This window comes from Castor canadensis, chromosome 6 (genome assembly GCF_047511655.1).
Source record: "Castor canadensis chromosome 6, mCasCan1.hap1v2, whole genome shotgun sequence".
NCBI classification, from domain to species: domain Eukaryota; kingdom Metazoa; phylum Chordata; class Mammalia; order Rodentia; family Castoridae; genus Castor; species Castor canadensis.
In genome coordinates this window covers 82,241,852-82,313,940 of record NC_133391.1, presented here as the reverse complement: position 1 = coordinate 82,313,940, position 72,089 = coordinate 82,241,852, and the positions used below count along the sequence as shown (strand labels likewise).

At 38.6% G+C, this 72,089-nt stretch overlaps 1 protein-coding gene and 1 pseudogene across 3 annotated transcripts; one reads left to right on the top strand and one right to left on the bottom strand.

Annotated features, from left to right (window-relative positions):
- Positions 1 to 6,014: 6,014 nt before the first annotated feature.
- On the top strand, positions 6,015 to 6,510 carry LOC109701683 (peptidyl-prolyl cis-trans isomerase A pseudogene; annotated as a pseudogene).
- Positions 6,511 to 25,729: 19,219 nt separating this feature from the next.
- Positions 25,730 to 53,024, bottom strand: Nrep (neuronal regeneration related protein). 3 transcript variants are annotated; one of them, XM_020187195.2, is made up of 5 exons: positions 52,906 to 53,024; positions 52,447 to 52,489; positions 51,112 to 51,173; positions 32,389 to 32,466; positions 25,730 to 27,473 (listed from the first exon to the last, which is right to left on the bottom strand). In XM_020187195.2, the coding sequence occupies exons 3-5, from the start codon at positions 51,112 to 51,114 to the stop codon at positions 27,348 to 27,350; spliced, it is 207 nt and encodes a 68-aa protein (XP_020042784.1). In that variant the 5' UTR covers positions 51,115 to 51,173; positions 52,447 to 52,489; positions 52,906 to 53,024; the 3' UTR covers positions 25,730 to 27,347. The 3 variants fall into 3 exon arrangements, with proteins under 3 accessions (XP_020042784.1, XP_073933068.1, XP_073933069.1); XM_074076967.1 differs by lacking the exon at positions 52,906 to 53,024 and adding an exon at positions 52,667 to 52,813; XM_074076968.1 differs by lacking the exon at positions 52,906 to 53,024 and having other exon boundaries at positions 52,447 to 52,655.
- Between the last annotated feature and the right edge of the window lie 19,065 nt (positions 53,025 to 72,089).

Sequence of the window (72,089 nt, the reverse complement as noted above, 5' to 3'; positions counted from 1 at the left end):
TATTACCCAACTGGAAACACTTCAATAACTGGAAATGTGTTTAGAGGCTCTGAGTCAAAGTTGCAAGTTCAGCCAATAAAGTCTCTGTGCTGAGAAATGACCCCATGATTTGTAAGCCAGGCCATAGGAGTCTTTGCTTTTTTTTTTTTTTTCAGTTGACTCTCTTGTGTTCCATCCAGTGCAGTCGGGCTGCACACGTGGCCATATGAACTCTGTGGGAAAGGCATAGCTCCATATGTCATGATGTACCCATAATGCAGCATCATACCATCTGCAATGGCTAAGCACAATGAACCTGCACACAGGACGCCCTCATATTCCTGGTTGCTGGTTGTATAAATTAGTGCTATCTCTCTGGGGGGATAGTTTGGCAAAAGGTTTGAAAACTTCAATTTTGCCCATCCTTTTTCTTACAATTTCATTTTTAGGAACATCTGATCCTCCCATCCCACTGCAATATCGACACATGGGCACAAAGAAAACCTACACAAGTACATTCATTTAAGAATTACCCATAATAATGAATATTACTAGTCAATTAAATTATGATATAGTTTAAAAAACCCATAATACTAAACAGACATTCAAAATAAGAAAGAGATGTATAAACTGGCATGAAAAATGTTCACAATATGTTGCTAAGAAAAAAAAACAAGCTGCATTCAGTACATCTGAAACAATTTGACTTTTGAAAATAAGATCATAATACATATGCAAGAAGAAAGATGAAGATAAAATGGTTATCCTTTCACTATGTTATTTGAGGACATTTTCACCTTCTTTGAACATTTGAACTTATTTTTTCAGTTATGTTTTGCTTTTACAGTTGTAAAAAGAAAGGAAAAAACTCTGCTTCTGAAAAATATAGCAACAGTTGCTATGTGAATTCTGGAAACCAGAGAGGTCATCCATGGGCATTTGGTAAAAGACCAAAACACAAGGCATTCTTCTTTCAGAAGAAATTAAAAGCCAAGAAGCACCCCTCAATAACTTTACTCAAATCAGTACTTTGTATTTCATTTTCACAAACTAAGAGCAGACACGTAAAAGTCAATTGCAATGACATTTATAATATCAAGACTCCACTACTGTCTACATCTGACACTTCAGGTGCCTCTGCAGATTGACAATAAACTTGAGGAAGTTTCCCAGAATCTTCAGGGAGAGGAGTGAGGACAAATGCCTTTCTGCTATAGAACTGAATACAGGATTACAAGAATATTGAACAAAAGGATATTTTGAAAGTGGATTTAATTAGACTGTTTGCAGTTCCGGCTTCATTTTAAAGGATTCCATTAATGAACTTAGGAAGATTTTAAAATGACTTCTCCATTTCTTTAAATCCATGTGTCCCAGTATGATCGTTTTCCTCCAATGCTCCCGTCTAATCAACGTGGGATTCTTTACATGTTTAATGCCAATTCTTTGGCTCGAGTTTGGTCTACAAAATAGGATGCGATCAAACTTATTTTTGCATATATGATTCCATATGTTTAAAAGTCAACATGCAAATATATGCAAAAAACTCTAGATTTTTTTTAAATGAGAAAAAAAAGTACCATATCCCTGAACCTGAAACCATAGGTGGTTCCAGGTGTTATGAAGTTAGGTGGCTTGCATGCATGTGTGGGTGGCAGACAACAATCTCACTCTTTTCCTTAGGTAGCAAAAAATCAAATACTTCAGGAGACCAAGGAGATGAATTGGGTAAGGTCTCACCAATGATCTTCTAATTGACAGTTTCTTGTAGATTAGTATTTAGTGAACATGGTTCAATTTACATTAGCCAACAACACTCCCACTGTTATCCCTGGAATGAGAACCACAAAATTATATCTTTATATCTATCTAGTAATATGATGCCTGTACTACAGAATAAGTGTGATTATCTGTTTATTCAAAACTTTAATTTAATTCAGCATTCAGAAATATTGCTGTTTTTTCCCCTTCAATTCTAATTTCTATCACGGGCAGACTTCTCTGCATATGATGTCTTCTGAGATAATGAAACTAGGAAACATTCTCTATTTAGTGATGGAATAAGAATTTACAAAAGCATTGTGCTATTGACTTCTATTTAAACTGGACTCCTTTCCTCCACAATTGTAGGGTTCTTGTTAGTGTACTAAACAAATGCTCCAAGTTTAAGGGAGAAAAGAAAGAAGGGATTTGGGTGGTTGGATTACCAGAGAATTCTCAGAGGTGGCATTTGTAACGTGCAAATATCTTCTTTGCTGTCAGCCTCCCAGAGTATCACCCATACTCCCACCTCCTTCTATAGCTTCCTGCTTCTCACCCATGCACCCTCCTTCCTTGGACACATACATGTGTCTTCACATCTGCTCTTGACTGATGCTCTAACACCTAGGGGCTCACCTATAAAGGTTAGCTGATTACATGTGATTCAGAATTAACTTGTTTTGGAGGCAAAAATCTCAACTCATTCTTTACTTCTTGGCACTTTCTAAGATATGAAGCAAATTTTCCCAAATGCAACACGAAACTTCCCTGTTCATCTTAGGTAGTGAATGGAGTCATTGTGTTTCTGACTAAGACTTCTTACACTGGGGAAACAGAGCCAGTATTTTTGATGAATATTTGGACCCATGTTAAAGTACAGTTGAGTCTTCTACTAATTGATCATTATAAAACTGAGCTTTAGAATACTATAGAAGTTGGAGTGAAGTTAGGAAATCTGAGAGGAAAAGGAAGGGAGGGGAAAATGAGACCCTGAATTAGGAGAATCCTCCACTAGGAGCTGCAATGTCACCAAGGGACGGAAGGAAGGACCTCTGTGAGGAGATGGCCATTTTTGGTATTCTTGTAAAATCTGTCAGTCTCTATAGCATTATATAAGTGTGCACAAATAAACCTTAATATTATACCAGAGGGGAGTTAATTAGCCTATGAAGTACCCTACTTAGAAACCCACATATGAGCAATTGCTTCTAATATCATTATTTAAATACACACCAGAGAGTTTTTAATTAGGGTAAGGCATGTTAGCAAATATCTTCTCCCTGTTGGAATTAGAGATTTTCAATTTAGGTGGCTGACCAGGACGATTCGGAGAGGTAATTTTGCCTTGCATGAAGGAGAGATAGTGAGCCTGGTAGCCTAACGTGTTTGGGGATGGTGCCCTGATGGAGAATGCCATTTGGTCCTGTATTTTTGTGCACTTAGAAAATTATTCTCTTGTTTGGTCTATATGAAAGTTAGTTGGTAAGAGTATGTGTTATTTATGCCTCAACAGAAATTTTTTCTACAAAGCATGTGCTAAGATGACAGAAAGTGAGAATTTTTCAAGTCTGAAGCATGTTCTCTTACTGTTTTCATGGCTCCTTGCTTATAAAGTTTGTAAGTGAGGTGGCACTAAGTCTGAGACTATCATTCATTACAATACATATAATTTTGTTCGTTATAATATGCCAATAGGTAGAGAGGGTTTTCATTTAAGGCATTTGGCTCCCACATACTCCAGTAGTCAGAGGCTACAAATATTCAGTGGAGAGTCCTACATAATTGGGAAAGGCCAGATTGACCTATGGGTTCTTAAAGAAGGAAACTGCTGAAGAGCCCCTGTGTAAAGTTGCAAATAAGTCTTTGTTTGTCAACTACAGGCTACACACAAAAGGGACCCTCATTTCACATGCATGGTACAATCATGAGGCAAGGTGGACCTGAACTTGGGGAGAGCAACAGGAACACTCCACTAGTCCCTGTTCCCAGACTGCCTAGATCTGAAGCTTGCCTGATCACCATCTTAGTCTGTTCTATCAAAAATATCTTAGACTAAGCAGCTAAGCACAAAGAGAATTTATAGATTCTACTCTAAAGGCTGGAAAGTCCAAGATCGAGGCCCAGGAAGATTCACTGTCTGGTGAGGGCCTGTTCCTCATAGACAGCTTCTTGTAGCATTCTTACATTGCATGGTGGCAAGTACCAGTTACATGGAAAGTATAGGTGGGAGGACTGTGGTCTGAGGCTGGCCCTGGGCAGGAAAAGAAAATTGCAAGACCCTTTCTGAAAAATAATTAAAGCAAAAAAAAGGCTTTGGGATTGGCTCAAGTAGTAGAGCTCCTGCCTAGCAAGCATGAAGCCTTGAGTTCAAACCCCTACTACAACCAAAAACGGGGGTGGAGGGGCTATAGACATTCCAAGAGTAGATGGGGTCTAGTCTATGGAGTATAGGTCTATAGATCGAGTAATATTGACTTATGCTAAGGCACTTGGCGATGCCTAGTTCTGTCCTTGCGGTCTAGAGAGAAATAGAGGCAGCAACTATGAAAGGTAGTCTTTGGACAAGTGTCAGCTGCTGAATACTCACCTGGGGAGCTTGTTAAGTAGCCCAAGATTCCTGTGGCAGCCCCACAGGCTACAGAGTGAAGTGCAAAAGTCAAATTTCCATAAGTACTACAAATGAGCCCCTGTGAAGACAGATTTTGTATTATAAACCAAATAAAAACTAAAGAGAGACTTCCCGAAGTGCCACACAGGGTTCTGCTCCAGGCAAGGCTTTTATCAATGCCTCAGATAAAGAGAAGTTTATCAAATTCAAGGATGACATGAAGCTGGAGAAGAGCAGAGAGTTAGTATTCAAAATGACCTCATCATAAATAATCTAGCCAGATGAAATCCAAGATAAGGTTTATGAAAAAGAACCTACGGTAAAGTTTTCATATCTACTATGACTTCAAGTCACATGGGAGACATCTATAATTCATTTTAATATTTATAAAATTAGAAAGTCAATATAAAGGAATTCAAAATTAGCCATGGTCAAAGGTCTTTAGGCCTGAGCAAGTAAGAAGTTTTCATATCTTAAGGACAAAGAATCAATCAGAAAATCCCTTTGGAAAGAACTGGGGAGTTGCAGGTTTCTGTGAGGAGACTCAGGAAGAAATGGGTAATGTGTATGGCCTAAATCCAAAGACGTAGGCTACACAGCACACTTGGATTTACGGAATCAAGTATGAATAAGATTTATTGCATCCTGTCGGGACCCATGCCAAAATCTCTGGTTGCTAGAATCTGGATGAACTATGACTGGACTCACCCCCTTTAAACCTCGTAAAGAATAGAATGGGGAAATACTGTTTAAAATTAAAACCCAATAATATTAATATTTTCTAATTTAAAGAAGCTTAATAGTAAATGTTTTGTTTACTTGTAGTGCTTACTACTTGCATTTCAGTGATAGTGCAACTTTAATTTAAAATATCTAATTAATTAATTAAAAATTGTGGTTTATAGTGAAATTATTATTACAATGCAGTCCTCATATAAATGCAATATTGTAACACTTAAAGAACTCATAGCTTACAATATTAATAAGCTTAATTTATTATATTTACATGAATGACTTGTTACTTAGTTAAGTTTGCCAATCAGGCAATCAAATTACTCTAAAGGGAAATAAAACATATTAAACTTAAAAATGCAGTGGAAGATAGGTGAAAGTATTTAGTTAACAAACTTTTAAATAGGGTCGATTATTGTTCAAAGGTCATTAGAGTGATTGCTAGAATTGCAAGACATAGAATAAGATTTGTAAATTGAACTAAAGCATAAGGAAGAATGAGTTTATCAAAAAGTGGTGACTTTCATAAAAAGAGTATCAGTTTTGGAAAACCAAATAAATGCCTGAATAGTCTGCTTTACATAGAAAAGCTATCTTTTTGTTCCTCCCCCCACCTCACCTTTTTTTATTGTTGTGCTGTGGGCAAAGCTATCTTTGGATGAAACAAAAATCTCTCTGCACCTTTCCAGTGTGAAGGTGGATATGCAGCAAATGTGAAAATGGTCAGGCTGGTGGTGGACCCCACAAGGAAGTCACTGAATGCTGAATCTTCCCAGAGCTGTGGTAGCTCTTAGGCTGTGTAGAGAGAACGTTGCTTGCCTCCATTCTACAGTGATCAGGTCACTTGGCTTATTGCTGCTGGAAACCTGTGGGTAAGACACACAGGCTGTGGTTGTGCTCATGCTTCTGGCCCCATAGCTACCAGCTGCCAACCATGGCCAACCCCACCACGTTCTTTGACATCACCATAGATGGCCAGTCCTTGGATCTTGTCTCCCTAGAGCTGTTTGCAGATAAAGTTCTGAAGACAGCAGAAAACTTTTGTGTTCTGAGCACTGGAGAGAAAGGATTTGGTTCTAAGTGTTTCTGCTTTCAGAGAATTATTACAGGATTCATGTGCTACGGTATAACTCCACATGCATAATGATCCTGGCAGCAAGTCCATTAAGGGGAGAGGTGTGATGGTGAGCTCTCCACCCTCAAGATACAGTTTCCAGCATCTTGTCCATGACAAATGCTTGACCAAACACAAATGATTCCCAGTTTTTCATCTGCAGTGACGACACTGAGTGGTTGGGTGGCAAGTATGTGGTCTTTGGGGTGAAAGAGGGCATGAACAAGGTGGAAGCCAAGAAGGACTTTGAGTCCAGCAATGACAAGACCAGCAAGAAGTCACCATGGCTGACTGTGGACAACCCTTATACATTTGATTTGAGATTATCTTAGCCACAAGACACTGCTTCTTCTGTGGCTCAGGAGAGCACCCCTCCACCCCATCACAATCTCATCTTTCTACGCTTGCTGCTGTTCTTTGGCTCACACATTTTTCTTTTTTTTTTTTATTCATATGTGCATACAATGTTTGAGTCACTTCTCCCCCCTCCCCCCACCCCCTCCCTTGCTCCCCACCATGCCCACTCCCTCTCTCCCCCACCCCCTCGATACCCAACAGAAACTATTTTGCTGTTATCTCTAATTTTGTTGTAGAGAGAGTATAAGCAATAATAGGAAGGAACAAGGGTTTTTGCTAGTTGAGATAAGGATAGCTATACAGGGCATTGACTCACATTGATTTCCTGTACATGTGTTACCTTCTAGGTTAATTCTTTTTGATCTAACCTTTTCTCTAGTTCCTGGTCCCCTTTTCCTATTGGCCTCAGTTGCTTTTAAGGTATCTGCTTTAGTTTCTCTGTGTTAAGGGCAACAAATGCTAGCTGATTTTTTAGGTGTCTTACCCATCCTCATATCTCTCTTGTGGGCTCTCGCTTTTATCTTGTGATCAAAGTTCAATCCCCTTGTTGTGTTTGCCCTTGATCTAATGTCCACATATGAGGGAGAACATACGATTTTTGGTCTTTTGGGCCAGGCTAACCTCACTCAGAATGATGTTCTCCAATTCCATCCATTTACCAGCGAATGATAACATTTCATTCTTCTTCAAGGCTGTATAAAATTCCATTATGTATAAATATCACATTTTCTTGATCCATTCATTAGTAGTGGGGCATCTTGGCTGTTTCCATAACTTGGCTATTGTGAATAGTGCTGCAATAAACATGGGTGTGCAGGTGCCTCTGGAGTAACCTGTGTCACAGTCTTTTGGGTATATCCCCAAGAGTGGTATTGCTGGATCATATGGTAGATCAATGTTTAGCTTTTTAAGTAGCCTCCAAATTTTTTTCCAGAGTGGTTGTACTAGTTTACATTCCCACCAACAGTGTAAGAGGGTTCCTTTTTCCCCACATCCTCGCCAACACCTGTTGTTAGTGGTGTTGCTAATGATGGCTATTCTAACAGGGGTAAGGTGGAATCTTAGTGTGGTTTTGATTTGCATTTCCTTTATTGCTAGAGATGGTGAGCATTTTTTCATGTGTTTTTGGCCACTTGAATTTCTTCTTTTGAGAAAGTTCTGTTTAGTTCACTTGCCCATGTCTTTATTGGTTCATTAATTTTGGGAGAATTTAGTTTTTTCAGTTCCCTATATATTCTGGTTATCAGTCCTTTGTCCAATGTGTAGCTGGCAAATATTTTCTTCCACTCTGTGAGTGTTCTCTTCAGTTTAGAGAACATTTCTTTTGTTGAGCAGAAGCTTTTCAGTTTTATAAAGTCCCATTTATCTATGCTATCTTTTAGTTGCTGTGCTGCTGGGGTTTTGTTGAGAAAGTTCTTACCTATACCTACTAACTCCAGAGTATTTCCTATTCTTTCTTGTATCAACTTTAGAGTTTGGGGTCTGATATTAAGATCCTTGATCCATTTTGAGTTAATATTGGTATAGGGTGATATATATGGATCTAGTTTCAGTTTTTTGCAGACTGCTAACCAGTTTTCCCAGCAGTTTTTGTTGAAGAGGCTGCTATTTCTCCATCGTATATTTTTAGTGCCTTTGTCAAAGACAAGTTGGTTATAGTTGTCACACATTTTTCTTAATTCCCTCCATTTCTGGCTAGATTTCAGAGTTAAGTTTATGATTATAAATAAAGCTAAATAACAACAAAAAAACCAGTAGTTGCTAACTGTCTGATCCTGTGTGATCATTCATTGACTCTGAAGTTCCTCTTTGCTTATTTTTGTAGATAATGTAGAGAGTTTAGGATAATAGTTTGTGGTGCGTGAAATTATTTAACTCCCCAAAAAGTCCCTACCCAATTGTAACACAGGTCTGCAATCAAACCCTGCCACAAGTCTACCAGACATTTATTAAACAAATGTCTATTAATAAGCAGGTCCAAAACAATAATAAATTCCAGCTCTCTGTTTTTTAATGTCATCTGACCATGCTTTTACAATGAAGTCACTAGAGGCAGGTGTGACTATATTTTAGTAGGATAAGTCTGTAACTCTTATGAAACAGCTTCCTTTCAAAACTAACAGAACATGCAAAAGGACACCAGCTTACACTTGTGAGGTGGTCAGAACCTAGCAAAATGCCTCCTAGGCTGAGGCACAGATAGGCTTGAATTCAAATTTTTGCTGTCCCCTTCTACGGACCTGGAAATGCTGCACAATTTCTTTGCCCTCCCATTTCTTTATCAAAAAGGGAAGAATAATAAAAACTACCTATTATGAAGATAATAATGAAGATGATTGTGAGAATTAAAAGAAGTAATATATTTAGGGTCACATAGTCAGCACTCATTAAATATAAACTATTCTTATTGCTTTGTCTGGCACCAGGGGACCAACTAAGACCCATGAGTGAGGCTCAGAAATAAGAACACTGTCCGTCTCCAAGAGCAGCATCCAAGAAGTTCTAGGTCATAGAACACTGCAAAGGAGATTCGTACTGAGTGTAGACATGTGTCCAGGGGTCCCTTCATTGATCTCCAGCATACAGACTCTAGAATATCAGTCTATTTTCTTTCCTTCTAAAAATATTTTAGATTCTGATTACCCATTTGTAGTCAGAGGAGAGGTCTCTAGTATCACAGTTTTGCAGATTGAGAACATTGGTTCATAGAAAACACTTTTTTTCTTCATTTCTAATTCCATGCCCTTTTCCTGAAAAACAGTCAAAAGGACTTCTGCTGTGTCTTTACCCCCGTTACAAGCAGTGCAAATAACTTTCTGCTTTGATTCACCAATGAAAATGGATAGAAGCTTACCAGTGTTGGCTTTTCCCAGTTTAGAGACCAGTTACACACATCTTCAAACAACCGCCACCCTATGTTTATTTTAAAGGATAGGTCTGCTTTGAAACAATAGCACCTTGTTCCTGGGATTTAAATTGTGTCCTCAGCTGCTTCTCAGGCTTTTTACCATTTGTATTTTCATGCCATTTGATTCTTGCACAATTTTTAACTATTTCCCTCTTTCTTGCTCCTTTGTCCCCAGGAAAGCTGCACCCAGCTCTTTACTTACAAGGTCCTTGCTATGGCATCATGATCCACACAAAATCGTTTCCTGACTTCCCCACAGTCCAACTCACACCAGGACTCCACCTCTGTCCTTGCCCTGGAATTCCGCTCATCCTTCCAAGTTCTTGGTTATATTTTACCTTAGAATTCCCCTAACACCCAAATCTGTCTGTTAGTTTTACTATAACTTTTAACAAATTACAATCAATTTTTAACCAGGTTGTTTCCTGCGTCCATTGGATAACACATGAGTCAGAGGAATCCCTTGGCTCTTGATGAATACATGAAGCATAAAGTGATATAAAAATTATTTGTAATCACTTGAAAATGTCCAGTTTCACTAATACATAAATCCAGGTATAGGCGATATGGTATACTTTTCATCTACAAAATTGATGGAGATTAAAAGCCAAGTCTTCATTTGACACATGGTGAAGGTGCCCTAGGACAGGCATGGATACCTGCGCTATTGATAGACATCATGTAAACCAGTGTGGCAAGATATAAAATGAAACTTGACAGAAATATATGAAGACTTTGTGGCACAGAGGTTCATTATAACATTACTTAGATTACAAAAAACAAGAAAAAACAGCCCCAAATGTTCAATGTAGATAGTGATTAAGAAAGTTTTCCATCATAGAATATTTTTCAGACCCTCCACATTTCTTTCTTCCTCTACTTTTATTTATTTATTTTTCTTTATTCATTTGTTCATATGTGCATACATTGTTTGGGCCATTTCTTCCCCCCTGTCCCTTGCCCCCTCCCTCTCCTCTCCACCCCCTTGCTTCCAGGCAGAACCTGTTCTACCCTTTTCTCCAATTTTGTTGAAGAGTAGGCATCAGCAATAACACGAAGGGCATAGTGTTTTGCTGGTTGAGATAAGGACAGCTATACAGAGAGATTCCTAGCATTGCTTCCATGCACAAGTGTGTTACAACCCAAATTGATTCTTCTCTACCAGACCTCTTCACTACTTCCCGGTCACCTTCCCATATTGACCTCTGTCATTTTAAGGTTACTGTATTAGCTCCTCTGCAGTGGGGACATCAGACACTTTCATGTTTTGGGTTTCCTACCTTTCCCTATTCCTCCTGTATGTGCTCTCCCCTTAGTGTGTGACCCATGTTCAATAATATTACTGCATTTGTTTTAGGTCTAAAGTCTGCCCTTCTGAGCCTGACTAACTTCACTTAAGATGATGTTCTCCAGTTCCATCCATTTACTTGCAAATGATAAGATTTCATTCTTCTTCATGGCTGAGTAAAATTCCATTGTGTATAAATACCACATTTGTTCTTTCCATTTGTCAGTAGTGGGACATCTTGGCTGTTTCCATAATTTGGCTATTGTGAATAGTGCTGCAATAAACATGGGTGTGCAGGTGCCTCTGGAGTAACCTGTGTCACATTCCTTTGGGTATATCCCCAGAAGTGGGATTGCTGGATCATAGGCAGATCTATGTTTAGATTTTTAAGAAGCCTCCATATTGTTTTCCAGAGGGGTTGCACTAGCTTGCATTCCCACCAGCAGTGTATGAGGGTTCTTTTTTCCCCACACCCTCGCCACCACCTATTGTTGGTGGTATTTTTGATGATGGCTATTCTAACAAGGGCGAGGTGGAATCTTAACGTGGTTTTGATTTGCATTTCCTTTATGGCCAGAGATGGTGAGCAGTTTTTCACCTGTTTTTTGGCCATTCGAATTCCTTCTTTTGAAAAAGTTCTGTTTAGTTCAGTTGCCCATTTCTTTATTGGTTCATTGACTTCCTCTACTTTTAATTAAACGTTCTGTTTTAAGACATTTGCTAACCGGAAGTGGTAGCACAAGTCTATAATCTTAGCACTTATGAGTCAGAGGCAAGTGGATTGTGAATTTGATGTCAGCCTGGGCTACAAAGCAAGACCTGTCTCAACAGAAAGAAATAACACAGAGATTCCATTTAGTCTTTCTCCAGTTTTCCCATCTGATTAAACCATAGTACAGTATCACAGTTAGGATCTGATATTAACACAAGCGAGTGCAGAATGTTTCCTTCACTGCAAGAATCCTTCATGTTGCACTTTTTTCCATTCCTGCATGCACCCTTCTCAGCAGGCCCCTGAAACCACTAATCTGTTCCTTATTTGTACAATTTTTTCATTTCAAAAATGTTATTAACTTGGAGGCACACAGTGTATATCCATTTGGGGATGGCTTTTTCACTCAGCCTAATTCTCTGGAGACTCATCCATTTTATTCTATGTATAAATCATTCACGCCTTTTCATTGCTAAATAGTATTCCACCCTGTGGATATAATTTGTTTAGCTAGTGCATCAAAGGGTATGTGAGTTGTTTCTAGTTTGGGGCTGTTATGAGTCATGCACCATGAACATTCCTGCATAGAACATTCCTGTCCTTTTCCATGAACAGAACTCAGATATCTGGGAAAAGAAACACAAGGAGTACAACTTCTGGATTATATGCTTGTTGCATTTTTTTTCTTTAAGGAAACGGCCTATCATTTTTCCAGAAGAGCAGAACCATTTTCCATTCCCACCAGTGATTTATGAGTGACCCCATTTTTCCTCATCCTCATCTCAGTTAGTGTGGTCATCATTTGTTATTTTAACTGTTCTCATAGGTGGCAGTGATACATCATTGTGGTTTATGTGCTTTTTCCTAATGACTCATGACGTTAAATAGTTCATGTGCTCGTTTTCCATCTTTGTAGTCTCTTTGGTGAATTTGGTAGTTTTATGTCCTGGCATTTTCCAGTTGGATTATTGTTTTCTTATTGTTGGGCTTTTAAAAATTGAGACATAATCCAAATACCACCAAATTTACCCCTTTAAAATATACAGTTCAGTAGTTTTTAGCATATCCAAAGTTTGAGTAATAATCGCTTATTTTTGGCTCCAGAACATGTTAATCAGCCTAAAAATACAATCCACATCAACTAGCCATCACTCCCCATTTCTTCATCCCTTAGCTCTTGGCAGCTTCTAAGCTATTTTCTTTCTATGGATTTTCCTATTCTGAATATTTAATATAAATGAAATTAGACAATATGTATCCTTTTGTGACTGGGCATGCTGTAGCATGTATCTGTTCATCCCTCCTTTTTATGGTTGAATAATATTCATTGTATGAATATACCACCATTGCTTATCTATTAATCAGTCATTGAAGGATTTCCCACTGGGGAGTTAGTATAAGTGATATTGCTATGAACATTTGTATACAAGTTTTTGTATGCACGTATTTTCAGTTCTATTGTGCATACACCTAGCCGTGGAATCGCTGTGCCATACGGTAACTATGTTAATTTTTGGACAGCTGTGGACGTTTTCCAAAGTCCTTCACCACTTTACATTCTTACCCATGATGCATAAGTATATAGTCAAGTTTTAAGAGTTTCTTACATATTTCAGATATTAGTTTTCAAATACATGATTTGCAAATATTTTTGCCAGTCTATAGCGTACCTTTTCATCCTTTAAGCAGGGTCTTTTACAGAACAGAAGTCTTCAGTCTGATGAAATCAAGATTTTGTTTTCCTTTATTGCCCACTTTTGGTGTCACAGCTAAGCTCTAGGTTCTGAATATTGTCCTTATGTGGTTTTCTCACATTTTTGAAGTTTTACATTTAAGTCTGTGATTCACTTTGAGTTAGTATTCATATAAACTATCAGATGGGTGGAGTTTCATTCTTTTTTTTTTTCAGCAGCTGTCCAATTGTTCCAATTTGCAGCCTTTATTGCAAATGAAAGGGCTGGGGGGGGTGTCTTACCTATGTTAGGGAAGCACTCTGCCATTTGAGCTATGCCCCCAGCCCTTTCATTTGTATTTTTTCTTGGGGATAGTGTCTCACTAGCCTTGCCTGGGTTGACCTTGGACTGGAAATCCTCCTGCCTCTTAGATCCTGAGTAGCTAAGATTATAGATGTGTGCTACCATACACAGCTTGATTCTTTTAAAATTTTCTTTTGACTTCACAGAATTAAGTATTTTTGTCCTCAAAGTATTCTTTAGATTTTTAAGCATTGATCGATATACTCATGCAAATTTTCTTCTGTCCAGAGCTAAATAATTTCTCCTTTTTCTTTTCTTCCTCCTTGATGTCCTCTGCATGATAACCTACACACTGCAACTTTTTGTTAGGGTACTTCATCTTTTTCTTCTCGTTCTTCTTCACAGAATACTAGCCTAGCTCACTCCCTGGTTTATCTGAGTTGATATCCACATTTTCCAACTTCTTTCTTCACTAAAAGCCTCCTCTATTTATGGATTTTCTAGTAATCTTCTTGTCATTGATATTCTGCCACTATCAGCGCTTATTTGAATTTTTCCCACACAACTCAAGAAATTCATTATCTTTCCTTCTTATCTATCTCCACGTACTTTGCACAGGGACAAAATTAGATGCTGCCCTATCATAGCCTCCTTTTCTCATCTCCCAAATAGCCTACTACAGTCTTTTCAGTGGTTCTCTTTCTTCTACCATCTCAGTTAGCTTCTCGGCCTCTCAGCTCCAATTTTCCTTTCATGTCAAGTTCTGGAAGACCAGCCTCATCTTACATAGCAGGAATAGGCTCCTTGTGATTGGAGTTATCTGAATTCCTTTTTGACTAAAGACATTGCTATCTCCTAAGGAGATAGTTTAACTGGGATAATCAGTTTTCTAAACTCATTATTCTACTCCTAAAGCTTTGGCTTGAACTTGTTGAGTGATCCCATTCACAGTTTTCTGCTCCTGTTTCTTCTGCCAATGATCAAAGTGAAGTTGACATACCTGCTTATGTAAGACCCTCCTCAGATTTTGTTTTAAGAATAAGGTGGAAGAACATAAGCCTCTAAGGCTCACCACTTTGATCTAAGCAATAACTAGGTTTTTCACATCACACCTTTGTAAGTCATCATCCTGACATGCACCTGCTCTAGAATAGGGAGCATCTTCCTATCAAATACTCTGCCACTCCATGCTAACACTGTGAAAGTTACCCCTCTTCTTGGCCTTCTGTCTGGTCCTCCATGTACTTTGCACAGGGACAAAATTAGATGCAGCCCTATCATAGCCTCCTTTTCTCATCTCCCAAATAGCCTACTACAGTGAGGATAATGTAAGCTGCTTGAGGACTTTATCTTCCATTGTAAGTTCTACCATGTGAACTTCCTGTACTCCACTCCCTAGGCTGTCTACCTGATGATTGCCCCAGGCTGTCCACCCTTTTCTATGCCTGTCCTCTTTTCTTTGGTCATCACACACACATACACACACACACAGACGTACCTTTCATTTTCACAGTGCGCCTTTCCAACAGACAAGCAGGTATTATTCTTCCCATACAATAAATGAGAAAACTAAGCCTTCATATGGAGGAGCCATATTTGGAGCCCTGGGTAAGATCAGGATCAAGGCCTGAAAACATGATGTCATTTGACTACCAACTGTGGGCCTGAAAAAGGGGCAATATATTCATATACTGTTAAGTATTTTTATGTTATCATGTAATCACATACTTTCTATTTGACTTTTAGTAGCTATTCCAATCATGAAGCTTTTCAACATAAATGATCGTGGATAAAAAAAGGATTTATAGATCTCAGAATCACTTGAATAAATTTAGGATGCAAATACTCAGACTCTGTCCTGAGAAGTAGTAGTGGAGGAGTTACTCTGTTCTTCAGAGGGCAAAATTGGCATTCTTTCAAAGTTTCTCAAAACAATGTTAATATGCAGTCAAAGCGGAAAACTACTGGCTCAAATCATTCTCAAGTTTTAACTTACCTCATATTTCTTAAGTTTATACAAAGAACAGAGCTCTTGACTCATTTTGAGCACCTGCTCTGCCATGCCTAGAGTTTCAGGGCAAAGGTTGTCTCCCTTTTGAAAAAAATGTAATATGGTACATGGAAGAACAAACATTTGTCACTTCAACTCCAGCCTCCACAAAGTAAAGGGTCACTTATTTTCAATCCACTGTTAGTTTTTCAACAGGTGAACCAAACCAGAGCAGTTTCTGTGTGTAGCTGATAGGTGTTCCTGACTAGAGAATGGCTTTGTTCTACCCCTAATTAACACATGGCTTTGGGAGTCACCTGTATGGAACAGTGAAGGAGAAAGGGGACAGCCACCACCCAGCCAGCCAGATCAGCTGAATTAGCCCTTGGGGATGAGAACAATGACAGATGTCCCAACAAGATGGTGAATACATCCAATTGATAAATGTGCCCCAGCAATGTGGAATCTTGTAGGGGGAGATGTATTTCTGCATAAGGGGTTCTGCTCAAGAACAAATGGAGGTGCCAGTCTGCTAAAAGTCAAGCTTTGAGACCTCTATTATGCAGCTGTGAAAATGCTGCTCCCTATCCCTCTCCTCCCATCTCCACTGTCTGAAATGTCACCTTTTATACTCCATTTGGGAATTTGAAGATTTCTGCAATATCAAAATGCAGATATTCTCTTGAAAATCAAGACAACTCTTTAGCCATTTAGTTCTTAGGTCAAAAGGACTATGGTGAAAATTACATATGAGGAAAATATGATGCTTATTTTTGGAGTCAACTTGATCAGGCTAGGGGCTGCCCAGACGTCTGATTAAATTTTATTTCTGTGTGTTTCTGGAAGAGACAAGAAATTGAATTGGTGGATTGAGTAAAGCACACAGACCTCCCCAATGTGGGTGGCATCATGCCATCCACTGAGCATCTGACCAGAACAAAAAAGCGGAAGAGATTTGATTCACCTTCCCTCTGTCCAGCTGATTGAACTGGAATGTTAATCTTCTGTCCTTGGTACTTGGTTCTCAGGACCTCACATCAGAGCTGGAATCTACACCATTGATTCCCAAGCTTTTGAGCAACAGCCTGGCTTTCCTGCTTGAAAATGGAAGACATCAAACTTGCCTGCCTCCACAATTCTGTGAGCTGATACAATAACTCTCAGCTGACACATAAATTTATTTCTATAGGTTTCTAAATATATAGGTTTCTAAAATCTATAGGTTTTTAAAATATTTAGAAATCTATAGGTTTCTAAATGTATTTCTGCAGAAACAGATACTTATGTCTGCTGACTGTCTCTGGAAACTAATTTCTTTAGTTTCTAATGTTCCTCATTGAGTAATGCAGGTATAAGGAAGAACATGAAGAAAAGGGAAGTTTGAAATAGGAGGGTTAGGCTTCCTGCAGTGGTACCATGGAAAAGGTAAAGACTGGCCCTGTAATCTTACTTTTTTTTGGAGGAGGGTGTTGGTGGTGCAACAGATTGAACACAGGCCTTTCACACACTAGGAAAGCACTCTACTACTGAGCTACCTCCCCAGCCTCTCTCAGCTGTCTTACAAAAGACACTCCACTCTGAGCAATTATCCTCCAACTGAGCTAATGATGCTGACTTCACAGTGTTAAGGAGGGGCCATATGTGGAATGATATATGTTCTCAAGTGTCCTACACATGCAATGAGCAAGTGGCTATTTTTCACACTCTTCCCGGGGGCTGCTACCACACTTTTTAAAAATGTCCCTCTGAGCTAATCCTCCTCCTCCACAAGAACTCACATCAAATACTCCCTCATTATCACATCTGACAAAGCAGATCCCTGCTGTTAATGACAAATTAGAGAGTTCCAAGATACCCCCTCACCTAGAAAGCAGTGCCCCTTAGCTCTGCAGAGAACATCTGCTTTTCAGAAACTACCCTTGGTATTTTAAGGAACAAGCCAGGGAGACAGCCTAGAGGAGGCTTTCTCCCCTCTTCCAGAAGTCTATCAGCTTTTTTGCAAAGTTCAGGGAAGGAGAAAACAGGGGATGATCTGTAGCCTTCAAGAAAAGAAGTGACTGTCTCCCCTCTTCTAGGGTGCCAAGGGAGTTGCTCTGCAGTGAGGAGTGCAGTGCACACTTGGTTCAGGATTGGAGCTGCCCCAAGCATGAGGTGAAGAATACACGGGGCTCTATGGCAGCCGCTTAGACTTTGGGATGCGTCCCCTTCTAGTTAGTTACGTCATAAAACACCTGTGTTATCTGAGCACCGTGTAGTGTGCTCCTTCAGTGGACACCTCTGCTCTTGACCCCTTTCAGAACTCAGTCTTTTTTTTTTTGCAGCATGATGAATTTTTATTAAGTTTGTTGAATTGTACTGTGTCTGCTTCCTAGGCTTAGGAGGGTTATTTTTAAAGTTTTATTTTGATATTTATTTATTTATTATTATTGTGCTGGGTGGGGGTGCATTGTAGCTTTTACAATGTAGCTCTTACAATGTATCAAATATATCTTACTTGAATTCACTCCCTCCACTGCTCTCCTCCATTCCCCCTCCCCTGATTCCCAGAACAGTTTCAACAGGTATCATTTTTAAATTTACTTTCATGTGTATACATAATTTGCACCATATTCATCCTCCTACTCCTTTTCCTTGCCACCTCCCCCCCTTTACTGGTGCCAACCCCATCCCCAGGCAGAACCTGTTCCGCCCTCCTGTTCTCCAATTTTGTAGAAGAAAAAACATAAAAGATGGTAAGAGAAACAGGGTGTTTTTGGTAGTTTGAGATAAAGATAGCTATATAAGGAGATTCCTTGTGTTATTTCCATGCATATATATGTATTAAAACCCCAACTGGTTTGTCTCTGCCAGTCCTCTTCAATCCTCCCTAGTCCCTTTCCTATCAGTCATTATTTTTTAAAAAGAAGTTGGGTCAGTCACAGACAAGGGTTCGTGTAAGAAGGCAAAAAGGATGTGAAAATTCCCAGAAAACAAATCTCAGGAAAACCTACTAAAAGAACTGACACTGTTCTGTCTGGAGGAGAAAAAGGCATGGGGAACAGGATGGAGACGATTGCTGCACGAAAAGAGGCAGCTTTCTCTGTGCAGCCTCTGAGAACTCAGCCAGGGCCAATGTGTTGGTGGAAATTAATAGAAGCCTTGGTCTCAGAAAGGCCCCAACTAATAATTAAAGCTGTTCAACTTGAAGGAATCAGCAAATTAATGCATTCTTAAAATTCTCTTTCCATGAAGCGTTCACATAGCCATGTGAGTCTTTTGGTGAAATAGCGAAGCTGTGTACTAATGGCACTGTGTATTATGTGAGGGAATAGATTAATTTCATATTCCTTCAATGTAGTTATGCTCCAAGGTGATCCTAATGAACAATGCAATAAAAGAAAATATGAACCCCTTTCCTGCCCAGATTCATGAAGCACTTTCTGCCCTCTGGGCTTTTCCCAAACAGTGCTGAGGTCTCAAGGCCAAAGGGTTAGAGCTTGACATAGAGTCTCACTTCTCTCACTGACCTTGGCCCCTTCGCCCATGAGGATGATCACTGTCTCAGCCCTGTGGGATGCTCTAGACGGAGATATAATGAAGAATCTGAAAGGAAAAGATATTTTCATAACAAGATTTGACCTGGTATGTGAATGAAGGAAAGGCTCAATGACAGACCCATTAGATTTGCAGCCTTAAATGATTGATTCCACTTAGAACTTTTCCCTATGTGTCAATGCCTCAGTCTCCCATCCAACTCACCCTGGTTGAGCACTGATAAGAAATCTGGACCTTTCCTTCCCTTCTCCATCAAAAAGCACTGCAGTACATTAGGTTAATGACCAGTGACATTCAAGATTTCAATTTAAAAAAAAATTGGGGAAATCCAGGCATTGGGCTAGCTGGGAAGTATTTGTGGGCAAGAGCAGGTTCTTAAAACAACTCCTAGGATATTGTCTAGCCCAGAGGTTTTCAAAGTCTTTTGAATTTTGACTTTTTATATCTGCTAAAAAATCTTAAGTATATACCACTGTCCAAGTTTTAAGTGTATAGTAAACTTTTTGTTGTTAATTTTAAATACTTTCAAAGGGGGTAATTTGGAACATATTATAAATATTTCCATTTATAAATAAATGTTGGGATTCTTGTATAAATATGTACAGTGGAATTTAAACATTGTGACAGTGGGTAACCTACCATTGTTCCAGTTTTAAAAACAAATACTTCTGTAACTTTCAAATTTTGGCATTTTTTCCTTTTTCTCCTTGAACTCACATTTTCTTTTCACTTTACCCAAAGAACTTTATCATATTGTAACATGAATTTCAACTAAGATATTTTATCACCCTATCAAACTTATCTAACAGTTAAAATGTACCTAAATTGAGCTCTTAATATTCTGTTACTGTAAATCTTAGCATTAAAAAAGTCTGTGTGGTTACATTATTACTACTATAGTATACATATATACTTTAATTATTACATACAAAAGTGAAATTATGTTACAAATGCACATCTTCAAGAGATGAACTTTTTCAGCTAGTTCATGCATCTGTAGATGAGTATTAGTTACTGCTCAGATAAAATGGGGGAGCATAAATTCTACTTCTATTTTTTGCTTATAGATGCAAGCCATATAAGTTGAAAGTGTCTATAAAGCAGTATAATTCAATTATTTGAATCATTTATGTGCCAAATTTTATATAATAATCTATTATAAAATATTTTAATAAGTTCCTTCATTTAAAAAAAAACATCAAATTGGAAACCAGGTGACTAGCAGAGAGATTTGTTCTCTGGTCATTTAAATAATTCACTTTCTCAGTTTCTGGGAAGTATACCAAGAGAGCTTTACTCTGATTTATCAAATTATTGTTAATCATGCCCTAACACTTTCATTTAGACCCACCTTTTAAGTCTCTATCACTTTAGAAATGGCAGAAATAAAACCATATAGTTTTAAGTTAATTACACTTTTTCCAAAATAATGGGTTTTGTTTTTTTTTTTTTGGTTAAATGCTTTGATCTTATTTCTTGTGTTAAATATACTACTTCTTGGGCAGGGCATAGTGGCTCATCTGTAATCCCAGCTACTCAGGAGGCATTGGTAAGAGGATCTTGGTCTGAGGCCAGCCTGAACAAAAATTCAAGACCCTATCTAAAAAGCAAACTGAAAGCAAAAAGGAATGGAGGGCTTGGTTCAAGTGATGAGTGTAAGCATGAGGTCTTTAGTTCAATCACCAGTACCATCAAAAAAACCTACATATGCATAGATAAAAAAATGCATGTGTGTGTGTGTGTGTGTGTGTGTGTAACCTACCATCATTAACTTTAACATAAATTTGATCTTTTTTTTACTTTGCTCCTTGAATTTAAACTTTCATTTAATGAATAAGATAAAGTACATATAATATATTGTATATATAAAACTTCTACTTTGGAGGTGCAGATTTAACTCATGTATGTGTCTCTCAAAAATACCTCTTTAGCAGGGTCATTCTTCACTATCAAACCAGCCACATCAAATACATTTTACCTCCTTAAAAAGGCTGGCTTCACTTTTCAAAGGAATATTATAAAAATCAGTGAGAACTAAAAGTATACCATGTGAGACTTATCTCTAAAAACAATAAAAACCAAGATGATGCAGCTCTAATATAATTGTGTGTGTTTCACTAAGTTGTAAAATCAGATGACCAATACACTGTCATGCAAAACAAGAAAAAAACCTCTAGAAGACATGATATGTCTCTAGTAAAATTGTATGCAGCTATTGAGCACTGGTTGGCTTTGAAAAATAATTAAATAAGAATTAGCAGGAAAATCAGAAATGCTGCTGGTAACCAAAGGTTCTAGGCTGCCAGTCAGTCTGACAACACATAGTTTTTGGTTGCCATTAGGAAAAAGATATCAAACATTTTATAGCATAAAATATGATGAGAATTGACTATAATTGAAGAAATATTTCATGCCATGGGTTGATACAAAGGTTTTGACAACTTCATTAACTAATGCACATCAAATACGAAAGAATCCATGTGAAAGTTTTTTAGCCTTGGGTTTATCCACTGTAGTTCTAAAAAAAATTTTTGTTATTTGAAAAAAGCATTCTAGCTACATTTAAAATAATCAGCAAGCCAGACATGGTGGCACACAACTTGTAGTCCCAGCTACTTGGGACACTGAGGCAGAAGAATTTCTTGAGCTTTGGAGTTCAAGGGCAGCTTGGGCAACAGCAAGGCACCATCTCAAAATCCATAAAATAAAATAATCCTCAGTACAAATCTATGCTGCTTTAGCTGTTACAAGTTACTTTTCTTCCTACTTTTCATCCTATGGGTGGATATTGAGAATAGTGGTGTTTCCTACTACTTTCTACTGCTTCTATTCTTCATGTAATTGCTTACAATTACATGGAAAAGCCATTTTTGATGTTTGGTGTCACCCACCCATTTTTTCATTGTGTCATTCTCTTAGGAACCTCTTTCAAGAACAAAGCATTCTTTAATAAGAATCAGGAAAAGGAACCAGAAAAGATGTCAAATAAAAACTATTATGATTCTCATAATTCCACTTTACCATATAACTGAATTCTGAAAACCCACACATGATTCCAAACACCCATTTCATTCCTATCTCAGTAATATCATAGTCACCTCTAACTTGTATATAATAAGGGAAAGCCCAGAGGTCTATGGATCTATGATTAGCCACTAGAAGAAATCTTCTGTTTGCTACATCTGGTGTTTTGGGCTCATATTAAGGGCAATGTGTCATATTAAGATTTCGGATAAATGAAACTTACACCTTAAAAAAAAACAATGTGGGAAAAGGACTATTATGAACTTAGATTCATTCTCAGCAGATCAATTTTAGGAAATAATACAATTTATACAGAGGACCTTAAATTAATTTCCTTAAAACTATCCATAAGCATACACTCCTTGGAAAGCTATCACAGTATGCCATGTGTACCTTTAGGTACACGTTCCCCAGTTTGAAAATCATGAACCTATTTTAGTCATATATAGTCTATCCTGACCCAATCCATGATTTTTTTGTTTTTTTATCATGGAATCTCAGTCCCTGGAGGAACATGGCTGAAGAACTCCAAAGAGGATCTGGAGAAGTGCAGGTTTGGGGTACAGACAGATTTTGGGATCCACATTAAAGGAACTGCTGTTTCCAATCTGATGTTTGTGGTCCTGAAAATACTCCTGCTATCAAAAGAAAAGAGTGAAGAAGGTCTCCTGACCATTTGTTGGTGAAAATAAGTACAAAGCCATCCCCCAAACCCCGGAAATGAGTTTGCAAATGGCCGATAGAGGGGGCAGGTAATGTAAATGAATGGAGCAGGCATCCAGTAAGGCTCAGCCTCATCCAAAGGTGGAGGTGACTGTTCACCTCCAACCTCCCTGTTAGATTTTCCACTTTTCCACCAAGACTTTTATGTGAACTCTTTCAATTTGTAAATATAGGCAGTAAAATAAACATTTTCAAAAAGGAAAAAAAAAAAACCACCATAGGGAAAGCTAATCAAGACCATGAGTTATATCTGGCCCATGGGTGTCAGTTGGTAACCTCCACCCAAATGCAGCAGGATGATATCTTTATCTCCAGTGAGATTATTGAAACTTGCATCTCCTGCTCTAACACCAGCAAGTTCTCCAATGCTTAGCTCTGCCTCAGCAGTTATGGAACCCTTAATGGGTCCATAGCTGCTCCTTACATGGTTCCTGCAAGTTCAAAGTGGAGTGCAGCATCAATAATCTAATATTTCAAGCTTTATGGAGGCTGAGGGGGTTTTCTTCAGTGAACCCCACAGCCCCTAGATGTCCTCTGAACTTTAATAATCATTTATTCCAGCTTCCTTGGATATACAGCTTCCATACACTCTATAAATATTCTGTGTAAGGCCAATAGCACTTTGATTCATAAATGGTGGCAGTCCCAGTCTAATGTTATAGCTCCTGGAGGTTATCCACCTACACTTTCAGTCTCTAAAGCACCAAGGAATGAAAAACTTTTTCAGTTGAAAGAAATAGCTACGATTCCAGTTTCAGCTCTTCTTACATTCAACCCTGGTCTACAATTACCTTGAGCTCTTTAACTTCAGATACTGTGTTGGCTTGAAAATATATCCAAAAATTCTTTGGTTTTCCTGCCTTCAAGAAATAGAGCTTGCTCCTGGAGAGGCTCAGGTGTTAAGAGTGACTGGCTAGCAAGTGTGAAGTCCTGAGTTCAAACCCCAGAACTGTGAAAAAACAAAACAAAACAAAAATCCCCAAAATACATGAAAGAGATAGAGCTTATTTCCCTTTTTTAATGTGGGCTACATTTAATGACTTGCTTCTTCATTTTTATTTTTTAAATTTTTTTTTAGTATTGGGGTTTGAACTCAGGGCCTTGTGCTTGCTGGGCAGGCACTCTACCACTTAAGCCATGCCTCCAGTCTGCCCCTTTTCCTTCAGTTATTTTAAGGGTAGGGTTGTGCTTTTGCCCAGGCCAGCCTTGGACCATGATCCTCCTGACCTCTGCCTCCAAGTAACTGGGATTCCAAGCGTGTACCACCAGGCCTGGTCCAATGACTTTCTAATGAATAGAATATGACATTGAGCTTTAAGTCTAGAGCATAGGCATTCTGGGTTGTGTCTACCTCCCTCTTGAATTACTTACTCTTGAGGAAACCAGAGTTATTGAGGGCACTCAAGCAGCTCTATTGAGAGGCATCCTGCCAACAACCAGGGAAATGAGCTATACAGGAAGCAGATTCTCCAACCTAGTCAGGCCTTCAATGACTGTGTCCTCTGCTGCTATCTTGACTGCAACCCTGAGGTCCTGAGGAAGAACCACCAACTAAACTGCTCCTGAGCAGCAGAAATCTGTGAGATGTGAAAAGTTCATTGGGCCAAGATGCAAAATGTGCTTGTGATTTCTCATGTGGCAATAACTAATACACATGGGAATAAAGCAACCAAGTCATCTCACCTCCATACCCATTTTCAGCTTTTTCTATTCTCAGTTTATCAAGGCATAAAAGCCCTCAAGTCTGTGACAACTGTGCAGGTATGGGAGCCCGATGAGTGAGGAAAATAAGAGTTGCTTCTAAGTTGAAGGGTAATCAAATTTAAGAAGACTTCCCCTGCATGCAGAGGTATTAACCACTGAATGAGATTACCCAGAGATGATGATATCTCCATTTGAAAAAATTTCCCCTCAGGTTGAACAAATTCTAATTATCTAGCAGGCAATCAGGACCTAATTCTGCCCTAATGTTACTTTCTCTTAGTAAGATTAAAAGTTGAGAGTAAATAGGAAACTCAACCAAAATCTGAGATGTGCATTAATTTGAAAATGAATTCAGCAATACCCCAGTTAAAAAGTCCTCTTGAATGGAAGGAGGGGAGAGTGAATCTAATCAAAGTACATTGTAAGCAATGCCACAATGAAACCCCCCTCTATGACTAATATATACTAATAAACTGTTTGAAAAAAAGAGTCCCTCTTGACATGCACAATCAAGACCCAAGGTTTCTTAAAGATCATGTGATGACAGCCCTCCATAGGCTCAGCTCTTATTTTGGGAGTAATGGTACACTTAGCTTGCATCCTTGTCTCTCTGGTTTTTATCTCAGAATTCTGTTCTTAGCCTCTCAACCCAACCAGTCAAATTTAGTAACTTGTGCATAAGAGCCAAGTTAAAGTTTCGGTTTTTAATGGGTGAGGAGACCAGCAGGCATTTTGCATCTGGGGAACACATATCCCCTGAATTGCTAGGCCTCAGGGTCACATGAGAGGTCATGACATCTTACCTTCTGGGTTCTAGGTAGCTGGGCACATATGAATTAAGGCTTAATGATTTAAAATTCTTTCTCAGGATTTTATCTTCTTACATGTTTAAGCCCTTTGTGTGTGCAAAAGTACAAATATTCCCTGAGAAAGTGAGGCCAGGTATCTTTGGCATGGATAAAGAAGACTGCAGAGTAGGTCTTAATGGCACAGAATAAGAAAGAGTAAGTTTTGAAGTATGTAGGAATGCCCTGAAAGGGAGAGAAAGTTCAGAAATAAAACGGATTTCGGCCTAATTCTCTTTTGTGTCCAGAGGTAGCTTGCTAATACCATCTTAATGAGCTCGTGCCTAGCCCCTAATCTCATAAAACCCTCAAAAAGGAGAAATGCATGAAAGGCAGAACTGATTCTACCTCTTTTGATATTTGCTCTTGGGCTTACCAGTCTGTCTTATGGCACAGTGGGAATAAAAAATTTAGCATGAATCAGGGAAGGCATTAAAAATATAGGACTCTTCAATGATGAGCGAAATCAGACAGTTACCATCCAGCTTGCATATTTATTGAACAAATACTACTAAAATACATTGGGTACTTATGAGTGCATCAGTTAAGGATCACATTGTTACAAAAGCCTGCATTTTCAGCAGTACACAACTGCAACTCTACATAAATGCCACAGATGCAGAATACTGTTTTCTTGCTCTATTTACACAGCTGATAGACCTATTCTAACAAAAAGGAAGCTGGAAGGGATGCACAAGAAACTCAGGCCAGTGGGGAGCAAGGAGAGAAGAAAGAAGTGCAGTGCATGCAGTTATTGGTGGTTAACAGTCAGCAGCAAACAGTTCAGAACAAGGCCTGCCCTGTCAAAGGAAGAGCTAAAAGACAGTTATATAAAAATTAAGGTGGGCTTTCAGACTGGCTAACACAACAACATTCCATGAATAGATGGCATTACTGATTTTATTTTTGTTTACCCATTTCACTGGGAGCAAGGACAAAAATGTAAAATCTATACCTTGCTTATCAAAACTGCCAGAAAAAAAATGACGCTCTGCCTTTTATTTATTGTTTTTTTGAAGACATTTTTCCAACTTAATTTTGGGGACAGGTATAATGTTCATATTTCTACTCAGATGCCAGTATTTTGGATTTTTTTCACAGGACGTTTATTTTAAAAGTGTGGACCCTTCCCCTCCCCATCCCAAATATCCAAACAAAAAGAATCCAAAGAGACACCTCAAAATGCCTGTAAAATTATTGCTTTTCTTTCTCTAAGTCAGGCAGGTGAGGCAACAGAAAGGAAGAGATTTGGTAAGTAAATTACAGTTTTGTGATTGCTCCCGCTACCCTGACTGCGTGTCCATGAGTGCCAGCCAATGAAACAACAGTCTCTCACACTCTTGGTAGCATTCACTCTACCTACAGCACTGAGGAAGAAAGCCACACTGAAGACACAAGGAAAACACGTCAATCCAGTCTAGAGAATAACATTCAGGGAAACAAGAGTACCAACACCTTCTTAGAACATGGAAATAAAAAATAACTCCATCAGAGCTACCTTGCCAAGGAGCATGTTGAAAGTCCAAAATAGCACCATTCATCAGTGTCTCAGGTCCTGTGGCAGCATCTCGGTCACTTACCACAAGGAAACAATGAGTTTCAAACTACTTCTATACATCAAAGGAGTACATGGGTAAAATATAGAGATATACAGACAATTGATGGACATAAACTACTAGGCTTGTTACATCTAAATGAAAAAAAAAAAAAAACAATGGGGACTCTCAGCCTCTGCAAGAAGCAGTCGGGAGCTGTGTGAGTGAGAAGGCAGGAGTGGACCGGTCATGTGAGCGCAGTGGGAGTTTGACTTGTGGAAGACATTGTTGTAGCGAACCAGGCCTGAAGGCCCACCTGTAGGGGTTGTAAACGTGGATTCACAGTGTGAAATTCTGAGCGTTTTCACTTGAGTCAGAATGATTAAAAACTGGTTTGATGACACCTATTTGTCCACTGTAAATTCTGTAAAGCAAGGCTCAGAGTCCCAGAGTTTCTTCTTACACTTGATGATTTACACAGAAAAAAATCCCATATATGATACCATGACCTCATCAATACCCAAACACCATATGTAATACAAATGGAGGTGTTACGATTAAAAAGAGTGGAGGTAACTGATACTTGGGGAGCGGAGTTCATTGCTGCCCAATGGAACCAGGGAGGCAGCGCTGGTGTCATCGTTCTTCTTGCGGTTCACTTCCTTTGGGACAGGAAGTCTTCCCTGCAAAGTAGGCAGACATACACACAGACAGACAGACACACACACACACAAAAGACAAACTTAGTCATGCTTCTGAAACCATTTCTTTAAAAATTTTCTTCTACTGCCCACTTTTTATCCTTGAACTCCTGCTATTTTGTAAACAGAGTTTACATATTAAACACAGTTCACCTGAATGTAAATATTAGGTCTGTGAGGGTACAAGGCAATTAAACACTAGCTGCCTTTGCTTCAGTTGAGTTGAGTGCTTCTTTAATGCTGGTGGCCCATGTGTGGGGCAACATTCCTCAGAGTTAGATTTCTGGGGATAGTTGCTGGGAACAGATAGGGCCCAACATCGAGTAAGGTGAGAGGTGCTCAAAGGAGTGTTAATTATGTTTTTCTGAAGTTCACTGGATGATATGATAGAGGGTAGATAACAGCCTGCTTGCTAATATACAATAAAAATACTTAAAAACATACCACAACTTGCATAAGTCTTTTTTTCAATCGTTTTTACATTTACTCACATGTGTATACAGCAATGTATGGTTTATCCTGTAAAGACATGGCTCATTCCATGGTCAAAACCAGAAGTGGGTTCCAAAAATGAAAGTGTTTGGGAGGGAAATAATGTGAGGAGCCTAAACAGGGATTATAGGAAAGAGGAGGATCATGGGAAAGCAACTGCATGAGAGTCAGTTGGTTTGGGTGGCCTGGGGTTATTCTAAGTCTCTACTTACAATCATGATGAGTAAGGTTTTGCATTTCTGACTAGAAAGACCAACCCCAGCATGACAGATGATCAGGTGCCATACTGCTTCTGCTGACACACTGAAGGCAGTTGGCAGTGGATGCCAGCTGTCCATCACAAAGCAGCAAGTGGGCAGGACAATGTGGCCCACCACTCAAGTGATATAAAAGTCTTCATGCATCACAGAAAGATTGCATGAACACAGTAAAGACTTGACAACCCTCTCTTCTTTAGCTAAACTGTTAATTACTGGCTCTTTCTTAGAAAAAATTATTATCCTTTGTGGTTTTCTTCTTTTTTACTAGAGGTAAGTACTTGGATTAAAGTGATATTTTTACTTTGTGATCTGTAAATGGTCACATTCATATTTATTTTTAAGAAGAATTCAGTAGTCAGGAGCTTCCAAGCAACTTGAAACTGAATATTTTCAGTACCTTCAGGCTGAACTAAATGCAGAAGATAATTCAACTACAGAAAGTAGTTAGTGTACAGAAAGAACCTAGTGTACAGGTTTTCCACATGAAACATCTGGCGTGCCTAAGTTTCATTTTAAAATCTCAAACTTTGAAAGCATACATTTTTAGGACATATGTAAAATCCGCATAGTATGTATTTTAATGCTCCAGACTTAGATTGGGATTTCAGAGATTGTTTTGGTGTCATTAACTATCAATGGGACTAAACCAGAAAACTATAATTCATCACTCACATACCATTAAGGATCTAGATAAAATTTCTAAAAATATAGTATTAGGCAGCTCCTTGTATTTGTGAAGATAATTTCAATTGTAAAATTGTGGTATACAATAATAAAATTTTAAAAATAAAAAGAAATCTACTGGTATCTTCAAAGTAACATTGCTATCTCAACTGGCCTGTGAGCATGGGTCAGGATGAGGAACACATGGGCTTTGGACAAATGAAAACTTCAATAGCTATTAATTGTCATAGGCCAGGAAGCAAGAGAAATCAAATGTTATCTCACTCAATGACCACACCCTTTACACAGCTGGCCTTGAAACTAACTCACTTACTCTATTCCAAGGTGAACAGACGGCACATCGGTCTGTCTCATATATAAGTCCCAGTTTACTAACCTTTTACCTCCATGAAAAATCCACAACAACATGAAACAAAGAGCTGGGGGCTAGGGAAGAGGTGCTTCCCCAAAGAAAAAGTAAAAGAGAGTATTCGAATTTACTATTTTTTCTCTCTTTTGTGGTCCCCAAACACTCTTGCATTTCTTCATCCATTATTCATGCTTTGAGTGCTTAAAATCTATTAGATTTTAAGCCTACAGAGTAAAATGGAAACAAAAACACTCCTTGCCCAACATGCCCTTAATTAACTTGCTCTATGGGAGACACCCAAGTAATTGGATGACACAGGCCATGGTGGTAGGTCATGCAGGGAGCTGTGGGCCCATAAACTAACATGCTTGCGAGCGAGCAGCGGCAGTCCTGGGAGATACAGTTCTGGGCATCTTCTCTTCAGAGCCCTGGATTTACTAGATTTCAGTCCTCCTCCCTACCCCTTCCCATCTTGCTTTAAAGGAATTTTAGGTTTCAGCAACAAGTGAAAGGGTCATCTTCAAGAAGGAACACAAACACTCCTTATTTCTCCAGAAGTCAGGTCTTACAAGAGTTCAGGCAACAATAGTCATCTTTCTTCATTATTCAGAAGGTAATAGTTTCTCCTAGATTGAGGGGCTTGAGTAATCTTGAAGGCTGAGGGTGGAGTACAGAGCATTAAGAGTCCTGTGTCCCCTACAGACTGGCTCTCTTGGATGTCACTCCAGCTAATATGACTCAGAGTGGAATGCCCTCCCTTCTGACGACTGCTAGATTAGTTCCCAGTTACTCAGTAATGTGCTCTGCACCAAGTGAGTTGAGATCATTTTTCATACAATTATGCAAAGATGTGCTTTTCCAGAAGGAAACTGGTGGAGAAAGGACAAATACATTGTGCTTAAAATACTATTCATATATTTAGAGAAGAGATAACTTAAAATAGCAGAAGGCATGACTCCCATGACCAACTGTGCTGACCCCAAGGGCATACTTCAACTTGGGCAGGACCTGGCACCTGAACTGGCTTTCCCAGAGCTAAGGGTGGGACCACTGGTTGACCTCACTTAAAAATTTCACCTGTTCTTATCCATCTGGTTGATGTCACCAGTATCAAAGAGGACTTTTAGATAGCTGAATGAGGCAAGAATTAACAAAAAGGTTATACTTTGTTATCCCGTTTTACTCTCGGTCCTGATCTGACCCAGAAAAGTCTAGGGATATATATTTCAAAGGGCTGGGGGTGCAAGTTCAGTGGTAGAGCATGTATTTAGCTTGAGCAAGGCCCTGGGTTCAATACTCAGCACTGTCAAAACACTGTCTAGAGTATGTTGCTGCTACAGGAGGGGCGTGTGGGGGAGGTTGGTAGGGTATGGTAGAACTCTAGTATTTTACCTCTCTTCCTCTTCAACCATACAAGATCAGTACAAGTTTAGCTCAGGCAGGGCCGAAACCATTTGTTCATCTATTTTCCTGCCAATGATCTGAACCCTGACCTTCAGGTATTCTCTGAAAGATTAAAGTGATTTAGGGAATGTTTTCTTTCAGTGCAAACTGCCAGCTGACACAACCTCTTCAATTTTTGCCTGTCAGTAACAGGGAATTGTTGAAAACATTTAGTGTAAATAAGAGTTTTTTAAATAGTGAAATACCAGTAATAGCTGGCAGAGGCTTTACCATTAGCCAATGATACTTATGAAACTTTTGAATACAAGTTTTATGACTTTTTTTAATTGCAAAATCAGTGGGTCAATCAGTTTTCCTACTTGAGGTCAAATTGATATTTACCTTAAAAGGCAAAGTCTAAAGGTATCTACAGTCAAAACTGGTAAATTGCTTTTCATTTGTTTCAAGAATGGTACTAAAATCTAAAACAAATATTTTAAGCTTCCTTAAGGCAGAGAATTGTCACAGTAAGATGTCACAATGATAAAACCATATTGATACACAGTGTTTCCCAGACCTAAAATTTAAGAGAAGAAAAAATAACAGCTTATGTTCTTTCCATTTTGTTTCATGGTGATCTTATCAGACATCCAGGCATTATTGTTTCATACTGTTAAGAAATCCCAATCCTTCAATCCTAACCACCTTCCTCTTTAGTCTTTGGGTTGATCATCATTTTTGAGTTTGTCCTAATTTTTTGCTGTGGGGAAACTGGTTTCCCTGTTTTTTCTGTCTTCCCGTCATTGTCCTTGGTGTTGTTACTGTCCCTGTACTGTGTGCAATTAAGTATTTTCTAGCTTGTAATAATAACAATGGTAATATTTAGAATGGAAGGGTGAGCTGAGATGGAAAGCAAGAAGTTAAAGAAAAGGGGAAAACAAATCTACAGACAAGAGGGAGAAGGCAGAACAAGGTATCAGACAAGAGAGTTTCAAAGGTATAAACAGGGAGTGTTAGTGTACTAATCGACAGTAAGCTGGTCCGCGTCTTCCCAAGCCGTATGGGCGCCGGCCACTGGCGGCCCCGGGGGCCGTCCTCGTTTCTCCGTTTAACGTGAAGTGGGGATTCTCTGCACCGGCTGGAGATGTGGAGGGGTCAAAGTTATGCCTTTTCTCAGTGATTATGCCTGCAAAGTGTGTCTCCAGCGTCTCTCCAAGATTTCACTATAGGAGGCTCGCTTTCTGCTTCCTCCCTCTAGCCACCATCTTGGAATCCTCTGAGTTTGTCTAACCAAGGAATGAAACAAATTTAAAATCTATAAAATGTACATTTGATAAATTGATTCCATGACTCTTACATGAAAATTTGCTTTTGGCTTATTTGTCAAGAAAGGAAGATAATATGATCTTTGAGAGTCATAGGACTTTGTTTTTTTTTTTTTTTTTTTTTTTTTTTTTTTTTTTTTTTTTTGTCTTTTCTTTTTTTTTTTTTTGGTGCTGGGATCGAACCCAGGGCCTCACGCATGCTAGGCAAGCGCTGTACCACCGAGCTACATCCCAGCCCAGGACTTTGTTTTTAAAAACTTGTTATTTATAAGGCCAATGTATATTGTATTCATGGATTATTATGGTCCATATAGAGGATTATTAAAATGAAAAAGAAGTAAGTCTAGTTTTTTGTGATTCTAAGTTGAAAATAGTGTTTGCAAAATGGCAGGAAGGGATCTTACCTTAGGAAAATTTCCTTCCATTTCCTTGTCTGGAAATGACTCTTGACTATCCCAGACAAAGAGTTCTGAGTGGGAAACCTATGGAGACACAAATGCACACACATTCAGATTAAAAACAAGATCAATTCTGAAACCACACAGGATTGGCTTACAAAGTTCAATTCTCTCAAAGATCACTTATTTCCCTAATGCAGCTTAGAGCACTGGGGCAACCCATTACCACTTGCAGATCGGTAGTGTGCTTCTGAATGTGGGCTGCACTCAGGGGAGCTTTAGCTCAATGCCCTCCAAGATAAAGTCCAATAGAGCAGAGGTATCAATCGCTGTTATCTTTAGCAGGCAAAGTAGCAGTTTAATGGTATGTCTGGCAGGGTGCACCAAATCACCAAGGAGGTTTTTCAAATCAACCTATGAATGATAAATAGCCTTGCAAATTCCATGTTTATGATGTAAAATATGTCAGGTAGTCATCAAAGACTCTTAGGAGTTATTCTGACCATTTATTAGAAAGCTAAAGATTATGCACAGAGCAAAGAAGGAAGGAAAGAAGTATCTCTAATTCTCTCCAGGTTCATGTGGCCACTAATAATACAGTGTATCCAGCTGCCTGAAAGGGCCAACCATCTTCCAGGGACAGGGAGCTGGGCAGTGTTATCATGAATGATCCACAGAATACAAGCTGATGAATTCAGGAGGGTGGGAGGACTCTGGGCAAGGAAGGCAAATTGAGTAACGCTTCTTTAAATACACAAAGGGTTATTAGCATGAGGTTGCTGACCAGCTGTTCTTATCTCCAGTAAAGAAAGACAGGAAAGGGGGAAAAGGTTTAAAATTACAACTACAGATTTAGGTCAGTTATAAGGAAAAACTTGGCACAAGAATTGTTAAATTACTAAAAGAATTTAGAGGGAAAACTGTGAAACCTTTAAAAAAAATTTAGAAACAGAATCCAACAACCATCTGTCAGGGATAATTCACATTTGATACAAACTTGCCTAAAGAGAGGGAATCAAATTAGGTAAGATTTCCTTTAGTTCTGATTCTCTAAGCTTTGTAAATATGCCTCAGATTTAATAAATAATAATTAAGAATCACACCTCATTAACAGATTAACAAATAGACTTAGGTGTCATTTTTGGTTTTGGAAGCACTACTCATTGAACTAACTGTCGTGTTTTGTATGTGCCAATCAATCCATTTGGTTTGGAGGTGTGAGGTAGAACATGTGGATGGCTGTGTTTACTCTTTGGGATGATGCAACAGTTTTTGCTCTTACAGTAGTAATGTTTATAGCACATCCAGCTTACCAGGTAATTTTGCATATACACAGGCTTGTGAATAGGTCTTATTTACTTTATATAAATGAGGAAACTGAAATTCACAAAGGTCAATCCACTTACCCAAAACAACACCACCATGTAAGGTGCAACTCAAAGTAGGTTTGCAAACTCTCAGCTCTTTTCCTTCCACTATCCTGCAGACCACACAGCTCCCAGAATGCAAATTGCTTACCACTTCTCCTTCAAAATTACACCAGTCCAAAGCTTCCACCCACACTTGGATCTTAAATACTTGGGCATTCATTCTGCAAAAATCTGAACTATTTTCTCACTTTGGACTGGGGCTGCTTTCTGAGCCATGTAGTTCCCCCAAACCTAGCCCACCTTCTTCCACAGATTTCCCCTCTTCTGCTCAACTCTATCTTGAAGAATTACACCATCTGCCTTGTTTAGGATAAGCAGCCATTCCTGACACTCTCTTTAGCCAAGAATGGGTGAAGCAAACAAAATATAATCTAAAATACAAGGCATGTAGCAAAGTCACAGCACATAAAATCCCAGTGTGGCCTTAATTTTAGGAGATCCCCAAACTGAGATCAATTGTAAGTTCAATTAATATAAACTGACATAATAATCACTTTTAAAAGCATGCTTCAAGTACAATTTAAAAATATTAGAAATATTAGTGAAAAATAAAAGTTCTTTAGAAACCAAAAATGTTAATAAAAAATGTAAAAACTTAGTAGGCACATGGAAGAAGTGAAGAAAATGCCATCTCTGTGTTCTTGTGTTTCTGTTGGATACTTCACCTTAACAAAATTCACTGCTTTAGCATTTAACTTCTAGGTTCAAAGCATCAATACTAAAGCCACCCAAATCTAATATTTTGGACAAATAGCTAACCTTTCAGACATTATTACACTTATTTTAAGGGTTTGTTTTTCTAGGAGGTTCCCTTTTCTAAAGAAAAAGCCAATGATTTTTGCCAAAGAACTTGGGAATGTGTTTGATAGCAAAAGTCACCATGAAGGAAATTTTCTCCCTTACTCTTCCCATCTATTCTTGTGTGTGTGTGTGTGTGATTGGGGTGTGAACACAAGGCATGCTAAGCAGATCCTCTGCCACTTGAGCCATGCATGCCTCCAGCCCTTTTTGCATTAGTTATTTTGTGAGAAAGGGTCTCAAGTTTTTGCCTGGGACGAACCTTGGACCCCAAACTTCCTATCTATACCTCCCATGTAGCTGGGACCACAGGCACCATGCCCATCATTTGAATGAGATGGCGGGTGGTGGGGGGGGGGTCCTCACTAACTTGTTGCCCCAGCTGGCCTCGAACCACAAGCCTCCCCATCTGAGATTACAGACATGTGCCACCACAGCTGACCCTGAACAATGGCACTTCTAATCAGGCATTTTTTTAGTGTTTGAATCATAAAATGATCATTAAATACTCTGGGAAAAATAAAGAACACTTTGCACTTACAGTAAAGTCTTCTAATCACCTTCAGTATCAGAGTCTTAAGACCAGTATGGCAGGGACAGGAAAAGAGTCTCAGTTACATTCCTAAAACCTGCTTGCCTGATCTCTAAGAACTCAGCAGATCCCTGAGTTTGAAGAACATATTTCATTTTATTTTTTTTAAGCACAGTTGGTCTGTGGAAAAGGTGATCATTATTGGAAATAAATACTATTTACATTACAGCCATGTACTTTCTTAAGACTGTGGCATTTGAAGACCCGAAAATCAAGTCAACAGAAAAGATCGATTGACCATCATTATCCTTGTTCTCACATGACACAGACCTGAGCTTTGGTGTTGCACAAGGACCTCATCTCATTTCATTTGCAGTGCTGACATTCACTCTTCTGTTGAAAGCTATCCTGATTTGAATGTGTTGTATTTTCTCTACCTCATCCTCCCATCTGAACATCTTCTATCAGGTTTTACTGCTGGCAGTCAGGGACACAGTGACACTTTTTTAAACTGCTAATGTTAAAAAGTAATCACTTTATTGCAGCAAATTTCTTACCAATTCCCAGGCATGTATTCACCAAGAGTTCATGAAATACCAGCAATGTGCAGTGACTGCGTTAGAATCTGGGGACTGCAACCTAGATGCTCACATCTGAGATGGGAGACTACAGGGGTGACCAACCCACAATGAGATCATTTTAAATCTGAGTGTTATGGGCTGACTGATGTCCCTCAAAATTCATAGGTCATAGTGCTAACCACCAGTACCTTGGAATGTGACTGTATTTAGAGACAGGATCTTTATAGAGATAAATAAGATGAGGATATCAAGGTGGGCCCAATCCAAAGTGCCTGGTGTCCTAAAAAGAGATTAGGCCAAGACACACACAGGGAACAGAAAGTCATCTGTAGATGTCTGAGACAGGCCTCATATGACATTAACCCTGGTGACATCTTGACCTCGTACTTCTTGCCTCCAGAATTATGAAAGTAAGTTTCTGTTGTTTAAGCCATCCACTGGTGGTACTTTGTTATGTGAGCCCTAGCAAACTAACAGTGTGTTTTAAGTGTAACAAAAAAGTGAAAGGAAAGGAGGAAGGGACATAAGTTATGTCAAAGCTGCTGGGACATGTATTAGCCCACTAAGCAACAAATGAAACCAACACTTAACATAATATCCCATACTGTTGGCAGTAGAGGTTATGAGGATAGTGGGGAGCAGGTCTGGGAAGGCATTTGCTGGCTGTCAGTTACAATCGCAGGGCTCAGGGTGTAATGGGATCTATGAGGGCAAAGGTCCCTAGGGTCAGGTCCCACTAAGCCTTTCAGGGCCACAACACAAATGTGATCCCCACAGGCTGCTGTACCTCAGTTTCCTAACCAGTTCAGAGTATTAAGAGCTGACAATGACTCTGTGATTGAGACTTAAATGCTGATAAGAGTCAGAAAACAGGGCTAAGTTATCTGCCTGTCCTTCTGGAGTCCTATGCTCTTATGGACTGTCAAACTACTTCTTCTTGGTGCTCATCTGCTAACACTCCAAAAGTGCACAAGTAGCTTATACTGTATTCCATTCACTCATTTTTCTAGATTCAGGTTTGTGTTTTTCAGGAAGACCAATTAAACTATCATACTCTTTTTCCACTTCATGAGTTCTCACTTTTGTTGATAGTGGTTTGCATCTTACAAATTCAAGTACTCTGAGTAATGTACATGAAAATACCTGAAAAGTCATTGCTTTATTAAACAAGTGAACCAAAATTTGCCTTACTCTTCACAAGTATTCATTCTTTTAAAACTGTCTTCCATGTATAAAATAAACAATTATTTGTTCTTCAAAATCCTCATGAATACTATCCTTCTAGAAACTAGTTAGGGAACCAGAGAAACAGCTGTGCCTTTAATAACTTTAAAAAAATGAATGTTTATGCAAAATGTAAAGCGGAAGGAAAAGTTTAGTGTTTAAATTTGGAGAATACTTAAAGATTTTGCTTGAATTCTGGAAGTGTTTATACTTGTCACTGAACATATTAATTAGTGTATCTTTTTCTGCAATGCTACATTTATCTCACTGATGATTAGGTTAAAAAACAACAGAAAAACATGAAGAATTACACTGGATTAAATACATGAATCATGATAAGTATGTTGTTTTCAAGTATACTTAATATGTTTAAACTTACTGTATATAAATGCGGCTTATAATGGAAATGTACTGCTTCTTACTTGTTCTCTTAAATGTATACGATGGTTTGTACTTAAGTTTAGACACCCTATCATAGCATGCAAGTTGAGCATAAAATGCTCTTATTTTTTGCCTTTCTTTCAAGGCTTGTTTACTGTCTGGACAGTGCATAATAGAAAAAATAACTTCAATTTTTAAGGCAATTAATTTGCTACCAATATGTACTTGGTATAAACTATAGCTAACAGCTACCCCTCCAAAAATAAAATGTAGGGGAAGTCAGAGACCAGCCTTTCAAGTTCTAAAAAATATGCCAACTACTCTGCTGCTTAAATTCTTTTAAGCTTTCATTTCGAAACTTGCTGTTTATTTTCCAACAGCATGGGCCACACAAAGAGCTAATCTAAAAGTCCTCTGACATGTTTCCTATCATTTCCATTATACTGCATGTAAAATATGAATTATATATATTATCGGTTCTTAACTTTGTTATTTTCCCCTTTCCATTTATTGCTTTTATCTATGTTTGGGGAGGCTGGTCTGTGATAATGACTATCAAAGGCTAAACAAAGGTTATATCTTTATTCAGACCAAAAATGCACCACACATATAAATGTTGTTTATTTAATTGCTTACCATACCTTCAAAGACATCTGATGTGAAGATATGCCACATGGCTTGTTGTTAGTGAACTTTAATGGTAACTTTAATGGTAGCATTATTCTTTGTTCTTGGTGGGGTCCTTAGTGCTCAAAAATGCACATGCAAGGCTTTTTTATGACTTAAAAATGTTAGGTGCCCACTCCCTGCAATTAAAAAAGAAGAGCAGGGTAGCAGGTGTCCAACCTGCATAATTAATTCTTTGTGTAAAAGGGGTGTGTTTCATAGTCTCTCTACCAATTAAACACTGTATGCCTGCATATGTACATGTTCTATTATGCCTAATTGGCCAGGTGGTTGTGAAATCTAGTACTATAACTTAAGGAGACTATGTACATACACAAGCACTTCATTTCTGAAAATATCCTTTGAAGTGGCACTATTAAGACTCTTCCACAGAAGCCACTCTGTTCCCAGGTGTTGCTGGTCATGTGAGGGCAGAATGTAAACTGAAACTATAAATGAACTACAAGGTTTTTTTTTTTTTTTCTGAACAGCATTACATCAAAGATTAGATGGTGCCAAGCACTTATGCTGTCTCCCTAGAGACCTAGCCTTAGAGACACACCTAACCCAGTGACTGCTTCTTCAAGAGAAAGAACATAGTGGGAGAAACACATTGACAATGGAAGACCAAAAGATAAGCACCCAGAACACTGGGTCATTCAGGTGAGGTCTGTCATTTCTGCACATTCTGGAAAGCAGAATAAAAGTGTCAGTGCCTAAATTGGCAAACATTCTGGCTTGGAAAGTAAATGAAACATGCTCTGACCTAATTTAAACACACACACACACACACACACACACACACACACACACACAGAGGAAGTGACTGTGGTAACAATGGGTAATTACAGAGAACGCATTGTTAACATGTGACTATTGTACTCAATGGCCAAAAATGCTCTCCTGCTAGAAAGGAAAGGTCGGGCTTTGTGGCTCTGCTGTATTACAATACCTGCTGATGCTCTAAGAGTTTCCACGCCTGACAAGTCCTTAGCATGCAGAAATAGAGCTGGGGGAGACAACTGTATTTCGTAAGGAAGACGATGATAGCTCATGAGTAAGCCACTGCAATGCCTTCACTTTGGGTGCATATCCCCACTAGAGGCACCAAAAAGACTCCTATTTTATTTATATTACGCCACAGATTATCTTATTGTCCAACATCACATGTCAGACAAGCCAAAGACTGATCATTCTTTGTGAGCTGCAGTGTCTGAAACACAAAGCGTAGATTTTCCTAGAGAAATCCTCTAAATTCACTCTGCTCATTGTAAAGCCACCTTGAGAGGCCGCCGATGACTATGTGGGAACCTGACAGCTGTGGAATTTTATTTCTAGGCTTCAACAAGGCAGAGAAAGGAAACAAAAATCTCCTTGCTGGCAACAAAATGAACGTGTTTACATGTGAAATTAATCACCGTGGCATAAAGAGCTTTCATAAGCACTCTATTCTACAATGTAATATTCTGTTTGTTTGGCTGCTGAGTCTTAAAATTTGACTTCTAAGAATAACAGCAAAGACTTTCAAGGGAGCAACAAATCAAGTCAGGAGCAAGCCACAAAAGGTTAACAAGAGTATCCGACTTTTCTTTTTCACCACTCACTATTTACACCCTCTCATTATGTGAGTTTTCAGGGCTTTGGTGGTGCATGGTCCAAGGCCAGGAGTAGCAGCAGTTGGCTCATTCCTGCCTGGTGAACACTGAGGTCAGCTGCAAACTCCTCCTCTCAGCACAGCCTCATTCCTTTCCAATAGGAATATGCTTAGTACTAAGCAATCCACCTAAAGACTCCAAAAATCCAAAAAAGGGAGTCACTGATCGAGGAATTCTCTGATTTCTGCCAAGGCACCCTCCCCTGGACTGGAGGTCAGCTTGGTACAGTAGTCAGAGCCAAACTCCGGACTGGATTCAAGGAAGTAAGTTCAGTGCTTCAAATCTTGACATTTAATGGGCGATATTTTTTTTTCAGTAATGGAGACAAAACAAAGTCCAAACAGCTGATAACAGCCCAAAGTAAACCAGAAGAAAAAGTACAAGGTGTGGGGGTGGGGAAGAAATCTCACAATAGCTAAGAAACTTTCCAAACAAGGAGGATAAGTAAGTTTTGTTTTGTTTTGTTTTGTTTTTAATTCTGGTTTGAGATTATGTAGTTGTGAATGAACAATATGAAAATAGAGGCTGTGATACAAGATACTTGCTTTTTTTCAGCAAAAAAATAAAAGGAGAAACACAAAAGAAAAAAAAAATGAGCTGTTGTTAAGTTGCAGCCAAAAGGCCCTTCAGGCATTTAAGCACAGCATAAGCTTCTCCTTACCCCATGACCTCAGCAAATATGTTAATAAAATCTTTCACCTCCCTGGAGAAGAACCAGAGTAAATATTTACATAGCACATCTGAGTTCTAAGTCTGGACCACCTTATTCTGTCATATAAAATGGTTCTCAGCGTAACCAAGAAATGAGAAGCATGGTATCTTGTGATGCTTCTCCTACTTTTAAAGTATGTTCAAAAGAAAAAAAAAACACAATACTTAAATATTAGTTCTATATTATACTCCAACACACCAGACTGCAATTATGAATTTCAGAATGGTATTCTCTACCACAGTGACAGAATTTCTCTTGCTATGCTTTCTAACACTGGACATCTGGAATAACAGGATTTTTTCCAAGCACATTCCAAGGTCAACAGGAAACATCCAGGCTTGCTTTTATTAGCTGATTTGAATAATTTTAGGTATGCTACTCCAGGTTTCATCTTCAAATAACTATGAGCAGTCTGATTTCTAGTCCTCAAGAATGTTATTTTTCCCTCTGTCCAAAAAAAAAATTACGGTTATCTGTTAAAATCTTAGAAAAAATTTTCACCAACATGGAAGAATAATTGCTTTAAAACCCTATTTTTTTTTTTTCTTAAAGCCTTCAGTCAAAGGCTAGTGGGAGACTTATTTCTTTATCTTGACATAGGATTTTGGATTTTCCCTGGTCTGGGTGGACAACAAGAGTAGCCTGCTGCTGTTGAAGAGTCTAAAGACATTCCAAAGCATTTCTCTTGTTGACTTGTACAAGACAGAGCTTTCCGGAAAATCTGCATTTTCTCCACAAGTGCTCATTTCAAAAGAAACTATTCACTCTTGCCATCAATGCACTCTCTTCTCCTGGCAGCTATGAACCCTTCAGCATTTAGCAAAAGTCATTTCACAGTTCACTGCTTATCATGTACTGTCCTGGTCATTTAAAGACTGATACTCCTTCAACAGCAAACAGCATCATTACAGACCACTAAGTTTTGGGGGAAAAGTGGTTTCTTCTGCAGGAAGATATAGCTTATCTCATAAGAAGTTTGACCTTTGGGGGAAAAAAGGAAAAATACAACCAGATCTGTATGCTATTAATGCTATAAATGACACTAAGAGGCTTCTGATAACCTGTCCACTAGCAAAACTAGCAAAAAACTAAAAGTACAAGAGGCATATTACAGTTAGAATGAATGTGCTACAGCCCTGTATACCACCTAGGTGTTCACCCCCACTGGGTGGAGAAAGATCTGATTTCATGAAGGCTTCTCTCTGATGAGGACTTCAGTCAGACCATATCATGGGAGACAGAAAAGACTAAAGAAAGGAGTCATTAACCCAATGGATAGGTGTTTCAGGGTTAGGATTTAGCAGAAAAACATATGCTTTGAGATTGTGAAAGTAAAGGCAAAAAGAATGTCAAATTAGGAGGCAAAGTGCCCTGGAAAATGAATTACCTGTGTTCTAAGTACCATGGAAAAGATCATATTGTAAACGCACACCTTCCTTCCAAATCTTGATGGTATTCGCCAACATGAGAAGCCCTCGGCCTCCTACTTTATTTTCTCTTTCCTCTCAGTCTTTATTCCATTTTAAATCAAACATCAAAACTATACCAAAAGAAGAAAGCGTGCGCAACATACAGGGGTTATTTAAATCTACACAGACAGAATTTATAAATTTGGGGACCCACAGTTCCCTGTAGAAATGCACCATGGAGTCCATTATAATTATAGAGGCATGGCTCTTTGCATGATCCCCCCGCCCCTGTGCTAAGGATGAACCTAGGACCTTGTACATGCCAAGCATGCACTCTACTATCCTTACAGTCTTGTTGCATTTTACACAAGAGAATACTAAGGAAGAGTAGTCAAGGAAGTGGCCCAAGGAAATATAGCCAAGAAACGAAGAAGACAGGATTCAAACCCAGCCTCCTTTCTCATAGCACTGTCTGTCAGTATTGATCTGTTCTGTGGTTTCCTTAGAGCCACCTGGAGTATTACCATGAGGCCCTTCTGAAATCCGGTGCCTGTTTTCAATCCCTCAGACAAGTGTCGAGCATCTCCTTTTAGTGCTCTTGTGGTGAAATTTAGATAGATTCCTGACACCTATCAGCAAAAGTAATTTTCTCAAAATTATCTGTTGCTCTGCTGCCTGTATCCAATAAATAGCTACCCTTCAAATATAACTTACCTTAAAAAAAACCATAATGTTTGAGAACAAGAAGGATTTGCTCTCGAGTGTTCGACTGTTGCTACAGCTGCTGAAGAAAGGCTAGTCTAAGAACCCTGCTATGGCTACGTTCAGACTTTGGATCTAATTAAACCCAAGTAGTACTGGTAATCACAGTTTGTCTGTTTTCAGTTTTCCCTAGAAGGAAATGTTCAGCATAATACAAATATCTAGCAAGCGTTGTAACTAATTACAACGAAACGGAATTGTTTTAATATGACCCCCAAGTGAACTCTCACAGCTCCTTCTCAGATGGTCGGCCCATGGATGATCTCACTCAAGTATCGTTCTCTTTCATCAACTGCATTTGAAATCATGTTCACTGTAACTTTGTTTTTCAAATTTCTAGTCAACTTAAAAATAAACTGCTCAACTAAGAGAATTACAATCCTACTTTTATCAACGATGTACAGAGATACAAACCATACAGTGCATAAAAATGTAAAGTTAATCCTAACTAAAGAGGAAGAAAATAAACACTGAAACCAAAGAAGCAATGGATAAACTACTAATAACGGTAAATTCAGAAAAAAGAAAATAACCTGATTCCATTTGGAAACTTTTAATGAATGTATTACAAGTCCAGACAGTTCTAAAGACAGACTAATGGAAAGATGGAGATGGAGTAATAAGCCAGGTTTTACTCACATCGTAAAGATAACAATGGAAAACAATAAGCCACTGTACAGATTACATGTACAGTACTATAGTCAACCACAGTCAAAGATGTGATGGTGATCAATTTAGTAAAAATTCACCTTAATTGTCAGATGAATTGTCTCTATGATGCCAAAGACCAAATTTAATTGAATCTCTGACTGAATTGATAGTGACAGTGTAGACAGTCAAGCCTCATGTAATAAAATTAAAGTTTAAAAAGCAGTCCTCATGAAAAAAAAAAGGCTTAATGAAGATTAAATGAAAAGATGTGGAGACTTGGCTCCCAGACCATGATAACAAGATCAGAACAATTTAACATTCTATTATCAAGAACTGAGAAAAATAGGAAAGACCAAAGCATTTTATGATGTATAATTAGACCCAATACTCCATAGGACAGCAAGAAATGGAGACTAAATTTTGGTCCACAGCATCCAGGCTCCGGAAAAGTCAAATCTACATAATTAAGAGCTAAAACTATGAAGATGAGAAGGGCTCAGAAAAGCTACGAGCAAGTTTAGGTGTATAATCTCAATTGCCCAGTCAATTAATCAAGAAATATTTACTTTGTACTTACTTTCTGTGAGGTATTAAGATACTTGATAGGCAAAGTTTAACCCTATAGAGTGAACATCTTATCAAACAGTATGCCCTATTCTTTAGTCAGGAACCATCAAAGAAGCAAAGAAAACACTTTTTTTTTTTTTCCAAAAAAGTTTTTAAAAACCAAGCCACTAAATCATGGGAAGTCTACTCAGGAAAGGGTGTATTAATTAATGTAATTCATCTTTTCAAAGTCTAATTTTCTTAACTATACAACAGAAATTCCCTGATGCTACATGGTTTCAAACCATTAGTGATTCTCTGCACTGTATTCGTTTTCTTTTCAGCTAGTACTGAGTTTCTGCAAAGCAGCAGGCACTAGGCTAAGTGCTCAGTCTTGACAACTGCACCCTGATAACTGCTATCCTAAGATTCAGCAAGTGCCTGACCAGTGTACACAACAGACTTTCAAATCATGGTCCCAATAAGCTTTGGGGCAATTTTCACTAGGATAACTTAATGAAGCACATCAAACAGTCCCTTGTGGAAGAAATACTTAATACCAAAGCCCTACTGAGGTCATGTTTATAAGTATATTAACCAGTAAGTTTTATCCACCTAACTACTGACTAGTTTTTCCTTGGTGGTTCAGAATGTTGACTAACAAAGAAGCAGTATCTTCCCTTAATTTCTAACTCTTTCCTGTCCAAGAAAAGGTTCCTTATGTTAGACACCAACCTCATCCAAATAAGTGTCCTCAAAATGCTGGGACCCATTTTAAACAAAACAACTTTTGTAAATTTCTCCCTGTTTGGCCACTGGACTGTAGTACTTTTCCCTGCTGGAACTGTATCAAACTCAGTTCAGCCAGGAAGGCTGTTACCTGCCCCAGTAATCAAAGCACAGTGGTGTGTGATGGTGATCTGAGTGCAGGGGCTGGAGAGCTGGAACTGGGCAGCCACGCCAACACTTCTGGTTTAATTACCTATTGGTGAATCTTTGGCTCTGTATTTTTATTGGCAACAACTATGTGGCTATTTTCCCTTCCTTTCTAATAAATGTCTCTGGTTCCCAATTTCAGCCAAAAAAGGGTCTTTGGCCACACTCTCTTATGCACGTTTTCCTTCTTCTCAAATTCAAGTTATTTTTATACTGTACTCTATGAAAGTAAGGATGACACATATTCTAAAACTGAGGGTTTTTAAATATCTCCAGGTAGATAATCATAACCCTTTTAAAGCAAAAAGTTTAGATGAAAAAGCATTCCAAGTCAATAACAGGCAACAATGTCATTTTAAAAGATTGATTGCTTTGTCATCAAGGTAATGCCATGACTGCCTTGATTAGACTACCAACAGATAAAATGTGTCGTCTGCTAGAAAAAAATATCAATAACCTAGCGCACAATGGCACTCCACAGTCAATATTTTGAATGAGATGTGGGACTCTACCTGAAGATGACATTCATTTATACAGCAGATCATCTCAACCTAGCCTTCTGAACTCACTCTGGACTTCTTCTGCTTTAAGCAGTGTAAAAGAAGGATTTAGAAGTTGTGTTTACAGGATGCTTAAATTTCACCTAAGTCTTCCCCTTACTTCCCCAACACTGAGCCATCTAAAAGGTTCAGTGAGAAGGCCTCTTCAGCAGTGAATGTATAATCAGTATATGGTCATCTCATTTCCTGGACCACAAGATTTATAATCTGAGCTCTTAAAATTCTGAAAAGAGTCATACTGACACCAAAGTATGCCACCTGGTTCTGGCCAGAAATAACAGATTGTCATGTATCCATGACCACTTGCTCATTTATTTATTCTGCAAGCATTTAGGGATGTGTCAGATCTTGGTGAGGTATGAGAACAGAGATCAGACTGGTTTACAGGATCTATTCTAAGGTCCTATTAGAACATGTCAATGAAGGTTAGAGTTTCCTTCCACTTTGGTGGAAGAGAAAACCAAACTATTTCACTAGCTGTTGACAAGTTGCCTCTCAGGAATGAAATTTTTCCACATCTGGATTCACCATCCACATCACTATAATAGAAAAGGGAAAAGCAGGCATCACAGCCACATCTGCTACCAAGAAAGGATAGGGATGCAGTTACCAGAGGGTCGGTGTGCTTGTTTCAAGGATATAATCTCAGAGGGTGCAAAAAGCTACAGAAGTAAATTCTACATAAGTAGAATGTTACAGGTGTGGTAAGTATAAGATGTTCTCGGCTGGGTGTACTGGGGTAATTTCCTAGAGGAGATGTCATTTAAATTCAGTCTTGAAGAGTGGCTTTATTGTATCAGGAAGTACATTCCTTATAGAACCAAGTAAGAAAAGGCACAGAAGGAAGGAATCCTAGGACATACTGAGAGTAACAAAGGGCCTGGTCCCTCTAAGAAAATACAGGTCATCATGGCTGCAAATAAAGAATCATTTCAAGCAGCTCCTGACATGCCTGTTCTTGCACAGAAATTAATGAAGGGATAATCACAGTAGATGAAAGAACTTATTTGACAGTATGATGTAGGGGAAGCATGAAAGATTCGAGGAGCAATGCTTACCTCTGTCACATTCACTGAAAGATTTGCAGATAAGTTCAACTCATCTGAATGGGCTAAAACTGCTAGTCCTATCATTTCATGTTAAGCTCTTGCAGTTTATGCCTTCTAGGGTGACATTCTATGCTGTATTCAAAGGAAAATCCCTCTTGGACTTGGCTTTCCCCAACTTTGTGTATCATGTGATGAGATTCCCTTTAAAATAGCATTTTTTATTCTTTATTTTGGTAGTACTGTGGTTTGAACTCAGGGTCTCATGCTTGCTAGGCAGATGCTCTATCACTTGAGCCACTCCTCCAGCATGAGATTCCCTTTACATGGCCTCCAGACTATTGATTATAGGAGTAACAGTCTGTAGGCCTCAAGTTGTAAATGATTTTATGAAGATGATGTTCAGTGCTGGGTTGCACTTTGAATAAGCGTGTCTGCTAGTCAGGAAGAGTTAGAGGGAGAGAAGCAGCTTTGTGGCTAGCACATGCCTGCACCCAGTTTGCATCATTGAAAGGAGCATTGTGCCTTCTTCCAGGCAGCTGGTACAGCAGCAGCAACCCTCTCTGGTCCAGCGGACATTGCTGAACCTGCTGGGGTTTGCTAATGGAATAGCTGCCACTTTCTCAGGAGGAAGAAAATAACTATGCTCTCTTTTCTCTTCCCAGTTCCTTCTAGCTAGAGACCTGCCTTCTTTCCACTCCACCCCAGTCCAAGGGGAGTGAAAGGTAGCAATTAATGATTAACCTGTTTTCCAATTCAAGGCAGAAGAGCAGTTTAAAATTAGAGTCTTGCAATATATCACGATTTGCCAAGATGACATAGTCCAAGCACATATGATTCATTTTCCCCTGGTATATTCCAATTGGATTTGCTGCTAAGATTTCTTTATCTCTAGCCTTTCTTTGTACAAGGCAGGAATTTTACAGACAATTCAGGCAAATCCATCCTACTCCTACAACACTCCAGCAACATTTTGAATTACCAAGATGAATCAGACACAATCAAAGGATTTTTTTAAAGCATAATTATTCAAATAATTATTTCAGTCTTCCATTTCACTTAGACTGCGAGGATATGGCCTTAAAAGTCTTCCCAACCAAGAACAGCACTAAGGAAAGGATGCAGAACCAAGGAAGCCTCACCAATTCCCTCCACGGCTCCCAGTCAGTCCTAGACATCTGAATGCACTTCAGGACCTTAAGTAACCAGGTAGACGAATCCTTAACAATTCAAAATTCCTATTTGGTGATTATTCATTTGGTTTAGCAAAAATTCGTATTTTAAAATATTTTCCTATTTTAGAAGTATTTATTTTAGGATTTAAAATAAAGAGAATTCCTTTCGTATACGTATGATGATCTGATACATATCTAACTTTAAGAACTATATCAGGTTAAATGTAATCATACTTTGAATAGCTATTCATTCCAAGATTTCTACTTAAATATCTTCTCCTGCCTGAATTATCATATAGCTCAAGAGGAAACTGGAGTGGGGCTAAATCCTGATAGACTATCTCTACTGTCCTCATTCCCCAAAACAATTCCCAATTCTCCCCTCACTGTTCACAGGAAGGCTGGGTGAAAGAAAAGACAGTACCATATAAAATTACCTTCCCTGGAACGCTTCATCACCTATACAATCAAGTCACCAGAGCAACTCATCAATTTACACTCCAAATCCAATTGCACAGGCAACCAAAAGGACCTCAGTCCTCCCTAATCTTTGTATTTTTCTTTAAACAAGGAAAGCTTATGTTAAATAGAGAGATTACTGAAAGAGTCTTCTTATAAATTCATGAATGCCACTTCACAGACTGTACAGAAAGCAGGGCACTATGAACCGGTACAATGAAGTCAACTCATCTTTTCTAAAAGCTCAGCCTCAGCCATAAGGAGAACTTAAATTGCTCCAATTCCTAGGTCTCTGTTAAAACATAATGAGTCCATGCTTATGCCACTGTAAGTCCATGGCAAACACATGCTGGGAGGCAAATTTACTGTGTAGAGAGGACAATCATGTTGGAAAAAAGGACTTAACCTTGATATTGGATTAAATAATTTAGCTTTTCAAACTAGTCAGTAGGATGAGGATCCTACTCATTATCACTCATTCTGAAATGTTTTTTTTCTCATTGACACATCTGAATCAAGACCTTTAAACAGAATTCCTAAATCAACACTAAGGAGTAAAAAATACAGTCCTCAGTCCTAGAAATTAAAATTTAGCAAAAAGCCAAATATAAATAAAAATCTCTTCAGCACTAATTGAAAAAAATAAACAGGAGAATGTTTACTGGAAAACCGAAAAAAATTGGAGAACAAGTTATTAAAAAGAATATTCTGGCCAACTAAGATACAGAAAACTATACTCAAAATGACTGCTTGTAACAGTGTTCTTGGGTTGTACAACCCCAGGTGTCACCATGCACACACCATGATCCACGTGAATGGCACCTCCTGCAGTTGTACTCAAAGAGGCCCCCATACAACAAGCTGTGAATAGTGCCTCATGCAAGTGAACAGGAGGCTGCTGGCCAAATTACTGTTAGCAGACATTATCATTTTAAGATACATAAGAGTCCAGTATTGAATCAATCTGCAGCATTCTGGACTCTACCCGTCAATTTCTGGATGAAGTTGATGATAAATTTGTATTTGGGAATAATGTTTTACATTATTTAAATGTAAATATAAGGTTAAGCAAAAAGCTATGAATATGTCTATTCTAGAGGTGGCAAGGAGTTAAATCTGCTTACCTCACAGTAGTTTCTATTGTATGTGACCAAGCCTTTACTCTAAGTAAAGCCAGACAGAAAGATCTGCAAAGTAATTCCAGTTTTAATCAAGAAAAGGAAATTAACTTCACTTTGCCAAAAAGGAGAGGTACAAGATGTCTCTCATATTAGCTCTTTAAACTTGCACAAACACACACACACACACACACACACACACAAATGGAAACTTTTGTATAACATTAGTATGTGCAAAGACTGTTAAGAGCTCAGAATAAAAGAATTGCTAGAAAGTTACTTGGAATCACCCACAGACAATAACTGTCAGTGGTTTCATTTCAACCAATGAGCTTGTGCCAAAAGGGACTGACATCTTGATGAAAGGATCACCAAAAAAGTTGTGAGAATTTTTTCATGAGTAAAAATTCTTCCAAAAGCAACAAATTGTGATTGCCCATTCTGCCACCATACATAAATGGCAACGTTAAGAAATTAACATGTAATATTAATTTGCATTTGCTTTTCTACATTCAAATGGTTCCAACTCTCATTCTCGGCTTTGGCACACATGCTTGCCTTCTACAAAGCTCATTCCACTCCCTACTACAGAAACATGATATTTACTCTCTGATCTTGAGCTATAGAGCTGGTTTTGGCAGGGTCAGAAGTCCTATTCATGTTTAACTAAAATTGTCTGACATATTGCAACATATAGCTTTCATGTCTATCTCTGGTGACACAGAATAGGTAAGGTTTTGGAATGCACAACTAGGAGGCAAGGTGATGTGTGTACTAGCAGCAGAAGAATGAAGTAAACAAAAATACTTCACAGCACTCCATTTTATTAGCATCCTATTACTCTATGACAATGGCTAATCAGGAATTTAATATGAAGCTAGGAACCATTTGCACAAGACCTATTGATTAGTTGAATTTTATGTTCACCTCTTTGTCTTTCTACCCCAAGTTCCTTAATTGGATCATCATCAAACTGGTCCTCGAAAGACCTATTTATTTAGTGCTTTGACACCACTTGTTGAAATGACAGGTGAGGCATACATAAAAAATAAAAAAGCTTACTTGTTAATAAAAGGTAACCTGAACTCATTTAATTGCCTCTGATTCATTTTTCGCCTTGGAAGCTTATTCTTGAATTGTTCTCAAAGAAAACATGAAGTATATTTGATTCAATTTTGATTCACCAAAATTCCACCCTCATTTAAAAAAAAAAACCTAAAACTAAATTTGGAAATCACACATTTTAAGTGGCAAAGAGGTGTTTTAAAGAGCATGAACATCTGCAGTAGGGCATGCTATACTTAAAAAGTTTTCTATTATTTTTTAAGTTCAACCTTGTTTCTTTTCAAAGAGGAAATTTTTCATAGAGCCTTAACATGCTTCTTCAGCCACTTTTACTGCATATTCTCTCTGTTTCTTCATTTAATCAGAAGTCAAACACTAACCTGTCTTTCTTTGTGAATATAATCCTTGTCAGAAATAGTTCTACTTTTATTTAGAGATTAACATGTTTGACTTCTAAAACTGAGTAGATGTCTCTTACAAAGTCACAAACCAGGAAAAAAGCAATAGTATATTTCAATAACAAAAGGCAAGGTATATTAATTTAAAATTCATATTTTCACATATACTGCACTCAAGGACAGCATACACTGTAGTTGACTAGCTGGACAAAGACTCAAAACTTTGGGTAAGTTCTGGCTCTCTATAATGGAAGACCCATTGCTTTGTTTGAGCCCTCCTGCCACCACCCTTTTCATGCATGTCACAACATGTCACTTGTCTTCTTTAAGAAGAGTTCTGCTCTTTAACAGAATAGTTTCTGCTGCTAGTTAAATTTTGCTCCAAAAGAGAAATTTTATTTCTCTATTCAAAATGACTGCAAATCAAAAGATCTAATTCACCACATCCAATTCACATAAATTGCTGTACTGCAAGGCACCCACATGCTGGAGATAGAACCTTTCAAAGGTCAGATGGGGTAGGAACAATGAAGAGTTGGGGCGGGTGAAGGTAGGTGGTTGATATTTATATGTAATAAAGACTGATAAGAAGCTATGAGAATCTTCTCTGATAACCAAGTCTTACCATTTTGAGAATCTTAATAGTCGGACTTCTATTCTCCCTCTCTTCAGTCTAGGGAGACCAACCTGCAAAATATGTTTAAATACAGTAGACACATTGCCTCATCACAGGTCAGCAAATGAAAATGGTCTCTTCTGAGGTTACAGACAAACAACCACTCTCTGAGGTTAAGATAAGTTACACGCAAATTATCATAACCACTGGGGTTCCTGAAAGAGCTTCCCAAGTGGTCTATAGGTTTAAATAAGTGACAAAGGACTCCCTGGTACCTGGTTCTGCAGAGTCCTGGGCTGTTCTTAAGAGTCTAGTTCACCTTTAAATTGCAGGAGTTCAAAAGGTTTAGCAACTTAAAAGTAGAATCAAGTGATAAAAATAGATTGTTTTCTGGCTGCTCTTTGTTCCCAGATATACTACTGGCAGTATATTTGCAATCAAGACAGCAGAATAGGAATCAGCCTTCCACCGTAGTGTAATGCCTCAGAGTGGATATTTTTGGAAATGGCACTGCATTACATAACCTTCCGTGTTTAAAACCTACACGGGGGGGAAAAGTCAGGAATATACACCATTATGCTCTTCTTCCTAACCAAATAAACATTAATGGACATGCTGTCATGATTTACCCTCAAGCTTTATGCCATTAGCACACAGTCTCTTTTGTTAATATAAGTTATGACAAAAATTAAGATGAATGGATAAACTAAAAGTTCTCAAAAAGGGTGTCATAAGCTCTTAGAGTTTTCCTATAACGTTATTATAGATACATGTAAATGCAAATCAGGTTATTATCATCACCAAGAAAAAAATAGCCATTTATTTTTAAGCTCCTCCCACCTTAAGTTCTACTGCTTTATTAAGAAAATGCAGAAAAAAAGTGTTGCAAGATCGAAAGCATGAAAAGACCCGAAGCCCCAGCAGCATTGAAAGAGTAATCAAGTGTAAGGATGGAAGGATACAATTTCATTTTTATAAGGGGGGCGTCTTGCATGCACTGAAGTGCATTTAATGCAAAGAAACAAAACAGTTCCTAACAATGAGCAAGAACAAAATTAATCACACCAGCAAGCAAAACCCCACCCCTTCTCAAAAGAATTCATTTCTCCTCTTAACTTGTGCATTTGAAAAAAAAAAAAAAAGCTCAAGTTAAATTCCAGCCTTAATGCAGCAGGCGCAAAATGACAGAATTTCTCTAAGATACACGCTTCGGCTCCTTAAAATTTAGAGGAAAGAAGCATGAACTCTGCAGGGTTGAAGGGTCCAGCTAAGAGCAATGGCAAGGAATCCACACAAAAGAGAAAGCAGCGCTCCCAGCCGGGGATGAGAATGGCATATACTTACAGACAAAGCCCCGCTCCCTGTTCACTCTCTCCTCTCTCTACACCTGAAACACAAATGTGGATGAAAAAGGGCATCATGCTAGAAAGACAGATGAGGGGGAGGGGGAGGGGAAAGGGGAGGAGGAAGAGGAAGGCGGAGGGGGAAGGGAAACAAAACCCCAAACCCGCTTCACTTCCAAGAAGTGCAGCCTTGGAAAAGAAGGAGGGGAAGGTTTCCCTGCCTTGCGCGCTCTCTCCAAGAGTGTGTCTTGTATCTCTCTCTTTCTCTAAATCAATCTCTCTCTCTCTCTCTCTCTCTCTCTCTTTCTCTCTCCCTCTCCTCTCTCTCCTCGCTCTCTCTCTCTCTCTCTCTCTCTCCCCTAGTGTAGTGAACAATGAGCTAATTCTGATGGGGCTGGCGCGGCGCCAGCACCCCAGCCTTGCTGCCACTGTGCTGCCGCCGAGGAGCCAGACTGCTTACTCGGCAGGAATCGGGGCCCCGTCGGCGAGCGGCCAACACGCGCGCGCGCGCCAGGCACCCGCACCCGGGCCCTGGTCACCCCGATTGCCGCGCTGCCCACACTGTGCAGCGGCGGGCCTGGGGGAGGCGGGGGTTAGGACAAAAGTGGACCCGCAGAGGGACACGCCGGCCCGGCCCCGCCCCAGGAGCGCGGCGTGCACACACCGCGGCCCGGCCTCCCACACCCTGGCGGGCTCCTTCGCCTCGACGTGCGGTTGCTTTTCAGACAAATAAGGAGGCGGAGGAGGCGGTTTGGGGGCGCGCCAAGCGCGAAGGCGGCCAGGGCGCTGCACAGCCCGGCAGCCTGCCAGGGCGGTGGGGAGGGGCGGTTCGGCCCGTACTGTAATAATAAACCTGCAGCAGAGGGCATCCGAGGGAAAGAGGACAGCGACGGGCGGCAGCCGCCTTCCCTTTTATGTGCGTGTCCTGAGCGGAGCAGAAAATGGTGCTCATGGAAGCACGGAACCGCGCACAAAGACCGCGCCGCAAGCGTTCGCTCACCGCCCGAGCGGGGCCCAGCGGCCCGGGCAGAGTGCGCGCCCTTCCCGCCATGGGGAAGCCCCGGACGGGGAGGTTCTGTGGCTGCGCGTGGCACACACGCGCGCGCACACACACGTGCACAGCCACGCGCGCGCTCGGACACACTCACACACACGTGCGCGCGCACAGACAGCGAGCCAGCCAGAGCTGTGGCCTGGCGTGATCAGTGTAAGACATAGTGCTCTCGCGCTTTCTTCTTTCCTAAAGGATTTAACACGGTCCCCACTCTGCCCTTCTGAAACTGGACTTTTTAAAATTGTAGATTGCTTCTAAACGAAACAAACAGAAAACACTCAGATTTCTGATTAAAAAAAAAACAAAACTCCTCTGGTCATGCGGCCAACAAGGCAGGAGGATATCACTTTATGGTAATTGTCAAATGGAAGAGGAGATTTTTTCCTAATTAAATCGCTTTGCCAAGAACAAAGATAGGAAGGATCCTAAAGTCTTCTAAATGTGCTATCTACATTTTACCCCTAGTTACTGAAACCATTATAACAAAGGAAGTAAGACAAATTTACAAAACTCAAAGTTTAAACATATGTTTACAGAATGCCTTATTTTTCAGATTCAAGTATACTGGGTACAAAAATAGCAAACTTTAAAAAAGCAGTAGTTCAAGCTCATAATTTAAAAAAAAAGAATAAATTAATTTCACTATAAACTTATTACAGGACTGTGTGTCCCTTTCAAACTACAAAAGCCACTGTAGCAACAAGTGTCTATTTAGACTATGCTGAGTGTGATGGGAGTTTTTGTTTTGTTTTATTTTTGAATAAGTATACATTAAATACGGAGGGATTTCACTGTGATAATTCCATACATGTGTACAGTGTACTTCAAATATGTTCACCCCTCCACTATATTCCCTCCCCCACTTTTCAAACAATGTTCTGTGGGTTTCATTATGCCGTCCTCATATGTATATATGAGGAATACTTTGATCCTCCTCGCCCCTCAGGATCCTTTTCTTTCCCCCTCTCCCTGAGTGTGTTTGCGCTCCCAGTGGGAGCTTCTCTGGATTTGTCCAAAACATCTATGTCGTTTTCCTGAAAAAAATAAACACTTACCTAGGAACCATGACAAAGAATAAAGAAGAAATGAAATTCAGTTAAGTTCCCTAATGCATTCAGGGTCAGTGTTCAAATGCAGGAAGTAGCCAGGAAGGTAAGTAGGAGGATTACACTGCATGTGGGAAAGGGAGAGGCTTGAAGCTGCTTCTCCTGACTACTATCCCAAAAGTCTGGTCAAAGTCACCTCACATGAAACTGTTGACATTCAGCCCAGAGTCAGGCTGGAAAAGAAACCCAAGGAAGACCATTACACCAAAGATTACCAAAATCTATCCCAGCAACATTTGTTCAAAAATTGACTCTACAAAGACACACACATACAGAGACCCACTGACATTAGTGTTTGTGCAAAACTTTCCTAAGATGTCCTTTCAAAACACAGAGAAATTAAAGATTTATTCTCTGTTAGTTTTTCTTCATTGTAACCATAGACATTTGGGTGACAGATTTTTAAGAATTAATACTGGCTTAAAATCATAGTTTATCTATTGTGTTCCAGAAAACAGGTATAATACAACTATCCAAGAAACATTCTTGAGTCCCTTCTAGGTATAGGGAATGGGGCCAATCACTTAAGGATAGAAAGGAACTCATACCATGTAGCCTCATCAGGAACTATAGAATAGCTGTTTCATGGTCCTCATATTTGCTATGTTCTGTCCTCTCCATCTATCCTGCAGATTATGCAAAAGACCCACTTTCCTAAAATTCCTTTTTAATTACAGCATAACCTGCTCTGTTATAAGATAAAGGACAAATTTGGCCTGAATTTGACCACAGAATCCAGTCTTAGCATCCATCTTTCTCCCAAAAATGGAATACTAGATCTTGGCTTCAGTCTGATTACTTAAGGCACATATTCATCCCTGTTCATTACCAGTCAGGAAGCAAAGTCACTCAAAGATTAGCTTAAACTGTTTCAAATCTTCAGTAATATTGACATTTGGAAAAGAATAAATCTTTGACAAAATGAGGAGTGGGTTGGGGAGGAAGCTGTCCTGTGCATTGTCGTCAGCTGGTTAGCAGCATCTATGGCCTCTGCCTACAGGAGGTCAGTAGCAAATCCCAGTTGTGACATGTGTGCAGACATTACCAAATGTTCCTTGGGGAGGCAAACTCACCCTCACTGAGAAACAGTGGCTTAAAAAACCAGCTCCATTCTTTGAGGTTGAAAGAGGTAGCCTCCCTTGATTTATGTGGACTGCATGGAAAAAGGACACAGACCACAACAAGGTTTTCTTATGAAAGATACAAGGAAGTAGGCACTGCCCTTATCATCGTGATGTTTGCAGTCTGGGGTTAGAAGACAGACAGTCATGACCAAGTTATGGTGAACTCTAATAAGGACAATTATAGAGTTCTGCACAGGGTACACTGTGAACACAGTGGCTCCTTTCTAAATCAAATCAGGAGTTCAAGGAAAGTTTCCTAACAGTGATGATGCCTAAGATGAATGTGTGAAGAATGAGCAAGAATCAGCAAATTGAAGAAGGGGAATGGGGCACTCCAAAATTAGGTATCTCCCTTTCAAAAAACTGTCCCTAAATCCCTGATCTGATTTAGAAAAGAGTTGTGTTCACAGTGTACCTGTGCAGAACTCTGCGCTTATCTTTATCTCACTGCATAGTAACTTTGACTTTATCTGTCTTCACCACTAGACCATCAATTTCATAAAGAAACAGTCTACAGTGGGTTTTACTGGTTGCTTACCTAAGATAATCATCCCTTTTCCTCTCAACAAAATGCTTATTTTTGTTATATCTCTACCCATACAACCCACAAGATCAAGGGGAAGTGACCCTGAAAATTACATACTATTATTTTAGCCAATATATTGAATTCCTTGTGTCTTAGAATGGGCTAGAGATAAGCATGTGACCTAAGCTAAACCAATCAGCATGAAGGGAAAGAACTATGTGGCATACTTTAAAAAGTTGAATGCAGGCCTTAAAGCAATACAAAACTATTAAAAAATGTAATCTGAAAGTGACATGAACTTTTTTTTACATCAAAGATTATTTTGAAAGCAATTTGAAGGATGGAATTGAGTAGAGAGAAGGGGCAGAACTGAGGGTAAAATTTATTAGAAGACTGAGTCACTCAAGTGAATAATGATGAATGACCCAAATTAAGATAGAGACCATGGGAAAGAAGAAGAAAGCAGTAATTAATTATGGAGGTGGGGTTGTAGGATGCAATATGGCCTTCTTACAGCATAAGAGATTGGGTAGAGAAACAAAATCTAAGATGATTTCAAATTTCTTGCTTTGTTCCTGATTGGATGATGATAGTCTCTTCTAAAACAAAAAATACAGGAAAAAAGTGAATTTGGACAGAAGTGAACGATGACAAAGTTCAATTTTGTACCTACTGAGTGTAGAGCCCACGTGGTTGATGTTCCAACAGACATCCTAAAATATTTTTCTTACTACCATGTTCCTTTCCTCATGCTTCCTTTGTGTTATGGACAGAATGAAACCCCCTCTGCAATTCATATGCTCAAGCCCTAACCCCCACTACATCAGAATGTGACTATATTTGGAGACTGGTTCATTAAAGAGATACTTAAGATTAAATGAGATCATATGGTTGAGACTTAATCTGAAATGACTCATGTCTTCCAAAGAAGAAAAGATGAGGACACAGAAACACCCAGAGCGAGAACCTTGTAAAGACACAGTGAGGAAACAGCTACCTACAAGCCAAGGAGAAAGACAGACTTTTGGAGAAACCAACCTAACTGGCATCTTAATCTCGGATTCCCAGATTCCAGAATTAAAACAAAATAAGTGATTGTTGTTTAAGCCACCTACTCGGTGGTACTTTGTTATTGCAGTTATACTAAACTAATATACCTGCCTTGCACCAAATAAGAAAAATAGTAAAGGATTTGTCATATTTGTGCTTGTCATCAGATTTAGAATATGGTACAAAAGAAGACATTGTACAAGGAAAGAACCTGAAGCTAAACAAGCCATATCCTACCAAGAGCCAGGCTTTGTCCAAACCCAGAAGGTCACTTGAATACATGTGTGAAAAGTCAGTTATGGGGGTTTGATTGAAATTCGTGGTCCATGGTCTTCTGAACAACATTCCAAAACACAGAAGGAAAAGGAAACCGATTTGCAATTGACCCTGTCTACTTGCCACTTTCCAGCTGTATTTACACAGCTGCTGAAGGCAGCACAGACTACAGAGTCTCTACTTCACCACTCAGAAGCTCACACCAAGAATATGTTCAGAAAACTGCCTTCATATTTGAAGATAAGGTCAGACCCAAGAGGGAACACAAACTACCAAGAACTGAGCCACTGGCATTGAAGACATTGGCAATGAGAGGAAAAATAGGTGAGAACTTAGAGAATTGTGAACTATGAATGCAGGATGACTTATAAACTACATGTCTGTAATATAACAATGAAAGAAGCTTTGAAAGGTAAAGGAGAAGTGTAAGAGGTGAGAAACTTTTGAAGATCATGAAATCATGACCCTGTATTTAGCCCAACATCTGGAAATAATTAAAAATCCCTGGAAAAGTCAAATTTGTCCTCCTGGAATTGAAGAACCAGGAAGCTACTGCAGAAACAAAGAGATAAATGAATGGAATGTCTCAAAGGAAAATTTATCCCTATTATCCTACCATGCAAAACAAAGCATATGAAACATTTAAAAATTGTCCTTCTGCTTGCCTTAAAATTGATCTGAATCATGGTGCAAAACTTTAAAAATAATACTGATGCTTAATGCTATTCCAAAAAAAGTAAAAGGAAATTATTTTTAAAATCCCAGCATTTGTGTGTGAGTGTGTGTTAACTAATTTGCCTTAACAAAGAATTTTTTCACACTGGAAAAAGATTTTGATTTTAAAATTGACTAAAGTAGTAAGTGGACATTTTCCATAACACTGTAGAAATATGTTCTAAGAAGCTGATATCCTGCTGGGCACCAGTGGCTCACGCCTGTAATTCTAGTTACTCAGGGGGCAGAGATCAAGAGGATCGCAGTTTGGAGCCAGCCTGGGCAAATAGTTCATAAGACCCTATCTCAAAAGAACCCATCACAAGTAAGGGCTGGTGGAGAGGCTCAAATGGTAGAGTACCTGACCACTAACTGTGAGGCCCTGAGTTCAAGCTCCAGTGCTGCCAAAAAAAAGTGATATCCTATTCCATTTTAGCAGGTAGTACTTGTTTTATCAATCAAACAGATAAACAAAAAATGTCACTACATCTACACATTCTCTGATACCGTGTCATGGACAAAAATCAAAACCTAATACTAGATGAAAATTTGAAATTAACTCAAGCATCTAGATAGCTGAGCTTTTAAAGATCTGTTGAAAGAGTAGCCTTAGCCTCAAGTTGGGAATTCAATAGAGCCTTGATCACCCAGGATAATGGCTTCATTTATGTATTCACCTGCCCACTACATGGTATCGGCTCACTTCGGAAGCAGAGATGGAAAGCGGTCGTCAAAACACGGAAACAGCAAATGGGAAGACAGAAGTCCTTGCTTTTAGAATAAGATTCTTTATCAAATGTTAGGGACATTGACTTCTACTCCTTATTGTGAGATCCTGCCAGGAACTTCAGACATCAGGTGTCGCAGTCCCCTGGAAACTTATGGGCAGGCTCTAATTAATTCAAGGACTACACAGTCCTCATGTGGATGCTATGACACATATATCACGAGTATCCACACTTTGCATATGGAAACCTGGAGTAGAGTGAGGTTAAGCCATCTCTGATTATGGTCAGTCTTTGATATCCCAGGGATTGGTTCCAGGATTCCCCACCGATACTCAAATTCTTGGGTGCTCAAGCTCCTTATATAATAAAAAGGTGCAGTAGTATTTGCATATAACCTAGGCACAGTGTAGATGCTATGTAAATGTTTGTTAAACTATCATTTAGGGGATAGCTACAAGAAAAAGTCTGCATATGTTTAATTCAGATGCAATCTTTTCTGAATATTTTCCATCCAAGGTTGATTGAATACATATGGATGTGGAACCCAGACACAGAAGGTCAACTGTACTTACAACTGGTGTAAGTGGTAGAAATGGAGCTTGAACCCAGGAAGTTTGGTCATAGAATTCAGTCTCCTAAAAGCCTAGTTTTTTGCAGATCCATTGGATATGATTAAACCTTTGCATCTTGATTTCCCTTAGTTTCTTGACCTCCTCACTCTTTTGCTATTTCTCTAATTCCTCTCATATATACTTCTATCATTATAATTCCTTTTAAATGTATACAGATTTCTCTCTCTCTCTCTCTCTCTCTCTCTCTCTGTGTGTGTGTGTGTGTGTGTGTGTGTGTGTGTGTGTGTGTGTGTAGGTACTGGGGTTTGAACTCAGGGCTTCACACTTGCTATGCGGACACTCTACCACTTGAGCCACACCTCCAGCCCAATGTGCACAGACTTTACAACTTCAACTTCATCTTAATTTTGGTGTTGCATACAGTAGACCCTTGGCATCCACTGGTATATTGTTCCAAGGAGACTGCTGCTGAGGAGAAATCACACATGCTCAGGATGCATAGAGTTCAGTAGTATATATGGATGCTTGATTCATTCTTCCCATAACACCACACAAGTTCTGCTAAAGACATGCTGCCTTTCAACAAGTCTAAAATTTTCACCTTATCACTTAAATTATGTACATTCACTTTTGCTTTGCTTTTTGGACACCATTTTCTTTTTGGGAGGCATATTTTCATAAAATTAAAGGCAGGGAAGCACTCAGCGCATCACACAATTTTGATGCAACTGACAGTAACACGGGGCTGACTGAGAACTCCACATTAACTGAGCTGCACAATGCATGTGAAGGAATTTAAATATTTTGGTTTTGACTTTTCTCTTGACTTTTAAAATTTGCTTATTTATTTTGACCATGTTTGGTCAAAACTGTGGCTAATATGTCTGCAAATCAGGTAGGCTTCCCCCATAGCTTTTTTCATTCTAAATTAATCACCTTGCTAAAGTCAAAAATGCATCTTGATCATGTTTTTAAACATTGTGAAATTTTGCTTTCATTGATCTTCGAAAGCATCTTAGCAAAGCAGTAAGAATTTGGTGCTGTGATCTGGAAGATCCATGAAAACTTCCTGAGGATTCTGATTGCTACTTTTAAATGCTAAAAATCAGGACAGTTCCAAGAAAAATTCCCAGGTTTTCTCTGCATAGATTTGCCTCATTTTGTACCAAAATGTCAGTGTCTTAAAACATCCAGATGTTATGCCTTAACTATGTCCTGGGAGGTAAAGGAGTAAAATACCTCATCCACTTATTAGTGAGAAAATTATTATGGTTTAGACAATCAAGAACTGAAGGACAGAGGTATTGCAGGATAAGTCTCCCCTATTCATTATAAACTGCCTCTTATGTTTCTGAGTCCACTTCAGAGAAACATCTGAAATCTCCCCCTTGGAGCTCTCTTCCCCACTGTCTTCTAGGCCTTCTGAGCCCTCATTTCCTCCTTCCTTTCCCCCTGGAGTTTCGCTGCTTTGCTACACAACTTCAAGTTCAAACTGTCAGTCCATTGCTTTCAAATTGTCAGTCCATTGCTTTCTCTTCTATGGAGCTGTGATTCCTCCAGGTTTTGGTGGGGAGAAGAATCAAGGTCCAGGAAAGGGGTTGATAGATAAGTGCATTTCTTCTGGAAAGGCTTGGCAAAAGAAGACCATTTCTTTTTTTTTTATCATAAATCATATGAGTGATAATTCTTTGTTGGTTGCTAAGTTCAGAAACATCATCATTCCTCCTGCCAACAATTTACTTTTCACAGTTTTGCAGTTTTAAATGCCCTGAGTTCTCTTTGAACATTTTTCATAAGTTGTAATTTGCTTTAACACCCCTGCTACCCTAAGGATTTAGAGGCATGTGAAAAACATGGCAAGAAATAAACATATCCTCAGAAATCCAAGCAATCAAGAATTTTTAGTTCAACTTGAGTTAGACAGGACTGAGTTTAGAGGGAACTAAATTTTTGCAATATGCATGAAAGAACATTTCATAAAAACAAATTAATACGATTAATAGGATTCAAGCTTTTGAAAGTACAGAATTAAAGTTCATTTTCAGTGACTTTCACAAAATAGGCTGTAAAGTCCCCTCAAACAATTTTAATAATTGAAGTAGTTCCTGAAGAATCTATGCTTAGGTGTGGTTGATCAACAACTCTTCTGAGTGGCTTTGCCCAGTAAAAAGCAGCAGAAATATCTTGTGCCAACACAGACTAATTTCCCTTTGTCTAAATAAATGGCCATGGTGCATCCCCACCTGAAAGACCCACAAGCATCATAAACTCACCTTATCCAAAACTGGAGTTATCATCTCCCTGGAAAAGGTGAGACTATCTTCTGTTCCCTGTTTATTTATATGGTCACAGTCCCATATAACTACTCAATAAACCTTCCTCAAATCCCTTTTCCACTTGGTCCCCATTGTGTAAATCCTATTTCTTAAACAGGATCCTTCAAGCCTCAACTCAAGCATCACAGTACCTCCTGTTCTTGCCATGGGACCATTCATTCATCTTCAAAAATTATTGAGAATCTGCTTACCACATGCAAGACAAAGAGCTTGTCACTGGAAATAAAGCAATGGACAAGATTGGCCCAATCACATACATTCAAGACACAAATGTACAAATCAGTATTGAAAGCACTGTCAGATTAAAAAAAAAACAAACACCAGGGAACAGGGTGAGAGAAGGGAGATCCAGAAAAGGCCTTTTGGAGCTGACACTGGAGCAGAGATCTGAATCATGAATGGAGCAGACAATCAGAAGACATGAGAGATGAGCTTTCCTATCAGTGTGGAAACACAAGTGCAAAGGTGCTCAGGTATGAACAAATGGTGACATTCACGAGAGGGGGAGTGTGACTGGATAATGTGGCTGGAGAATAGTAAATGAGAGAAAAGAGCAATAAAGATGAGATTGGAAAGTTAGGCATTCTTCTAATATCCACATGCCACATTGTATGATAAGGATAAAATGATGCAGAATGTTTTTAAGTAGCAAGTAAAGACACATGAGTGGTGGAAGGAATGAAAGGAATAACTACTGAGCAGGTGTGTTTTGAGAAGTACTATGTTAAGGACATTCATCTGCATATTCTCCCTAAACTTCATAAAATCCTTTGAGTTAGACATTCTTTAACTTATTTCAACTGATCTGGGGTTACTGAGTAAATAATCTGCCTGAGACCACACACAGTTAATAGATGACAGAGATAGGATTTAAAAGTAGGATTACTTGACCAGAGGTTTCACAGTCTTTTAGACATATATGTAAAAAACAAACAAAAACAAACAAACAAAAGACAAGAGACACTGGGCTTGGTGGTACACTTCTATCATTCCAGCTACTCAGAAAGCAGAGACAGGAGTGTCATGCTTAAGGGCCATCCAGTCAAAAGTTAGCAGCAATTTACGACAAAAACAAGCCAATTATGGTGGTGCACACCTGTGATCCCAATTACTCAGGAGGCAAAAGTAGGAGGATTGTGGTCCAAGGCCATCTTGGCGAAAGCATGAGACACTATCAGAAAAACAACCTAAAAACAAAAGGACTGGGAGTACAGCTCAAGTGTCAGAGCACTCGCTTAACAAGCACAAAGTCCTAAGTTCATACCTCCATACTCCCACCCCCCCAAATGGGATGTATAAGTGTTGTGGGTATATACCATTAGAATATTTAGAAGCAGAATTTTATTGTGCTATTAAAACTCAACATTTCCCTATCCTAATGTAAACCAAAAATTTTATCAAATCCCTAAGAATGTTTTGTTTGACTTCAATTTTAGCTAAAGAATTGAAGCAAAGGAGCTATGGTTATAAAATGGTTTTTTAAAATCACTTAGCTGGTAGATTATTATAAATGCCACTTTGAAATATTGTACTTCAGAAAAATTTTAGGGGAAATAAAATTATTAAGAATTCTGTGATCTTTAAAGCACAGAGGTTAGACTAGAAAGTTCTCCAAACCCCTTTTAGTTCTAATACTCTAAAATCCTGTAACTCTATAATTTGGAGTGAAATTATTGTGAAAATTTGCAAGCAAAGTCTTCTGTTTAAATGCAACTTATTATTGCTTGAACCACTGGTTCATACCTGAGCACCTTTGTACTTGCTTTTCCACACTGATAGGAAAGCTCATCTCTCATGTCTTCTGATTGTCTGCTCCATTCAGATCTCTGCCCCAGTGTCAACTCCAAAAGTTCTTTCCTATTTCATCAAGGGGCTTACTCCTGATGAATAATCAGAAGTGAGAAGACAGGAAGGTTTTTGGTTTTGTTATTATTTATTTTAAAATTCTGCAATAGTTTTGAAATATAATTTCTTTATAATTTTTGTTCATCTTTGTTTCACTAAATTTATAGAAACGATTTTGAGGTTTTCACGATTAATATGAAAAGTTTTTGTTTAAAAAAAGATCACATGTCTACTGAAAGTTTGGGAATTCAGCTGCAACAAGCAAATCATGGTATGGATTGGGTGAACATTTGAGTGTCTTTGATGAGTGCACCCAGCCTGGTCCTCTATCAAGAAACAGATGTGTAGCCTCAGAGGTATAGAATCAAATCATATCACCCAGCCCCTCACCAAATACACCAGTATGGATGCCACTGGTCCTTTACCAGAACTATAATCAGAACCCTTGGCCACACAAGCAGTATGGTTCCCATTAAAGAACACAACTGCAATCACTCTGACTCAGCACCTGAAAGTTGTTACTCCGGAAATGTTCTTTTCCATGAACCTTCTTTATTAGGTATTATTAATCATAGGAATTTAATATAAACTATTCTGTGTTTTGTGACATGACAGCTCTGGATTAGGTAATGTTATCTTGTTACTAATGGTTACTGCTGCTTAGTTTCTCTTAAATAGCAAAATGATGATATCCAAATGATCTATTTTAGGTTCCATATTTATCCACATTTAACTAAAGTCAACACAGTCTTGATAATTCCAGAAATTTACTGTGATATAAATATATTTTTAACTATATATTAATTCATCACCTATATGTCTCTGGTTTTGGAGCCCTACAAACAGTAGAAGAGTGTGCAAATTACAGTACATAAACTTTTACTTAATTTACTAAGCTTTTATTTATTTTTAATTTTGTGAAGTAGCTACCATATTCCTTTTATTTTACTATGTTCTTGAATTAAAGATGAATTCTTTGCTTAAAGAATAGCCTAGGAGGGAGACAGAATTATAAACAGGTATTAAAATTAGTAAATAATTCTCTAAAGCAAATATACTAATAAATAATATTTAGAGGTTACTTGTTAGTCCTAGACCACTCTAAAAATAGTGGTGATGGAGTGCTCATATTTCACTGAAATCAAGAAATGGGAGTTAAATAATCATAATCTTTTTGCTCAAGGAACTTGAGGGTAATTATTTACTGAGAATGTGTTGGATAATTTTTCATCACTGTGATAAAATACTTGACATAAACAACTTAAAGGAGGAAAGATTTATTCTGGCTTACAGTTTTAGAGGGTTCATTCCCATGGTTGCTTGGCCCCATAGACATGGGCAGAACACCATGGTGGTAGGAGCTTGTGGTAGCACAGGCTGTTCATGTCATAGAAGACAGGAAGAGAGAGGAGCCCAGGGCAAGATACAGCTCTTGAGGACATGCTCCCAGTGACCTACTTTCTCCAGGTAGGACCCACTTCCTAAAGTTTCAGCAACTCCCAAAATAGCACCACCGTCTGGAGATCAAGCACTCCAACACATGAACCATTTTCAAACCATAAGAGAATATTTAAAAATGAGGGTTTATCTTTAATGAAAGGTGTTGGGAGAGTTGGTAGTCTATTGTTTTCAGTTGTGCAAGAAAGATCAATAAGAACTTGTCTCTACGCCCATTGTAGTAAAAATTCTCATGCAGAGATATCTCTTTACTCTCTACAATGAAGGCCCGAGCACCAAAGATAAGGTTTGAAATAATCTAGAGGTCTTTACAACAGTAATATTTTTTTTCTGTCCAAAAATATACTTTCTATGAAGTACCTAGTATTCTTTCCTATTTTTCTAAAAACTTGTCAGGTCCAAATTAGGCTTGTATGCTCAAGTTGTTCAGTCGTTTCTGTCACTGGAGCCCTGCACTATTTAGCAATCTTGAGGACCTTAGGGCAATCTGAATGGCTCAGCTTAGACCAAGAGACACAGGATCACACTTCTGGACCAGACAGCCCTTCATTGCAGGATGAGGGAAAGAGTGGTAGGAAGCAAGTGCCTCCCTTGAGTTCTTCTCTGATTTTTAAGAAATTAATAGACTACCTGATAAGTTCTTGGTTCAGTGTGTATTCCCAGAATTTAGATAAAGCATCAGGATAGAAAACTCTGAAAACATCATTCAAAATTAGTTCTCCTTACATTGTATGTCTAGCATTTGTGCTAGATGCTGTAAGTGAGAAACAGTGAAGAGAAAGAAGGAAGGAAGGGAGGAATGGACAGAGAGAGGGAGGGAAGAAGGAAATAATACCCCTCCCCAAAGGTGTCTACATTCTATCTCTAAAATCTTTGAATATGTTACCTTATATGGTAAAAGGGACTTTGAAGATATAAAAGTACAGATCTTAAAATAGGAGGATTATCTTGGATTATACAGTGTGCCTACCTGTTCATATGGTCTTTTAAAAGCAGAGAACCTCTATTCAATTGTAGTTAAGGAGAGCTACCACAGAAAGGAGATTTCAGAAAGACTCAAAGTGTGGGGACAAATCTAGGCTGTGCTATGAGTTTGAAGTTGGAGAGGGCCATATGACCAGGCATACAGAAGGCTCTTGAGAGAGGCTCTTGGCTGACAAGCAGCATGGAAATAAGCCCTTGGCCTTACAATAAAGAACAGAATTCTGTCAACAACCTGAGTTAACTTGGAAGTGGATTCACCACTAGAGTCTCCTGAAAGGAATGCAGCCCTACAGGTACCCCCATTTCTGCCATGTGCAAAGCAAAGGATTCACTTGAGCCATGGTGACTCAGACTTCTAAAAGTCTGCACTTTAGAAATATGAAATTAAAAATGTATGTTGTTTTAACTACTAAAAATGCAGTAACTTTCTAAAGCAGCAAAAGAAAAATTATACAAATAATCAGAGGAAAAAGTAAGTGAAAGGTATCACATGATAAGACTAATGATTTAATGGGAGAGGTCAGTGTCCAGGACAAAATGTTTCTGAAGAACACTACTACCAGTTTTTTAAAGGGCATTTGGAAATGCTTCATATTGACCAGATATTTGCAGAGCAGTGCACAGTGCCTAGAAATCTTTTTGTAACTTTCAGGCTGCCTCAGAGTAGCTAGAGGCACCTGATTGCTACTGCACACCAATGTTTGTCACAGCACTGTTCACAATAGCAAGCTATGGAAACAATCCAGATGCCCTACAACTGATGAATGGATCAAGAAAATGTGCAATATATATATAATATATACACATCACATATACATCTATATCTATATATATTAGAGTTTTACTCAGCCGAAGGAATATGACACCATGTGGTTTGAAGGTCACTGGATGCAATGGAGGGCATTGTATTAAGTGAAGCAAGCCAGGTTCAGAAAGACAAAGGTCACATGTTTTCTCATATATGGAAGATAGATCCAAAAGATAAACATATACACAAAAACATGCACGATTATACACAAACATATGTAAACCATATTTGCAATAGTGGAACTACTTTATGGAACTTGGGGGAGCAGGGAAAGGAAAAGAGAATGATAGAGCATCAACAATATCAAAATCATTACAGCTGTGCTGTATTGTATTGAAAGCTGTTGAATAATGGGGGATGAGAGAGAAGGGGAAAGGCAGAGTAATGGAAAGGGTTAAACTGACCAAAGTAAAGTATACTCTCAGCAGTGATGCATCGAGAAACCCCTGTGAACATTGACATAGGAATTAATAATGAAAGCTAGGACTGTAAAATAAGTACAGAGTCAGGCATGGTACTTGTGGGAGGGCTGGGGTGAAGGAAGGAGTTGAAGGTGGGGTAATATGGTTGATGGACTTCATATACTTATATGAAATAGGACAGTGAAACCTCTTGCCATTGCTTTAAGTTAGGCAGGGAGGGAGTTGGAGGGAGATGGTGGGTGTGATCTAACCAATGTATAATGTAAGCCTATTGGGAATTCTTGCAATGAATCTCCCTTGAATAATAAATATATCCTAATAAAAATGAAGAAAAAAATAAAAAACTAGTACTTTTCAAAGCTCAATAAAAAACCTAACACAGAATCCCACTAAAAATACTGCTTGCCTTTAGCTTTTGTTGAGAAATTATCAACACACTCACGTTCTCAGTGCCTGCTAACTGCTTTTTTTACATGAAGGGTTTTTTTTTTTCAATTTCCTGGAATGTATATTAGAGAAGGATTATTTTTAATTGTCCAGAGAGTGTTTTTAGACTATAAATTATTTTAATTCATTAATAACAATCAAGACACATCTTGTAGATGAGGGAAAGATAGACTAGGGCTTTGGAAATCTGTAGGGAATACTGCAAATTATTCCTTCAACTATTAACAGAAAGATAAGACAAATAATAACCTGGGGAAGATATTTGCAACACATATCACAGAGAAAAGACTTGATTTCTTTAATATAAAAGGGTTCCCCTAAATCAGTAAAATACTAGCAACCTCGTACAATGATGGTCAAAATAATAATAAAAGAGAAGTCACAGAAAATGATATGCAAATGCTTTACGGCTGATGAAAACATACTCACTGTCACTTATAAGAGACTTCCAAACTAAACTTGTATGACACATAGTTTTTACCTTTTGGATGAACAAATTCAAAACAGTTGATGACTTACTGTGTAGATCTAAGATGAAAGAGCCTCAAAATTGACAGCAGAAGTATGCATTAGATAAAACACTTTGGAGAGCAGTTTGTTCACATCTACTAAAATTTAAAAAGCACATATCTGTGGTCCAGCAAATTCACTTTTTATGCTTTTTCCCTTAAACCTGTTTATGTAAAAGGATAATATATGGAACAAATTTTGTTCTAAGCTAATGTTTGAAAACAACTAACATTTCTATTAAGAGTGGGCTAGTTTAAACAAACCATGTAAAATTTTATATAATTCTATGTAGCTGTTGAAAAGAATGAGCAGAATTGGAACAATAATTGTGGAAAACTCTCTGGCAGTGTTTACTAAAGCTAAACATATGCCTGCCTCATGACCCACTCTGCTCTTAGGTATATAACCAGGAGAAATGAGTGCACATATCACCAAAAGATATGTGTGAATCTTTCCATAGCTTTATTTCTGGAAACATTCCAGTAAATAGTGGTATATTCAGATAACAGAATAATACTCAGCAACAAAGAATAAGCCAGTGGAAACATCAGGCTACAAATTACATGGAAAACCTGACCTGTAGAGGGAAAGAAGGAAAATCCAAATATGGTTTCATTTGTATCAACTCTCTAGTGTAACCTTCCATTTTTGTAATGATGGAAGTTAGACTAGAGGTAGAATGAATTGTAAAGATAGAAATTGGACTAGCAATTGTCTTTGGAACTTTATGAAGTGATGAAAAATTTCCATATTGTGATCTGAATGGTGGGCACAGGAGTGTGTAAGTGTGTAAACTTCATCACGAAGTATATTTAAGATTGGCACACTTTCTCATTTATTCCTCAAAATAGAGAAAATAAGGAAACAATGAAAGAGAGGAGAAAGAGGACAACAGCACTATATGTAACCAAACATGGATATGTATATGCATATGTATATGAATGTATATATTAAAGTGTATGCGTGTGCATTCAATCTGCAAACTAGATTGTTCAGTGAAAGCATTGCTCAACCAAAGTTTCTGCTTTGAAACGTTGTAAGTACTTTTGTAAATGCCACCATGTATCCTCACTCAACACAACAATAATAAGAAAAAAACCACAGCATACAGAGTATTATTCATGAGTGTTTCCTCAATTATCCCACAGAGCACATAACTAATACCATCCCTGATGCCAAGGAAGATAGTTAATTTATTAAAACAGTGGATGCCTTGGGGTATGACATTTTAATCCTTCAAGGAAACCTAAATGAGAATGTGCATTATATTATATTTTATGTTCTGTGGTTTTGCATACGTATTTACCACAAAAAATCTCTCTCTCTCTCTCTCTCTCTCTCTCTCTCTCTCTCTCTCTCTCTCTCACATTACTTGGATCTCTCACTTGCTAGGTGGTCATTTCTTGAGAGGGAACTGGGTAGTTTGCTTTTCATTATAGGATCTATTGTGAGATTTGAATTGTGTACTATGTGCATGCAAATACAAGCAGATTTCCCTTCAAATGGGATAATGGAAGTATAAAAGAGCAGCTTAGGAATAAATAAAATAATGCTCCAATGTAGTTGCACATTAATTGTGTTATGTATACTTATAATATTTAGCAATGAGAGTGTTTGTATCTCAATTTTTAAGACTGAAAGGCTGTGAGTGTGAATTGGAGTGATCTAAGGAAGAAAAAATGAAGTTATTGAGGACAAGGTACATAGTTTAAGACTGCAAAGTTCCAGCACTTGTAGGTGTGTAGGAAAAAGGGAAACTTGTCAGGGGCCTAGTTAAAGCATGGCAAGATTCCAGTAATATTCTACTAGCAGGTTGGTTCACATTTCCCCATCCAGCCCTGCTGTCATCTGATTGCATTTGTGTTGGTGCATGGGACACAGACTGATGTGGGAGATAAATGGGAGGGGAGGGCTAGGACTCTGGACTGCTTTATTGGTAATTTGAAAGGTTAATCAGTAAAATGTCAAAACAGCTTCTCTCATTTGGACATTAATAAAGCAAGCTAAAGAAAGCTTCTTCCTCCCTCCAAAACGCCCCAGAAAACTAATGGCAGAAACCATAGGATTTTGTACAGACCTATCTAAATGTACACACACACACACACACACACACACACACACACACACACACCAGAAATGAGAATGATCTCGCTGAGCGAGTTGCTTACTAATCTCTAGCACACCAGGCTCTTTATACACCAGGAAAACTGCACTGGTATTTCCAGATGCATTTGTAATAACAAAGATAAGAACAACATCTACAATAAGTAGTCAGATTTATTGAGCATACCCATACAGATTACATGTGTTTTTACAAGCTTTATATTATTAAATGCTCACAACATCCCGCTGAAGTAAATCATGTTGTTACCACATATGACTAAGGAAGAAACAAAGTCTCACCAAGTTGAAGAAGCTGTGCAGTAGTGAGTGAATGTTGAGCCTCCTATGCCATTTTTACATATCACAAGGCCCAGTGGTATGAGCTCCTAGCTTGAAGAATTTCACAGATACCTTTGTAGAGTCAAACTTCTTATTTAATCATGATTTAGGCTTTTCCCACATACAATCCATTATGTTGTTAAAAATTTGTTAATGCATTTGACCCCATTTCTTAAAATGGAGACACATTTCTCAAAAGTGCTTTACAAGTTTATTTTTGTTTGCTTACTTTTTGTTTGTTTGTTTGGTGTGACACCCTACAGATCAGTGATGTCTTGAGAAAACTAACAAGTACCATTCCTATAGCGTCTTGCAAAGGCTTTCTGTGAAGCTTAGAGTTTGCCTTTCAGAGGAGAATACATGCAAAATACCTTCAGAGACACTTTAAGAGCATTTGATAGTTCTTTGAGCTGGGCATGGTGGTACATGCCTATATTCTCAGCTAGTCAGGAAGTTGAGGTGGGAGGATCACTGACCCCGAGAATTCAAGGGCAGGCTGGGCAACATAGCAAGACCTGGTCTAAAAAACAAAGGTTTTTTGATTGCCTCAAGAAAAGAAGTTCACAACGATGTATAAAATATATAGCAATGGTTCCAAGATGAATATCAAACATGTTTTAAATGCCCTGATTTATAAGCTCCTTATGACTAACCACATACATACATACACACATACTCTGAAAATAGCACATAAATTACAAAAAAAAAATTTGGTGGCTCACACCTGTAATTCCACCAGGAAAGTAGAGATGCAAAGATGGAAGTTCAAGGGCAACCCAGGCAAAACTGCAAAACCCTATCTGAAAAAATAACTAAAGCAAAGAAAAGGACAGTGGAAGGTGGTTCAAGTGGTAGAGTGGCCTACGAAGAGCGAGGCCCTGGGTTTAAATTCAAGTGTCACCAAAATAAAATAAAATAAAAACAAACAAATAGATTTTTTTCATTTTACTTCTCATGTCTTGTGCAGAACAATCTTTGTTCACTTGGTTGCAAACTAACAATAAACTAAGTTTACTGTTCCAGTGTTGGAAATCTCAGCAGGGCTAGGAGCAAGAGCTCCTAAGGGCCTGGCACAGGAATTAGATGGCTTTCACAAACTGCATTTCTTTCTCTAGTTCTCAGAAGCCAGATCGCATCCATGTTGCATCTCTCAGCATCTACTTTATGCTTGTGCCTTGGCAAAGGGGTTTGCTTGGATTTTTCAATTCTAGGAAAGCAATTCTACTGGACTAGGTTGAGTCA

Bases quoted from the DNA above. Each gene is read 5' to 3' on its own strand.
- Nrep (XM_020187195.2), bottom strand. The intron at 27,474-32,388 runs GTAAGATCCCTT...CCTACTTTGCAG, and splicing joins TGGAAGGAAATTTTCCTAAG to GGAAGACTTCCTGTCCCAAA.